Here is a 58,850-nt window from a genome sequence, read left to right as displayed (position 1 = left end):
ACATAGCACATAAAACGCTCCGGTCTTGGTAGGGGAATGTCTATGTTCCCTGCTTGTTTGATCAGACGTGTTTGCGCCTTATAAACGTGTATGTGGGTACTGAAGCTGGGCCATTGCATTAGCTGCCCCATGAAGAAATTCAGGGATCATATTATAAAATAATCATTGTCCTATTATAGGTGCATTACATATGATCAGCTCTTTAAGCTCCATGTAAAACAATCAGACAAGTATAGCCATTAATACTGGACTATTACTATCATAAACCTGACACAGGATGATTACTGCCCTCACCAGCACGTGCCCCGGATACCACGTGACCCATCACTAGCCTCATGCTCAGTACATTGAACCGCAGCCCAATCACTTGCTCCGTCTGCGCAGCCAGAGTTCTCTCCAAATGCTGCGTCTCTTCTTTTAGTACGCAAGTGTGCTATTCACGAAGCTGCGCACCAATGCCCAGAATGATGCGAGGGCAGGGAAGGATAACCTGCGCATGCGCACATGTCCCATCCTCTGGGCGGACTCGCAGTTATCAGGAGGAGGAAGGTGGCGGACGCCTGGCATCCTGTGAAGGTGAGGAGCAGCTCTACACAGCGGGCTCTGGGGTGCACCGTGCCGGCCGTACAGCATGCAGGAAATGGTCATCTGTGGGCCATTTTGGTCAATCTCTCAGCATTTCTATTTTCTGCATATGAGGCATTTATAGAGATAAACAACATCTGCTGCATTGGGATTGTCTTCTAAGAAAATAGCATTTTCTAAATGTTAGTTATTAGCATTACATTTGGTAAAACATAGCATCAGTCATGTAGAAAATATATGTTTGCACACACATAGATTAACAATAATAATAGATGTAGTTCTAATAGCATTTCACACTGTTGTAAAACAGCCGGTATCAGCTGATACATTTAAAGAGAACCTGTCGCCAGTTTCTTTCTCTCATAATGGGGTTCCTGCAACCCCTTTATAACCTCAGAGTGGCCCCTGCATCAAAATGTGTTTCATACATGTCCCCATCTGCATGTAAGTTGTGCGCTCCGTTCCGCTGCGGCAGTGCTAACCTTCGGGCCCTCTGCATGTAAGTTGTGCGCTCCGGTCCGCTGCGGCAGTGCTAGCCTTCGGGCCCTCTGCATATAAGTTGCACGGTGCAGTCTGCTGCGGCAGTGCTAGCCTTCGGACCCTCTGCATGTAAGTTGTGCGCTCCGGTCCGCTGCGGCAGTGCTAGCCGTCGGACTCTCTGCATGTAAGTTGGGCGCTCCGGTCCGCTGCGGCAGTGCTAGCCGTCGGGCCCTCTGCATGTAAGTTGGGCGCTCCGGTCCGCTGCGGCAGTGCTAGCCGTCGGACTCTCTGCATGTAAGTTGGGCGCTCCGGTCCGCTGCGGCAGTGCTAGCCGTCGGGCCCTCTGCATGTAAGTTGGGCGCTCCGGTCCGCTGCGGCAGTGCTAGCCTTCGGGCCCTCTGCATGTAAGTTGCACAGTGCAGTCTGCTGCGGCAGTGCTAGCCTTCGGACCCTCTGCATGTAAGTTGTGCGGTCCATTCCGCTGTGGCAGTGCTAGCCTTCGGACCCTCTGCATGTAAGTTGTGCGGTCCATTCCGCTGTGGCAGAGCTAGCCTTCGGACCCTCTGCATGTAAGTTGTACAGTCCGGTCCTCTGCGGCAATGCTAGCCTTCGGGTCCTCTGCATGTAAGTTGTGCGGTCCGGTCCGCTGCGGCAGTGCTAGCCGTCGGACTCTCTGCATGTAAGTTGGGCGCTCCGGTCCGCTGCGGCAGTGCTAGCCTTCGGGCCCTCTGCATGTAAGTTGCACAGTGCAGTCTGCTGCGGCAGTGCTAGCCTTCGGACCCTCTGCATGTAAGTTGTGCGGTCCATTCCGCTGTGGCAGTGCTAGCCTTCGGACCCTCTGCATGTAAGTTGTGCGGTCCATTCCGCTGTGGCAGTGCTAGCCTTCGGACCCTCTGCATGTAAGTTGTGCGGTCCATTCCGCTGTGGCAGAGCTAGCCTTCGGACCCTCTGCATGTAAGTTGTGCGGTCCATTCCGCTGTGGCAGTGCTAGCCTTCGGACCCTCTGCATTTAAGTTATACGGTCCGGTCTGCTGCGGCAGTGGTAGCCTTTGGACCCTCTGCATGTACAGTAAGTTGTGCGCTCCGGTCCGCTGCGGCAGTGCTAGCCTTTGGGCCCTCTGCATATAAGTTGCACGGTGCAGTCTGCTGTGGCAGTGCTAGCCTTCGGACCCTCTGCATGTAAGTTGTACAGTCCGGTCCTCTGCGGCAATGCTAGCCTTCGGGTCCTCTGCATGTAAGTTGTGCGGTCCGGTCCGCTGCGGCAGTGCTAGCCGTCGGACTCTCTGCATGTAAGTTGGGCGCTCCGGTCCGCTGCGGCAGTGCTAGCCTTCGGGCCCTCTGCATGTAAGTTGCACAGTGCAGTCTGCTGCGGCAGTGCTAGCCTTCGGACCCTCTGCATGTAAGTTGTGCGGTCCATTCCGCTGTGGCAGTGCTAGCCTTCGGACCCTCTGCATGTAAGTTGTGCGGTCCATTCCGCTGTGGCAGAGCTAGCCTTCGGACCCTCTGCATGTAAGTTGTGCGGTCCATTCCGCTGTGGCAGTGCTAGCCTTCGGACCCTCTGCATTTAAGTTATACGGTCCGGTCTGCTGCGGCAGTGGTAGCCTTTGGACCCTCTGCATGTACAGTAAGTTGTGCGCTCCGGTCCGCTGCGGCAGTGCTAGCCTTTGGGCCCTCTGCATATAAGTTGCACGGTGCAGTCTGCTGTGGCAGTGCTAGCCTTCGGACCCTCTGCATGTAAGTTGTGCGGTCCATTCCGCTGTGGCAGTGCTAGCCTTCGGACCCTCTGCATGTAAGTTGTGCGGTCCATTCCGCTGTGGCAGAGCTAGCCTTCGGACCCTCTGCATGTAAGTTGTGCGGTCCATTCCGCTGTGGCAGTGCTAGCCTTCGGACCCTCTGCATTTAAGTTATACGGTCCGGTCTGCTGCGGCAGTGGTAGCCTTTGGACCCTCTGCATGTACAGTAAGTTGTGCGCTCCGGTCCGCTGCGGCAGTGCTAGCCTTTGGGCCCTCTGCATATAAGTTGCACGGTGCAGTCTGCTGCGGCAGTGCTAGCCTTCGGACCCTCTGCATGTAAGTTGTGCGGTCCATTCCGCTGTGGCAGTGCTAGCCTTCGGACCCTCTGCATGTAAGTTGTGCGGTCCATTCCGCTGTGGCAGTGCTAGCCTTCGGACCCTCTGCATGTAAGTTTTACAGTCCGGTCCTCTGCGGCAATGCTAGCCTTCGGGTCCTCTGCATGTAAGTTGTGCGGTCCGGTCCGCTGTGGCAGTGCTAGCCTTCGGGAACTCTGCATTTAAGTTGTGTGGTCCGGTCCGCTGTGGCAGTGCTAGCCTTCGGGCCCTCTGCATGTAAGTTGCGTGGTCTGGTCCACTGCGCCAGCGCTAGATTTCGGGCACTGTGTGGATGACGTAGAGATGTCATCCACTTACATGCAGAGGGAAGAGGATCTATGCAGCGCTGATCGTAATCTGGGCCACGCAACTTACATGCAGCGCGCGACATGAATAACACATTTTCGGAGGTATGCAGGGACGTATATGAGGCTGTAAAGGGGTTGTAGGAACCCCATTCACATGTTCTTAAAGGAGATGGGCAAGGTTTATAACAAAAAAAATACCGGTGACAGGTTACTTTTAAGGTGGTGGGCTCTGGTCCCCTCCACCAAACCCCTGCCACTATCTGCTCTCTGGTCCCATAGTGCCACTTATTAATGGTGTTTTATCACTTTTTACTGGAAGTTCCTGGGCTGCATTGCAAAATCCCTAACACAACTCATCCCCTGCTTATATGCCGGTTATGATACTTATGTGGGCCCATTAGACCCAGCCCTGCACCCGAGCCCATATGTGACTGCTCCTTCTGTACCTCCTGTATGTTTGCTATGTTATTGCTTCAGCAATGTGTTTCTCTTTTCCATTTGATCTATTTTCTATCTGAAAGTTAGGAAGAAACAGTAATGCAAAGGAAAGGAGTAATACGAAGAGTGAAGGAGCAGCATGCACGTAGGGTTGCTTCCATTCTAGAAACATGGAAATGCCTAGGAGCTGTAGACACAAAACGGTGGCCCATTTTTAATCAAAACTGTTTGAAAATGATTGGTGGGATCCAGTAAGCCTGTGTTCACATTATGTATGTGATGATCTTAAATATATATGCCAAGAAAAGCTTCCATTAAAGCACCACCTCAGCGTTTTTTTTTAATGCAGCGTTCGAGAGGTGTCACAATTCTAAGTTCCCTGCACTTAGTCTCATACCTACCAGCCATCATCTTCATCTTTTATCAGCACCGCTCCGGTAGGTCTCCAGCATTTTATGACCTGCCGGATCGCTCCAGTGTTTGCTGGGCGAGCCAGAAGTCACACCTTTGACTTCCGGTCACTTACTCGCCGTGGAACCGGAGCAGCGCCAGGAACTGCTGAAGACCGCAGCTGGTAAGTATATTACTAGGGGCAGGGAACTTAGATTAGTGGCATCACTCCAGAGCCGGTGCTGTAAATGGATGCCTCCAGTGCATGCCATACAGTGGCCCACTATAAAATGTATTATATTGTTTTATAACTAAATATGTTGGTATAGAATAGTGTGCAGCAGAATTCTATCCATTGCTTTGCAGCATGCCAGAGTATACTGGCCTGATGGAGGCAGAAAGGTCAACCTTTGGGACTCTGTCAGACTAGTAGACCTTATAGACGCCTTTATCAAGTATGACAGGTGCTTCTTCCAGTCTACACACTAACCGGAGATTAGAGCTTTTAGTAATGGCTTATTAGCAGGAATATCAAATTCCCAAGAGCTGCTTTCTAGGCGCAGAAGAAAAAAAATCTATGAATGGGTAAAGCAGGAGGGCACAAATAATAAATTGTGATTTTGGCCTGATGACTACAATAATAGGAAATATTACCAACAGGAGCAAACATGGACTTGCTCAGTTGTCAAATAAATTAAAGTATACATATGTGGTGAGGTTTCAAAGTAGGGCCTATTATTTAAGTCATTTTTTTATATCATAGTTAAAAAAATAATCAGCAAAAGCAGGATAATGATGACACCCCTATACACAGCTGATAACACAGGATCAACCAATCACAATAGCGGATGTCACAACTCACCTCCTCCCCCTTTCCCTACAATGACTTTTACGCACTCTCTTTAGATGCTACAATGCAAAATATAGGATCTGAGTCCGTTCATTGTGTTGTTTCCTAATACCACAAGAAGTTAGAGTCTAAAAAAGTCCAAAGTTGCCAGTGTGAAAATTATAACAATTCTATTTTTATTTATAATATACATTGTGATATTGACAATTGCCAAAATAAAAAAAAATATTTAGCAAAAACTTAATTTAACAATAGGTCATTATCTGATGTTAGCTTTTCTTAAGGGTCCCCTTCACATTTTTCATGTCAGCATGCTGTCTGTTTTTTACGGACCGCAAATACGGATACACGAACAACCATTGTATTCAGTGGTGGTGCGCACATGGCAGGTTTTTCACACCTATAAATTCTAACCAGCAAAGGCTAAACAGATAGCTGTGGACTGATATTAATAGCCAGGGAAGGGGGCATGGATATTGGCCTCCCTCGCAGGCTACCAACATCAACCCTCAGTCGTTCCAGAAATGGAGCATCCATAAGATACACCAAATCTGGCACTTTGCCTCCCTCTTCCCACTTGCTCTCTTCCTACGTCATTTTGTTTCTGGGGTCCCCCTGTAAACTAACCAGTAAAGGCTAAGCAAACACGTGAGCTGTTATTAATAGCCTGAGAACATGTAGGGCTAATGGCCCCTTTTCCAGATTATTCATATCAGCCAACAGCGGGTTGGCTTTCCCTCTGCTGATTATGAAAATTAGACAGGAACCCAAGTAATTTCTTTAATTAATTAATTAATTTAAAAATAACCAGTACAGAAAAAAACACAAAGCACTAATTATATAGTACACTGACATCTGACTATTTATCTATGTTTCTCATCACTGTCTCTATCTTTGAACATCTTTAATATATATAACTCTTTAATTTCTATGCTGCATTTCATTCCATACGTCACACTGATAGTACACTGACAGCACACGGACACACGGATAGCACAGGGATATCATATATGTATACACAGATGGCAGACGGACATGAAACACGGATCTCACCGGTAATGTTTTTCCAGTACCAGATTCACCAGGATGTGTGATGGAGGCATTCTCTTACCAATGGGGGGTTATTCTTTGTACAGTAAAACGCTACAAATTTTTCTAATGTATTTTCTCTATCTATTCCTTGTGGGGTGTTTTTAAGGATATTTATTTGATGAAATAGAAATGTTTAAAAATAGTTCAGTTTATCTGAAACTTTTATCATCATTATCACTATTGTTGTCAGTATATGTGACTGCAGACTTGTGAATCCTCACATAGCGTGCATTGTGTGCTGTGACGATTCCCCGATGCTGGCGCCGGGAGAAGGCGGGTGATGTGACCACAAATATACATACTTCCAGCCACATCCTGACTAGTTGTGTCCTGCCTTTCTCAATCCACTTGCATTGAGTGAGGTTGCGCACGTCTAGTGAGCACGTGATCGCATGTATTCAAATCGCATATTTACCATCACGCTTCTGCCACTCCCGGCACATAGAGTGTCTGCACACTTGAACCCTAAGGAAAACCCATTTAATATTCAAATAGACAAGGATGTTTTTCAATAAACTATATTGTTGTGTTTTGTTGTTTTTATACAGATCACTATAAGAGGAGAGTGACTTCTTTTTCCTATCATGACCCAGTTCGGAGCACCAAGGAACCCTGTAAATTGGGTCTCCCACATCACCGCAGCTGTAGTGTCACAGCCAGGTATGTTATATTTATTTTAGTTATACATTGCTTTTTTCAATTTTTTTTTTTTGGTTTTCTGCATTTTGCTTTTACTCTGTTATTAGTAGATTGTAAGAGCAACTTTGTAAAAGGGTATGCCTTAAAAAATGTATAACCACCAATGGCTGCATTGTAATACCCTTTGCAGTCAGTCAGGTCTTCCCAGACACCGAATGGCACATAAATCTGCTTAAATCCTCCAATTTTTCTGCCTCACTCTTTGTAAGTAAAACATTAGTTCTGTAAGCTCTCTTGCCCTTGTATTCTGTTCATGAACCAGACTGCCCAGCATGAACAGAGGTCACACTGTAATAGGAGTACTGATATGCATTATAATTAGGTGGGTGTCACAGTCCCCATCTCTCATTGTGTCCTAGAGACAAGTCAGCCATCCTATGGATTAGAGGCGTGTCGGGCTGTCAGCATTGTGAGTGCCAACTCGGTCATCCTGTAGTATGCAGAGGCGTGCTGGTTTGTCAGTTTTGTGTATGGGATTTCCTTCCAGCCCAGTTTGGCCCAGCCTGCTGGAAATCCTCCAGATGCCGCCCTTTCAGGGTGATTGCTTGGCCATTTAGCTGGCTGGCTATGCTGAGACAATTTCTAGTTGTAGCTTTCAGCTCAGTGGTGGGTGTGTTGCTCTGTTCTCTGAACTCTGATCTTTGTTGACAGACCTTGGATTTGCCTTTTGACTACTTGTTTGTATTACCCCTTTTGCCTTGACGCACTCTGACCTTGGAATTCTGAACCCGGACTGTGACCTGACTACGCCTTTGCTTCTCCCCTCTGTTTATGACGTACCATCCTGGCTCTTGACCTCGGACTCCTTGATTTCCCTGACAGTGGGCACCAACAATATTTAAAAGTATCTAAATAATATTAAAAAAAAGCATTCTGATATCTATAACTGATATCTATGTGACTCCTGGAATTCCTTTTTATTGTTCAGATTTTTTTTTTAAGCAAAATTTAAGCAGACTGGGTTTTCTTTTGCTAACAAATACAATATTAACTTGGTATTAGAAAATTCTACTTGAATGTCTTTCTAGTCACACTGTGTACGTCCAGGAGCTCACAAAGGGCTAACGTTTCACAATACCTAATAACTTTTCTGTTTACCTCCCCTCAACAGCAGGCCTGCGGCATTTTACTTGCTTGTTTAATGACAGGGTCAGGGAAGGAGGAATGTTGTATTTCCACTTTTGGTTAAGTTGCCATAACATTTGTGCAGGAATGAAGGCACTCCCTAATAATGGCCACTGACCATGAATGTATCCGGCTAAACATCACAGAAAACCACTGTACATAGTTTCCTAAGGGATTTTGTCCAAGACACTTGTATATGCCGATAAGTGAAATCACTACCTTTAATTTAGAATTACACACATCATATTATCGAATCACACTGTACGCATCCTGCCCTCCGATACACGTGCAAAACGTGGACCTGTTAGCCAGTGTCAGCCAAGAACTGGGGAAAAAATCTCTGAAGTTGCCTCTGAAGCATATTTACAAAATGATGTAGTCTTTTCATAGGCTACAGAAAAGATGTGAGGATTATTTTTCTTTTTTGCTTGTAAAAATTTCACTTTTTATGGAGCAAGAGATCTATCTGCCTGTCTGTCTATCTATCTATCTATCTATCTATCTATCTATCTATCTGTGAAAACATATGTGCAGCACCAGCAAAATTTTGAGGGTGCCAACACAGGTAAAATCCAATCTTCCAAATATATAGAAAAAAGGCTATTAAAAGTCAGCCTTCTTTCTAAACTTTTCAACTGGTATACTGCATCTTTCTTTCTTCTATCTATCTATCCCATATATATCTATTTATCTAAAAAAAAATAAAAAAGTGAAAAAGCAGCACAAAAGATGATAATCAATGGGTGCAAAAAGCCTTCCAGGTATGTACCAAAACTCAATCATTATGTCCAAAAAGATGAAAGCAGCACACCATGTTGGAGTCAGTTCAAGTGCAATTTAATTGCCCATTCGGCGGCGTTTCGGTCCCAAAGGAATGTGGAAAGGCTTCAGAAAGTTCCACATTCCTTTGGCACCGAAACGTCACTGGATGGGCAATTAAATTGCACTTGAACTGACTCCAACATGGTGTGCTGCTTTCATCTTTTTGTTGGACATATCTATCTATCCATCTATCTATAGATGTATCTATCTATCTATCATCAATCTATTATCTATCTATTTATCTATCTATTTATTATTTATCTATCTATCTATTATCAATCTATTATCTATCCATCTATTTATCTATCGATCTATCTATTATCTATCTAGCTATCTATCTATCCATGCAGTCACAAAGTATGTTTGGTCATATTTCATATATTGTACATTGTGCATTGCCCCTTGAGCTGTGCACTCTATTATCCACCCATCTTTCAAAGACTGTTTTTAATTATTTAATTAACTAGATCCTATGGTTCCCCTCTTTATTTGAGGTCTAGGCACTGATTTAGGTAAATCTTTAATATACGGTCCTATCTAATAAGGGTCGCCTTGCCGTTGGCAAATGGCCTTGAAATATGTATATAGTAGACTGTAGACTGCTGTTGCTTAGTGTTTGTATATATAAACTTCTGTACGTGTAGTAAATGGAATATTAGTAAGATCACCCCCCAAATATTCATGCAGCACATGTAGCTATATCAAAGACTAGTTACTGAGAAATCCAGTAACCAGTGTTTGCATTGATATACAAATCAGGCTGAAGAGTTATTTGTAGATCTAAAGCCTCTGTCACTCCAGCTCTATTTCCCACTGTGGTGTGACAGGTGATCGCGTGGTTAATGGGAGATATGTCACATGGAGGGATGCTCCCTGCGATGCAACCCGGAGTATTTTGCCTATAGTGTACATGAGCACTAAAGATGTCATTTAGTGCACTGGGTGCGGAATGTACTCCGTTTTGCCTGAAGATATGTGTATGTTCAGGACCTGTGGTGAAGTCCTGACCATGTGACCAGCTCATGTGATCCATACCTCACCTATGGGTGTGGTTACACAGCTATGTAATTAAGGTGTTTGGCACATGTGAGGGAGACTGTGAGGAAGTCTGGCAGAGTGTGGACAGACTTCCATGTGTCCAGGTGGGACACTACTGAGAGTGGTCTGTGTTCCAAGGAAGGAGAAGCCTTCCTGTGTCTGCGGCTGCAGATAGAGCGCTGCTCTGGACATTGCCCTGACCTGTGTGCACAGGACCTGAGGGAACACAGCCCAGCTAAGGACTGTTTATGTGCTGTCTCTGGTTTATGGAGTAATAAACCCTGTGAAATTTTAAAGGAACGTGCCTCATGTTTGACTCCCGCCGCACCTAAGCGAGTCCGAATCCTTACAATTGGTGACAGACTGCGGGCAGCGATTCCCAGGAGCACAGACGGTATGGAAAATCGTGAGTAATACTGACCGAGGTCAGAGGAAATGACTGTATGGAGATTTGTGGGATGCCTATGAGGAGAAGAGGTACCCGAGAACCTGTGTGGCTGACACCAGCAGGTAACGGACAGGAATCCGTGTTGCACTGACCAGAGTCAGTGAGAGACTGTGCTTGTGTTTTTTTTTCCCTTTTCCTCGCTTCTCTGCAAAAAAAATAAAAAAATCCTGAAAGTGCTTGCTGTGGCTCAGTACGCTCACGAAGGTCTCGCAGCGCGGGGACCTGATGTTTTTTCTTTTTGGGATCTCCTATTTGAGCATTGGTAGCAGACGCTGTCTGTCTACACCATCCTGCTGCAGCTTTATTGCATATGACTAAGCGGATACAGTAGTTGTGGCTTTACACAACTATTAAGGGTGAGTACCCTGTATTATGTCCTTATACCCATTATACCTGCACTGGTAAGGCCCTATGGGCGCGCTTTTGTGGTTTTTTTATCTTTGAGGGTGACAAGTGGCTTCCGGTGGATCGGCGGGTCCTCGAAGATGACGCAGCAGGAGCTGCAGAAACACCAGCAGCTGCTTGTGAGCGACGGCAGGAGCTGGGGCAGTGCCAGAAGGAATTGGTGTGGTGTCGTGCTTAAAGGGCCAGTACCAGAAAAAGGCATAAACTGTACTGTGTGAACTGTGGCCTAAGAGGTTCTGCAGGACAGACATGGGGAGATCCCGAAAAGGGGTGGAGTCCCAAAAGGGGGCGGTGGCCCAAATCGGGGAGGTAGCCCGTAAAGGGGTGGAGTCCCAAAAGGGGGCGGTGGCCCAAATCGGGGTGGTAGCCCGTAAAGGGGTGGAGTCCCCAAAGGGGGCGGTGGCCCAAATTGGGGTGGTAGCCCAAAATGGGGTGGAGTCCCGGGAGGGGGCGGCAACCCAAAGCGGGGTGGTGGTCCAGAAAGGGGCCAAGTTTGAAGAAGTGACAGCACTGGGTACGTCTGGAGTACCGCAGTATATGTGCAGGTCTTTTTCAGAATGTGGAATATCCTTTCCAGGTAGTAATGACAGGCCACAGATGTGTACAGTGATGCTGCACCGGGAAGGAGCCTTTGGTCGGCTGGAATCAGAGAATCAGGTGACTCTGACAGGAACTCCTCTCACTTTCTCTCTGTCCGAGAAAAACGTCAGGGTTCGCTGTAAACACGGGGTCACGGTGAACTATGCAGTAGACAGAGTAGTGTTTGAGGGGACCAAAGGTGGTGAGTGCCAAGGGGGAGGGATACCTCGGGACTTAGTCTATGCCTGGGAGAGGGGCCGGGACTTTGTTTTGTTTGATGACGTTTGGTCGGACGATGGAGATGCTTCGACTGTGGGGCCAGCGGACACTAAGATAGTGACGGCTCCTGACGTAGACAGGTCAGAGGTAGAACTGACCGGAAGGAGAAGGACATCTGCCCAACTTACGGACCTGACGTCTCGTGACATGTCGGATGGTGGGCTGGGAGATGAGACGACTGTGAGTAGCTTGGTCAGTGAACCAACACTACAGTGCCCCTTCTGGCTGGATGGAGAACGGGTGATGGGATTGTTAGACCCTGGGAGTCCGGTATCTGTGCTAAGAACCACTCCTGGACGTTCTGTGTCGCCTGGGACGGTGACGAGAGTGAATGGCTTTGGTGGGGACGATAAAGAACTTTTGACAGCATACCTCTACATTGACACGACTGAGAGTTCCACGTACCATGTAGTGACAGTAGACCCAGACTTACAGTATACTATGGTAATAGGGCGGGACTTAGAAGCCCTGTGGGACTGGTGGACAAAAGGAGAAGTGTCTGTTGATATAATGTGTATGGGAGGTAATGGTGTGAAAAGTCCGCCTCCTAAAGTTGACAGGCCTAAGTTAAGCATGACCAGAGAGAACAGTGCGTCGGCCCCACTTACGGACATGATGTCACCTGACGGGTACCAGAGAGAGACTGATAGTGGTGTGGTAATTAAAAAGAGTGGACCTGACACCCGAACAGAGAGCAACATGAACGTTTCCCATGCGGTGGGGTGTGACACAGGTACCAGGCGTGACTGTAATATGTTATTGCCAGTAGCAACCACTAGGGCTGAAGACAGTGTTTGTCAGACAGAAGCACGAATCCAGTGTAATGACAGTTTGCACCAGGTAGAAGCGCACCTACGAGACTTGGAGCAAGGGCGCGAAGAGATGTGTCAGCAGCTGGCGAGGGAGTGTCTGAAGGTGGCGAGTCTGGAAGTCGCCAACTCCGCGCAGGTGGAGCGGTTGCACCACCTAGAGTCCGAGCTCTTGGCAGGCAAAGCACTGAGACAAGTGACTGAGCACAGAGTGGATGAGCTGGAGAAGGAAGTCTCTGAGCTCAGAGGTCACCTGTCAGCGTGTAAAACCATGAACAAGACCCTGTTGGAAGATATGGAGGTGCTCAGAGAGGCCCAAGAGAAGTATCAACAGGAGATTCTCAGGAGAGAGGATGAGCGTCGCTACCTGGCAGAGGAGCGAGATAAAGTTCTGCAAGAACTCAGTGGAGTAGGAAAAGGTCTTCTACGGGAGAAGTGGATGGGTGAAGACGTACAGCAGCCGTGCCCGCCTGATAGCAAGGCAGAACTGCCAAAGCCCATCTTGGAAAAGGGTCCTGAAGACTGTAAATCTCAGGAAGATGGTGAGCCAAGGGCTGCACAAGACAGTCATCCAATCGTGACAGATATCTTGAGGGAAGTGTCCGTAGGGAACCCAGAGCCATCTGTTCAGGGTGAGAGCAAGTCCACGACCTTCAAGGTTGTAATTGATGTACCAGAAGACATGCAGGAAGCCTGTGCTGAGGAAGGTGTGCATGAGGCCTTTAGGAAGGCTATAGAAGCATGTAGTGTGATCTGGGCACCAGAGACGAAGCAGCTGGTCATACTGTCATCTAAGGAAGTCACAAGGAAGCGGGTTACTATCCTGAGGGATATGCATCTACAATGCCTCCGCACAAGGCAGATGATCCTGTTGGGAAAAAAAGAAGCCGCTCGATGTCTAGAGTGTGCGAGGAAAGTTCAAAGTCAGCAGGGCATTGCAGAAGACATCATTCAAGTGCCCGGAGGTATGGTGAGGAAAGTCATCGGAAGGTTTGGGAAAGTGATGCAGGACATGGTGAACAGGTCTGGCGTGATGAGAGTGAGGATTCCGGCTAATGACGAAACCCAGGACAAGGGTGAAGATAGGATGGTTCCATTCCTCGTTGTCGGGTCCATGGAGAGCCTTGGGAATATCCGGATGCTCCTGGAGTATCGCGTGTCATACCTGAAAGAAGTAGAGCAGCTAAGACTTGAGAGGAAGCAGATCAGTAGAGAGCTGGAGGAAATGGAAAGAAGATGGCCGCCTCCTTCAACTCGCGGTATAGAAAGGCAAAGAGGTTCACTTAAGACTGGAAGTCCTAAAGATGGAGATAAGAGAGTATATAGAGATAAATGGAAGGGCTGCTCTCGGGACCTTATAGACCTTAGGAGAGATGGCCAGCAGAGAGAGGACAGTAGGTGGCCTGATGGAAGAGGAAGTAGTGATGCCTCAGTTAGCTCAGAGCTGAGTGACCTAGGCAGGAGACCCTGTAGAAGACGTGGTGACAAAGAGTCAGTCCAGACAAGAGGTATGGGGGCAAGGGAGTCGCAACACCATACTGACCGCCAGGGATGCGGGTGGTCTGACGTGGGCCCATCTTTATCAAAGAACAAGACAGAGTCGGATAAGGGACGCCTACTGAAGAGTTCACTAGCAGGGCCTGACTTTGATAGACGATTTGACTGGCAGAGACGACCGAGAAGGATCTCTGGTCGAGTAATAGAAAATGCCAAGCCCCACGGCTTTAGGCAGAGGAGGGGGATATGTGGTGTGACAGGTGATCGCGTGGTTAATGGGAGATATGTCACATGGAGGGATGCTCCCTGCGATGCAACCCGGAGTATTTTGCCTATAGTGTACATGAGCACTAAAGATGTCATTTAGTGCACTGGGTGCGGAATGTACTCCGTTTTGCCTGAAGATATGTGTATGTTCAGGACCTGTGGTGAAGTCCTGACCATGTGACCAGCTCATGTGATCCATACCTCACCTATGGGTGTGGTTACAGGGCTATGTAATTAAGGTGTTTGGCACATGTGAGGGAGACTGTGAGGAAGTCTGGCAGAGTGTGGACAGACTTCCATGTGTCCAGGTGCGACACTACTGAGAGTGGTCTGTGTTCCAAGGAAGGAGAAGCCTTCCTGTGTCTGCGGCTGCAGATAGAGCGCTGCTCTGGACATTGCCCTGACCTGTGTGCACAGGACCTGAGGGAACACAGCCCAGCTAAGGACTGTTTATGTGCTGTCTCTGGTTTATGGAGTAATAAACCCTGTGAAATTTTAAAGGAACGTGCCTCATGTTTGACTCCCGCCGCACCTAAGCGAGTCCGAATCCTTACACCACCCATCGCCATCTCTTGCTTGACAGATGACTCCTTTGCTTGAAGTCACACAGCAGGAGGCGATACTGGGTGGGGAATAGAGCTGGAGCGACACAGGCTTCAGAACTATAACCTCCTTTACGTATAAATTCACACACTGATCACTTAATGGAGAACAGACTGGCCATGTAAAGGTATTGCTAGATTTGTCTTTGAAAGAGCTACATGCGCATATGAATAGTTTGGGGATGAAATCCTTCCCTGTAAAGGGAATTTGTCAATAAGACCAACCCCGTTCCAGTCAATCTACAGATATCTTCTGTCAGGCACTGAGCATTTAAAGCTTTATTTGCATATGATAATAATAATAATAATAATCTTTATTTATATAGCGCCAACATATTCCGCAGCGCTTTACAGTTGAAAACACTGATTTCTCTGGAATTCAGAAAAAGCTAGAAGATATAAAGGTTTCAATGGATTTACATTTCAAAGACTTGCATGCGTATATATATATATATATATATATATATATATACTAGCTATGAACCCGTTCTATGCCCGGGTGGGGGGCATTTTTGTTGGTATATGGTCTCCCATCCTGGTATGTGCTGCACCCCCTCATCCCTATCGTGGTATGCATGGTACCCCCTCATCCCTATCGTGGTATGCATGGTGCCCTCACCCCCCAATCCTGGTATGCATTGTCCTCTCACACCCCTATCCTGGTATGCATGGTCCCCTCACCCCCCCAATCCTGGAATGCATGGTCCCCTCGCCCTATCCTGGATTGCATGGTCCCCTCACCCCCCAATCCTGGTATGAATGGTCCTCTCACCCCCCAATCCTGGTATGAATGGTCCTCTCACCCCCCAATCCTGGTATGCATGGTCCTCTCACCCCCCAATCCTGGTATGCATGGTCCTTTCACTCCCCTATCCTAATATGCATGGTCCCCTCACCCCCCTTTTGTGGTATGCATGGTCCCCCTCACCCCCCTTTCGTGGTATGCATGGTCCCCTCACCCCCCTATCCTGGTATGCAATGCATGGTCCCCTCACCCCCCTATCCTGGTATGCATGGTCCTCTCACCCCCCTTTTGTGGTATGCATGGTTCCCTCACCCCCCAATCCTGATATGAATGGTCCTCTCACCCCCCTATCCTAATATGCATGGTCCCCTCACCCCCCTTTCGTGGTATGTATGGTCCCCTCACCCCCCTATCCTGGTATGCATGGTCCTCTCATCCCCCTTTTGTGGTATGCATGGTTCCCTCACCCCCCAATCCTGATATGAATGGTCCCCCTCACCCCTATTAAACTGCACACATTAAAAAAAAACAAAAAAACATTTATACTCACCTTTCTTCCCTGTGTCCAGCGCTGTCCTGTTCTGGAGTGCAGTGTGTCTTCAAGAAAATGGCAGCGGTAAGCGCGGACTGCGCAGGCGCCGATTCCGGCACCACAACACGCCCACTCCAGACATCACCTGAAGATGCAAGACCCTGTCGGCAACAGCCTCACCGGGTTCGGTAAGGTGTTGCGGAGATCGCGGTATGTGTTCAGTGCTTATGCATACCGCGATTTCCTGGGGGGATGCGTCACTCTGTGGGGGATGTGTCAATCTGAGTCCAGACTGCGCAGGCGCGTCACGCTTGCGCAGTCTATAAAGGCTTCAGACTGAGACGCTCCCCCAGTTATATTATAGATATATAAAACACCAAAAAATTGACCATCTAATATACATAATTCCTTAATGTATACATTTGTGTGAAAATCATTGAATGGATATGTAACTAAGCAATCATACAGATTTAAAATAGTTCCTTCCCTGATGGCGATACTTCTGTGATTCATAGGCTGCCATAGAGTCTGAAGAGCGGGGCGACATAGTCAGCGGTTAGTGCGGTTTGTGAGCCCACCATCTCAGAACCTGGGGCCATGTTATGTAGGAAGAAGGTTTTCTGTCCGGGCAAAGTCATTTTAAGGCATGACTATATACTTACATGCATTCTTGATATACTGTAGTTATGAACACCACCCGTATGCCGCTCACATTCTGCATGCCTGATACTAGGCTTATATTCACATTTATATAAACAGTTTTATACGTTGCAGATGAGAAAGTAGACACCATTTATGCCAATAACTACATTTGGCGTTGATTTCGAGCTGTGTTTCGGATGTATGCATAATTCATACTTAGTAATATGATGGCTTTACAATTCTCTTATTATCCTGTGTACCAGCAGCAAGAGATCCAGCTGTTGTCGAGAGGACAAATTTGCTGAATATGGCTAAGCTCAGTATAAAAGGACTCATTGAATCGGCTCTGAGTTACGGCCGTACCCTGGATTCAGATTACCCTCCTCTTCAGCAATTCTTTGTTGTGATGGAACATTGCCTCAAGCATGGGCTTAAAGGTACAGTACATGCCGTCACTACTGCAGTGTCCATACATGTGCCGTGTCCATGGCTGGTGATTTCATCCCGCACAGGATCTAATAACACTTCACCTAAACTAAATAAAGATGTTTCTGCTCATAACGAACCTTGATTGATCATCAGTGCTCGTTTGAAGGCCCAATGGTATGGACTGTATCCAAACTGTGTGAGAATGAATGATTGTCAATAGATCGTTGGCTGGGATGCAAACGATGCAGACATTCCAGGGCAGTCTGTAATATAGGACACTTTTTTTTGCCTTGTCCGTAAAAAAAATATAATGTGGCCATGATTTTTTGGAAGCTGAATAAACGTATAGATATTATTTAGTCTCTAATTCTCATCATTTTACAGTTTATAGTGAATGCAGCCAATGTCTTCATATCAGAATTATAGGCTGTAGATATGGATCACTTATAATGATTTATTATGTGTCCGGAAAAAATATTATTGGTCTGTGATTGTTTGATATGTCCAAAAAAAGGAAAAACTAAAGTTGGCAACCCTGATTGTTGGATCCCCATGCAGTTTGCATACTGTCTGCAGCACATCCCTTGTGTCCGCAGTGAGACGTGCTGCCATAGTAAGTCAGCTGGCAATCAAGTATTTGACAGTTTATCATCTGATCGCTGTCATATTTAAAAAGGTCATTGATCAGGAATGGGCACTGTTCTGAACGCTAGTCCTGCCGATTATCAGCCCGTGTAAAAAGGCCTTAGGGCTCGCTCACACAGCCGTCGCTTCTCTCATGCGAGAGTGTCGGGCCCATTATGCTAATATTATATGATCCTAGTGTCTCCCGAGTGTGATCTGTTTCTCTAGGATGAGAGATTCGCAGCACAGGTGTGGAGAAGATGGAGAACTTAATTTCTCCATCTTTTCCATTGTCTGTGTCCTCGGTAATCGGACTGCACTCTAATGACATCCAAGTGCAGTCCGATGTTTCACACACACCCATAGACGCGTATGGGTGTGCATGATATGATTATTGGATGCCCTGCCTAATCAGCATGAGAAAACAATCGCAGATCTGCTCTGCCCCATAGTATAACATTGGTAGGAGAGCCATCCGATAAAACATCGCTTAGCACTTGACCGTGTTATACACTAGTGTGAGCGAGCCCTTAAAGGGGCACTTTGGGGGGATAAATTCATATACATAGCGTCATAAAGTATAACGGCTTACATCCATACTAATGCTTTTAATTGTCACAGCATCTGCTATTCAGAGCTCTAGCAGCTGAGTGCTCTCCCTGCCTTCTGGGACGCTGCTGTCAGGGGTGTGAATTGCTCCTGGCATCTAACCATCCGGCCCCCTGATAACAGCTCCCACATACAGGCACAGATCAGCGAGTCTGGCTTGTCTTGCTTGTAATGCAGGCTGTGCCCCCTGACCAAGCCACATGTCCATATGAATACATTTTATTTTCCCTGGATATCCCCTGTAAGGAGCGTTGTAATAAGAACCTGACCGTGGTGCAGTATTAAGCCTTAGCCCTTGGTGTAACGTACATTGATGGATACTTAACACAGAAGCAAAATATGAAACAAATATGCAGTTACATTGCATTAATCAGGCTCCCAGCGCATCAGACGTAATCATCAATAAGAATAATGACAAAGAAACCTGTATACACTGCACTTGTAATGTCAGGAATGACTATAAATAATTGAAATATGTTCTTCTCGGAAGTGAGAAAATCCTTCCTTAGCTTTAACAGAACAATTTGGTGCCCTTTGGAGATGGTGGAGAAGATATGTCCAGAAGCAGAAGACGTCGCAGCCAGCGTGAGGGATTTACCAGGACTCAGGTGGGCATTTCTTGTTCTGTATCAACCTGTTCTTTTATGTATTTCCTTTATGTCCCATATTAATCCAGTATCATCAATTTTGGTTGCCCATCTACCTCTTAGGACCCCCATTGGCCGAGCTAGAGCCTGGCTGCGGTTATCGATGATGCAGAAAAAGCTAGCAGATTACCTGCGCTGCCTGATCATGCGCAGGGACATATTAAGGTCAGTCCTTAGTCCTTCCTCTATCCGAAACAGTTTCTGACTTTTAGATACAAGAACAAGAAAGGAATTCTGCAAAGGATTTTGGGATAAATCTTTATTATGTAAGAATAACATTAAAGAAAATGTTTATTACCAGTTAAAACCTGAAACTTTTTTACAATCTTTATTTCTAATCTGTTTTTTATTTTCACTAGTGTTTTTTTTTCGGTTCGGGATTGAGAGTAAAGTGTCAGTCTTTGCTGATGACACCAAGCTATGTAGGATACTAAAATCTGACCTTGACACTACAATATTGCAAAGCGATCTGGATAAGATGTCTGAATGGGCAAACACTTGGAAAATAAGGTTTAATGTAGATAAATGTAGAGTAATGCACCTGGGATGGAGTAATCCTATTGCTGCATATATAATAGATGGGAGTATGCTCGGGACTACAGAGCAGGAGAAGGACTAGGGTATTCTGGTTACAAGTAAGCTGAGCAGCAGTCCTCAATGTCAAGCAGCAGCTGCAAAAGCAATCAAGATTTTAGGATGTATAAAAAGAGGGATAAAATCTCGTGATCCCAACGTATCACCACTTTGTAAATCACTGATGAGGCCACATCTAGGATATGGGATGCAGTTTTGGGCTCCATATTTTTAAAAAAGTATATTTAGAAATCAGAGTCAGTTCAAAGGCAGGCAACTAGATTATTACAAGGGATGGAAGGCCTCTCATATGATGAGAGGTTGGAAAAGTTGGGCTTGTTTAACTTAGAAACAAAACGCCTCACAGGAGATATCATTTACATGTATAAATATATGTGTGACCAGTACAAAACACTGGCACATGACTTGTTCTTTCCAAAGACCGTACTGAGGGGCATTCATTAGGGGTGGAAGAAAGGCGATTCCAGCAGCAGGGACCGGTCATGTCCAAAATAGTTATTTACCTTCATATATTATGGGTTAATCTGCAGGTAAATAGCGTTAAAATCAGCGCTCACTAGATGGTGAGAGTGCTGTTATTACTTTCTGGTACTTTGATTTACAGTATACTCCTCAGCGTGTTCATAATAGACTGCCAATCAATGTGTCGGAGAGTTATTACTTAGTACAGTAACTGTTCGTGCACCGCCCCGATGACTGGAAGTGAGTAGCTGCAGGAAGGATATAAGTTAATTTTCTGCCTGTAGCTACTGCTCCTATAAAGCAGCCATACAAGATTTTAACACAATTTACCTGCAGATTTACCTTTTTATCTGGTTTCAAGTGTGATTTTCATATTGCCCACACCTGTTACTTGCCACAGGTGAGTTTGAACGAGCATCAAGGCCCCGTCGGTCCCGTCACCCACGTCACACATACAGATGCACCAGCGATCCCGACAACGATACGACCTTGTCAGGATCGCTGGTGCATCGCTACATGATCGCTGGTGAGCTGCCAAACAGGCAGCTTCACCAGCGATCAGCACCAGCGAGGACGTTGGTCTCTAAGGTAAATATCAGGTTACTAAGCAGCGCGCGTCACTTAGGTACCCGATGTGTACCTTAGAAACCTGCGTGCTCGTGCCGGGAGCTGCCAGCACGCAGGTTTCTAAGGTACACATCGGGTAACTAAGTGACGTGCGCCGCTTAGTATCCCGATATTTACCTTAGAGACCAGCTCCCAGCGCCTGCTTAGAGCGCTGGGAGCCTCGCTGATTGTTGGTCTCTCGCTGTCACACGCAGCGATGCGCACTGGCCAGCGGGAGACCAGCGATCAAAAAATGGCCCAGGCCGATCGAGCATGATCAGCGATACCCGGCGGGGGGCCGGTCGCTGATCCCCGTCACACACAGCGATATCGCTGGTGAGATCGCTGTGGTGTCACAAAATCAGCCATCTCACTAGCGAGATCGCTGTGTGTGACGGGGTCTTTACACGCTTGAAATAAAGTTGTTTACACACAATTTTGGAAAGGTGTCAACAATTTTGTCCTTCCCATTTTTGCGGTTTTGTCCAATTTGCCTTTTGTTCAGTTTTTTTGTTTACTTGCTGTTGCAATACACACAGAGGAAATAAACATGTGTTTCATTTCAATAATTTTCTGGGAGAAATACTTCATTATCTGGAACAATTTCAAGGGTGCCAACACTTTTGGCCATGACTGTAATTGACATGTCATAGTTGTCTGTTAGGAGAAACGTAAAACTACCTTTTAATTTCTATGTTTATTTAAAAAATTGCAGGTTGCAGAAATATTTAATCCTGAATTTTGTGATACACAACTATTCCTTACAATTATCTTTTTTTTTTCCAGTGATTTTTATGAAAATCATGCTGTAATGATGGAAGAAGAAGGAACAGTTATTGTTGGTCTCCTGGTTGGATTGAATGTTATTGATGCCAATCTCTGTGTCAAAGGGGAAGACCTGGACTCACAAGTATGAATAATAAATATATAAATGTATACATGTACACTGTCAATCTCTTCTCTCATTTTTTATTAATTATAGCATTCAAATCATATTTTTCTCCCTGCATTGTAAAAAATAAATTATATCTTTAGATAAAATCTCTTAATCTCCACTTTTGAAGAGGACGTTTTGTAGAAGACGTGCAAAATTTGCCCATAGCCCTATTAAGACATATGGATGTTATTGGGAAACCTGTCATGTCCCAAAAACCTATTAACCTGCAAATATGGGGTTAATCTACAGGTTAATAGTGTTCCAAAATATTCCTTTCTGCAGCCTCTGGCTTTCAGTCATAAAGGTGCAGCTTCAGTCCCTGCTCGGTACATAGTGAGTGGCGGCTGTAACCACACCCCGTCACTGACTGACAGCCGGCTTAACACTGATAAACTGCAAAGCTGGCTGTCAGTCAGTGCCAGTGTTTAGATACAGCCTCCTCTTACTACACACCCCTATAGGCCCCGTCACACACAGCGATCTCGTTAGCGAGATCGCTGATTTTGTGACGCCACAGCGATCTCGCCAGGCAGCCCCCCTGCCTGTTATCACTGATCGTCCTCGATCGGCCTGGGCCATTTTTCGATCGCTGGTCTCCCGCTGGCCAGCACGCATTGCTGCATGAGGCAGTGAGAGATCAGCGACGCTGGTTTCCAAGGTAAACAGCGGGTATCCAGGAGTCACGCGGCTCTTACATACCCAATGATTAGCTTGGAAACCAGCGTGTACGCCGGTTTCCAAGGTAAACAGCGGGTATCCAAGAGCCACAGCTCCTGGATACCCGATGTTTACATTAGAAACCAGCGTCCAGCGTCGCTGGTCCTGATCGCTGGAGGGGCTGTCTTGTGACAGGTCACCAGCGATCAGCCTAACGATGTCCCAGCGATCCCATCATGTCGGATCGTTGGTGGGATCGCTGGGACATCGTTATGTGTAACGGGGCCTTAAATTTAGTCTAATTCACAGCACACTCAAACAGATTTTGACACAAATAAGTGCTCATTTTATTACATGTGGGAGCCAAACAAGAATATAGCACACAGTAGAAGCGATATAAATAAGACGTTTCAGCTTAGTCCGAGCCTTTATCACTTTATCGCTTAATCCAGTATTGGAAATTTGCAGAAGGAGAAGAAAATCTCGCAAGAAGACAGCCCAAGATAAGTGGCTGATGTGTGCTTTAAGAAAGAAGTGCTCCCGCGCCGCGCTCCCGCGGGAGCGCTACTTTCTTAAAGCACACATCAGAGTGTGCGGTGAATTAGACTAAATTTATAATTGGGACCTACTGGTCCGTTGCACCTGCACCTCGTTAAAACTTGACTAGAGTGCACGCTAACTCCCCAGTTTAACGGGGCCTTAAGACTGAAAGTTGGAGGCTGCTGGGAGAAATAGTTAATTTCCTCCTGACAGCTGGGATTTCAGTTTAGTGGCCACACGGCTTTACAATGCTGTCAACCTGCAGATTAATCCTTTATCTGCAGGTCAATAGAGTTTGGGGATATGACAGGTTCCTGTTAAAGAGGGGGGGGGTCATCAGTATGTTAGCCAGGAAAAAAAGAGTCACCACAAACAATTGCTTTCACTCCTGCACCCTGTATTACATGGGTGTTCATTCATTGGAATGTGATTACTGCTTCTGCATTGAGGGCAGATCCACTAAGCTCAATACTTGGCTGGAGCTTTGTCAACATAATCTCAGCGCTGCAGACAAACAACAGAGATCAGAGCGCCAGTGGAGAGGAATACTCAGTTTTTATAGTTATATCTACTCCAGCTTATAGTCTAAAGATTTCTGAAAAGGGTCAATCCTATCCCTGCAACCTCCTTCTATGGAGAAAATGTGTGTCTGGTGACCTAAGAGAGTCCAATAGGGAGGTGGAAAGACTGATGGCAATTGTCATTTGTCTGCACCTGTTTGGAGAAGGACTTTTAACATTGAGTAGTGTGGCCACAGTGTAACTCAGGAAACTCACAGGGCCAATTTATTAAGACTGGCGTTGCGTAAACCTTTTCAGAAATGCTACTCCGGTTAGGGACTGGAGTCATATTTCTGGGATACGAAACGCTGCCACTTTTGCTGAATTTGATGGGTGGGCATAGCTATGCCCTTTTCCCACTCCTCCCCAGCTTTTGTAACTTTTCAAAACTTTTGGGTCTCTCTCATTGGGGCTTCTGGCTATCTATCCCATAATTAACAAGTGACCAGGATGCAGTGAAGTAGTCCTGAATGATCCAGTCTTGCAACACATCTGCTAACCTTTGTGGCCCTAATGATAATCTTGTATTACAGCAGTTCTCTGACATCATGTTTTATTTGTAAATTCTCTGTCGTAGGTTGGAGTGATTGATTTCTCCATATATCTAAAATCAGAAGAAGACGATCATAACAGAGAGGGGAGGTAATATTTCCGTTACAGAGTTCTCCTGTGGTAGATAAACCCTTATAATGGAATGATATAGGCTGTGTCCAAGCTGGTTTGGAGGACATTAATTTCCATGGTCACTGTGTAGTGGCCGCTTACGCAATTGTTCTCTAAGTGATACAAGAAGAGGGTCTCAGCAGTGGGAACTTTGGGAGAACCACTTAATCTGTATTTATTTATTTTTGTAGATATGATTTGTGATTTTGACAATCTCAAATTTCTGATTATTTTTTCAGCTTTATATTAATGAAATGACCAAAAACTGTTCTCTTTCATTGTAGGAATGTGCACATTTCTGCAATATTGGACCAGAAGAACTATGTCGAAGAACTAAACAGGCAACTGAAGTAAGTGAGCGCCAGTTATTCCTTAGTTTCCAAGCCCTGGCATACTTCTTGGCAGAAGACAATGCCTGGTGGAATGTTTTGTTTCAGCGCAGTCTGACCATCCATGACAATCATTGTTCGTTTTTAGTGATGAGCGAATATACTTACGCAAGATTTCCCGAGTATGCTCGGGTATCCTCCGAGTATTGTGGCGTGCTCGGAGATTTAGTTTCTGTCTCCATAGCTGCATGATTTGCGGCTGCTAGACAACCTGAATACATGTGAGGATTGCCTGTTTGTTAGGAAACCCCCACATGTATTCAGGCTGTCTAGCAGCCGCAAATCATGCAGCTACGGTGACAGAAACTAACTCTCCAAGCACATCCAAATACTCAGAGATCACCAAATTTGGGAGGAAAGTCTGGGTGCGTCTTATGGTCGGAATGTAGCATGTGGGGAGGGGGCAGCGGTGAGTAGGATCGCACTGGGATAGCAGGAGGCAGGAAAATGTTGACTGCTGCAGGAATCCAGCACTGGGGAAACCAGTGGTCCCGATACTTAAAGTGAAGTGAATATTCATGAGCCGCTTCCCTACCCACCTGTCAGCTGAGCAGTGAGCGGGAGCAGCAAATGAGAGACCCACATGGTTTCCCCAGCGTCAGATTCATGCAGCAGCTGGGGAAATGTGTGTCTGGTGGTGGAGGGGGCAGGAGCAGAGTGCAGCAGGAAGGATCCATACCTGACAGGCAGCACAGCCCGGGCTGTGCTGATGCCATGCTGAATGCTCTGTGGATGACCTGTGGTGAGGTCATGAAGAGGGTGGGCTGTAGCATCACATGATCACACAAGCCCTGCCTCTTCATGATGTCATCACAGGTCCTGCAGACACCTGTGGAGTGGTCATAAGAGGGGGAGGGCACTGTGCGGCAATGTGATGCTGCATGAACTCACCATAGCGTGGCTTCCTAGCTGCAGGACCTGCACTGAGCACAGTGAGCAGTAGCCTGTACAAGAATTAATTAAAAGGTTAGTAATTGCAGCACATAAAAAGCCCTCTGCCACTCCTGTGGTGAACTATAACTCCCAGCATGCCATAGGATCTGCAGGACATGCTGAGCGTTATAGTTCTCCCTTGGGATCTTCAAGCCGCACTTCAGTTTTATTTTTCACTGCTGGAGTGGTGCTTTAAATATAAGTCCTGTGCCCCCATTCTTATACTCACCCTCCAGCGTCTTCATATTGTACTTTACAGACACCAGACTGGCCCTGCAGCACCATCTGCTACCCGTAGCTTCCAACGTAATAACATACTATTATATATATTAACACCACATATAATATGTTATTTATGTTAATAAATATTTTACCACTTTTTTTTTGGGTTCAAATATATTTTTCCCTATTTTCCACCTCTAAAACATGGGTGCGTCTTATAGTCCGAAAAATATGGTAATTAAAATTTTCACATTGTCGTTTTGCTTATAAAAGTTTTTGTGTTACATATATTTTTCAAAAAGTTTTTGACAAGGTTTTTTTTTCATATCACATTCTTTTTGAAAAATAAAAATTAGAAATCGTGACATTTTCACACTGGCCACAGGGGCTTTTTTAAACTTTAACTTGCTTTCGTTTCAGGAAATCCACATGTACATTTCCCACGATGAACAGACTCTGTAATATACACAGATTCTGTGTATAGATAGCGTAATCATGCCTCTTATGATAAGGAGCCTGCTGAAAACTCCTTCCTGATAGAATAGAAAGTATGAGTCCAAAATAGCTCCAATGACCAGTGTGGAAATTACAGGATTACTAATTTTGTGGGGTTTTTTTTAATAAAGATTGCGATATGGAAAAAAAAATTGACATTTTTTTAAATACACTCAAAAACCTGATTTAAACAATAGGTAATTTTTGATGACTCAATCCCTCTAAGCTTCAACAAGTGGAATCAATGCATCACCCAAGAAATATCATTTGTGCATAGGGTGTGAATTCTGATTTTGCATAGTATATCACAAAACTTTGTTAATGGGACCAATCATGAATCTTGGAGTACCTGCACAAGACGTCTTTTTCAGTTTCCAGGTGACTACGCTCTGTAACCTGCCTGAAAAAGAGATAAACATTAAACAGAATGAACATGTGCATTTATATGTAAACTAGCTGAAGAGCCCGGCATTGTCCAGGCCTAGTAACTAACTACGGTTAGTTATAACAAATTATAATGATTAAATCTATACTAGATGGCGGCCCGATGATATCGCATCGGGAGGGCGGTAATGTCACGATGGGGGCAGGCTTTTCAGCATTGAGAATCTCTCCCCCCATGTGATCACCCACCTATCCACTCTCTCTTTCCCCATGTGCTGACTTCTCCCATCTGTGCTCTCTTCTTTGACCTGTCTACCCCATGTGCTATCCCTCTTATCTGCTGTCTCTCTCTTTCATGTGCTGTGTTCTCCGGTCACGTGTTTGTGCTCTCTCCCCCCTGTACTTTGTCTGTCTCCCCCCTGTGCTCTGTCTCTCTCCCCATCTGCTGTATTCTCCTCTCATGTAATCTCTTGTTTGACCTGTGTACCCCATCACTAAACAGTCAGTGCACAACATGTCAGGAGGAATTTCTATTTAAAGGGGTTTTCCCACGAACAGAAGTTCATTTTAAATATTGTCTGTGTCTGACCGTGTACCGCGTGTACAGAAGATACTACAGCTCCTGGGCAGGGGAGGAAGCAAAAGACAATACTGACATTACAGCAGGAGATCGCAGAGGATACATTTTGTGAGGTAAAGTATTGTTTAAAAACAGTCAGTGAAATATTTTACCGCACAAAATGAATCCTCAGTGACCCCCTGCTGTAATGTCAGTATTGTCTAGTGCTTCCTCCCCTGCTCTGGAGCTGTGGTATGCTCCGTACACTCCGTCAGACACAGACAATTTTTAAAATGAACTTTCATTTGTGGGAAAACCCCTTTAATGTGACCGGCTTCCTCTGCCTGTAGACACGTCGCGTATCTGCCATCGGTATCAGCCGAATGATTCACTATGCCTGCATGGAATTCGCGCAGGCGCAGTGTGATGGTGTTCTGCTGGTGGTACCGCGCAAGAAGCTTCGTGAGTATGTGAGTGTCTGTGTGGTGCGTATGGGGTATACAGTATGTGTGTGTGTTTTGCGATGGTGTTCCGCTGGTGGTACCGCGCAAGAGGCTTCGTGAGTATGTGTCTGTGTGGTGCGTATGGGGTATTCAGTGTGTGTGTGTGAGTGTGTGTTGCGATGATGTTCCGCTGGTGGTACCGTGCAATAGGTTGGTACCAGCAGCAGTTTCCATATTGAGACACCCATCGCTTGGAATTCTGGGATACGGTGACATCTGGACAGAACAGGAAATGAAAACATTACAAGGCAATTATATAAATAGATATGACTTGCTGTTCATATGTTGTCTTTTGAGCTTCTTTAAACCTCTTCAGGTTTCCATAGATGTCAAGTGGTTAAAAGAATTGACCTGACCATTCTTCAGGTGTCTTCAATGTCATAGCTGCTCATCTAATTTATTCAATACAATGCCACAAAAATAAAAAAAACGACCAAAAAGATGATTTAGGACAAAAGACGCCGGCGAAAAGTTGCTGGGTTCACATTTGTAAAAGACGCCATGCGCACATACACTTACAGCCATTCCGTGTGTCTTGATGTCTTCATTTTATTATTCTTGGTTTATTGCTATATCTCTTCTGTTTATATAACTGAGCACTTGTGTAATAATAAAGCAATGTAACGTGTTGTGTTGTCTCTTGCTTGCAGCGGCACAGTGAGCAGTCTTCATTCAAGAATTGATACACTGGAGAAATCTAATGCAAAGCTTATTGAAGAGGTAATGCAATTAAAAAAGAGATTGGAAAATGTATACTAATCAGATCAGGCTGTGGGCAGTTTCTTCATGAATCTGACAGGTGCAAAAATGTTGGCACGCTCCATAAGTCATTGCATTATGGGGATATTGTTAATAAGCTACTGGTGAATAACTTTGCAGTACAGCACCATATGCAGCTCACCGAATGGCTAAAGCACCATAGCACAGAATAGTGGCATTGAGTGCTCTTGCATGGACCTATGCACCGTAGGCCTTAAGCTCCCATTCTTTGAGAGATCCACAGTCCGGCAAAAGAATCGAATGTGGAAATCTAACAAGCCTAAGCCTTGTCCTTCATCTCTGCTGGGGGAGTTTGGACACCCTCACGCGCACTGGACTGTCAGCTGATACAACCGATATTGGTTGGTTTGGCTAAATTAAGTCTAAGTATATGAACGCCTTGAGTCTAAATTTTATTTGACACTCGATACAAGCATTTTTTTCCCTTGATTTTCACTGTAATACGATTCACACTCTGTTACCAGAACAGTTGTTATAATAGTGAGGATTTTCCTATGAGTGCTGGAAAATTGATGGGTTGTGCTGGAGAGCGCAGCATTGCTGAAATCACTTGGCTTCTGGCTAGAAATACTGGTGTGGCTGTGCCTTTTTATTTCACCGTTAGGGAAACTTTGTGCATGCTCAGCAGGGGTAAATAGCGCCGTGATTTGGCCTATGTGGCAGTACCACACCCTATTTAAACTCTCACCAGTCCGCTGGGAATTGCCAGTTATTTTATTTGGTTTCCCTATATTGCTAGTGTTATCCTATGCCATTGTGTTCCAGATCATCCCTCGGCTGACTTCCTAAGCTCACATTCTCTGTATGCCTCTTGATTTTGACCCCAGTTTTTCTAAACTGGGAGACAAACGGTGGATGCTGTGTCAGGACACAGACTCACTAAGAGTGGTTTCACATTTGCGTTTAAGGCCGCAGCGTCGGCCTGCACACGGCTGCCGCTAAGCCCCACACCCCTGCCGTGCCTCCGCCAGTAGCTCCGCCTACGGGCTCATGATGCTGCATGCGCCCTGCGTCCCCTGTCTTTAGTCCTGGGGGCGCAGGCCGTGCGCAGGTATGCGTTTGCCGTTGCATGCGTCCTCTGTCTGTGGTTACTTTGTTCTCCAACATTCAAACTGTTTTTCTCTTTCAGTTGGCGATAGCGCAGAATAATATTATCAAACTTCAGGAAGAAAATCACCAGTTAAGGAATGAAAACGCCATGATTTTCATGAGAGCGCAACATCTTGAGGTAAAGAGGAGTAAGCCAAGTTATTTCAGCAAAAGATTGTACTTTAATCCAGCCACAGTGGAAGCATGAATGTTTCCTGATGCCTAAAGAACGCCCATATAGATGCCATATCTTATCCACAAATCATTGGATGTCGTTACAAATTAAATGATTTTACATACAGGCGGCCAAAGCTGAAATTGAAGCTGAGCAGATGTACAGACAGCATCCGGGACATGGAATGAGTGAAATCTTTACTGACATATGTACTCACCATGACGAATCACAGCTGGCTCAGGTACGCAGAAGGCAATATGGGATGAAGTGAGAACAACACGTCCTCAGGGGCTTTCTCACCATATCATGTGCAGTCAATGTCTGATTGTGGAATCCTACTACTTGGATGCCACCAATAACTAGAACAAGTAGGCTTTCTGTTAAAGGGTATGTCCACACGACATCTTCTCAGGGAGAAGGTTGTTTTTACATAGGGAATGTATATGTTCACACTTCTGAGTGTTTTTCAGGAGTTTTTGAGGTGGAATCCACCTGAAAAAAGATGTTGTGTGCGCTTACCCTACAAGCTAACAGAAACCCTTTTGAGATAAGGGAACCATTGAAAAGCTGTGAAAAGTATTATGTCTGAATGTAAATAACAATGCCCATATTCCCTGTCAGCAAGCAGACATATTTGTGATCAAAAAGTTGGAAGACCATCCGGTATACAGATTTCTCCTACGCCTCATTGAGGGATACAGAGACAGTGGTTGTTATGCTGCTGCCACTAGGAGGACACTAAGCAATCAGAAAGAAAAAAGTTAACTCCTCCCCTGCAGTATACACCCCGCAGCTGGATGAGACATCTCCAGTTCTGGCTTAGTGTCTGTAGGAGGAGTGAAGGGGGCGACGGTTCCTTTCTACGGCCCGCTCTCCCCCGAACCAACAACAGGCAAGCACGTGGAGTAACCCTTCACGTACCTTTCCTGCGACGTTTTTTGGGCTGATTCCTCTACCTTTGGCGATGCTGCTTGATGAAAGTTCCTGTCCGGGGCAGGCGCACGTAACGTAGAAGACTGGGACAGCGCTTACATAGGCCCTGAATCAGCCCCATAGCTCTCCATCCCCCTGTCATAGGGAGGGTCGATTGAGCGTGGCCCCTTTAAGAACTCCTCCAGCTCTGCTTCATCCTGGAGGATGAGAGCCTGCATAGAGGACCGGACAGCGCTGAACGCTGGAGTGGAGGTGTGGGGTCGGGTCCTGTCCCCCGAGAGTAGCGCTGATGTAGTCGGCGGCGGTGCACCCAGGAGTTCTCAGCGCCCATCGCGGCCCTCACCATCGTGCCCCCCCTCGGCGCTACCGCAGGTAGCGTGAAAAATGTAGTCCCCGGCTTCCTGGCCTGCTAGGCCGCAATTTAAATGGCGCCACCCCGACCCGCCCACCGGCGCCTACCTCGGGTAGGCTCAAAATCCAGGCCCCGGCTTTTCCGGTCTACTAGGCCGCAATTTCAATAGCGCCGCCCCCCTCGCTTTGGCGACTCTCAGCCTGTGCGAGACGCGTGCTTCTAATCTCGGGGGGCCATATCCTTTTTTCCTCAGCTGGACACAAGCTGTGAGGAGAGCAGCCGGATACTGGGTGCCACCGCAGGGCCACCGCCATTCCTCCCGGGGGACACAAGATAGGACCGGGTAAGCTGCATCTACCCCAGATCAAAGCTTAACCCCTTCCCGGCACGTTCCCTGCAGCTGCAGCAGGCTCTGCCGTTAACCCTTTCAGGAGCGCTATGTCTCAATCTAAGGAAGCGAAGCGGGTTGCTAAAAAGCACACTGCGTTTTTTACCGTGTGTACCTCTTGCAAGACTGGCTTACCTAATGCACAGACTAATCCGTTCTTCACTGACTGCGACCCGGCCTGCGCCCAATCGCCCCCTGCCGCCGCTGCCGACGGGTCTCCTGCGTTTAGTACCCCTGAGTGGGCTGCGTCCCTGTCACTTTCGGTAGAGTCTCTGACCCAGGCTATATTCTCCCTTCAGGAGGGCTCTTTAAACCAGAAGGCGTCCTTTCCCCCCGAGGAAAGCTCTGGCATTGAAAGGGAACCGTCCGCCAGCAGGGGCCGTTCTCGTTCAAGGGATGGTCGGGGCTCTAGAAAGCGGACCCATGACCCTTCCTCTAGTCCTGTTCGCGCTTCTGCATCTGTGGCTCCTATCTCTCGCTCTCCCTCTCCTGGAGTTCTCAGCGAGCACGACTCTGATTTTGATTCTGACACGTCTGCCCCTCAGAATTTTCCATCTGATCAAGAGTCACTCGATTCTCTTATAGAATCAGTTAACAAGATCCTGAAGTTGGATGAGGATAATGTTCCCGCTCCAACACATCCTATTTCTCTTAAGAAAACCAAGCGCGTGCATAGGTTATTTACCAGCCAATCCGGACTTTAAGGAAGTGGTTCAGCAACATAGAGATCGTCCACATAAGCGATTCACAGGGCACAAGTCTACTCAGGCTAAATACCCCTTTGACCCAGACCTAATGAAAGATTGGTTACAGTCCCCTCCGGTGGACTCGCCTGTATGCGCCTGGCTTCAAAGACACTTCTGTCTGTGTCCGAGGGGTCCTCGATCAAAAACCCCTCCGATCGTCAGATTGACTACCTTGCCCGTTCAGTATTTGAAGCTTAGGGAGCAGCGCTTTTTCCATCTTTCGCGGCAATTTGGGTCACAAAAGCAATGGCCGCTTGGGCAGAGGTCTTGATTACCTCCTTCCAGGACACCAATCTTCCTCCAGAAGCAACCGCGGTCGCCAGGCAGATAATTCAGGCAGCGGACTTCGTAGTGGACCCTCTTTTGACGCCGCCAACTGCGCTGCTCAAACTGCCGCTAATGCGGTCTCCATTGGAACAGCCCTATGGCTCCGCGACTGGCGGGCGGATGCCGCATCCAAAAGATCCTTGACTTCTCTCCCGTTTCAAACAGGTCGCCTTTTTGGAGAGAAACTAGATCAACTCATTTCTGATGCTACCGGGGGGAAGAGTAAATTTCTGCCTCAACAAAAAGCTGCTCGGCCATTTCGCAACCAACAGCCGGCGCGCTTTCGTTCCTTTCGCAACAACTCCGGTTGGTCCTCCTCTACCTTCTCTTCCAGATCAGGTCCATCTTCGCGCGGGGACAGAGGCTCCCAGGTCTTGTACAGACCTAACCGTCCTTGGAAACCCAGACCTAGGGCTTCTGGTTCCAAAGGAGCCAGGTCTCAGAGATCTACCCAATAACTTTTGCGGTATCCGGCGGACGCCGACAAAGTAGGCGGCCGTCTACTTTCCTTCTGCCACACCTGGCTCGCGGTCGTCCACGACAAGTGGGTCAGGGAGCTAGTGTCCTCCGGATACAAGATAGAGTTTTCCTCCCCCCCCTCCAACTCGTTTTTTCCTTTCCTCTCCGCCCAAGGGAAAGACAAGAACCTTCCTTCGGGCTGTTCAAGCTCTCTTAAGGGACGGCGTCATCATTCCGGTCCCTCATCACGAGAGGTTCAGAGGATTTTATTCAAACCTTTTTGTGGTTCCAAAGAAAGACGGCTCATTGCGTCCCATTCTGGATCTCAAACTGTTAAATCAGTTCGTCGCGGTTCGGCGATTCCGAATGGAATCTCTCCGGTCAGTGGTCGCTTCCATGGAGAAAGGAGAGTTCCTAGCATCCATCGACATCAAGGACGCTTACCTTCACATCCCGATCTGCCCGTCTCACCAGCAGTTCCTGCGCTTTGCAATTCACGAGGAACACTTCCAGTTCGTGGCCTTGCCCTTCGGACTCGCCATTGCCCCCAGGGTCTTTACCAAGGTCATGGCGGCTGTCATCGCCATTCTCCACTCTCGGGGAGTAGTAGTGTTACCGTATCTCGACGACCTGCTCATCAAGGGTCCGTCCCTTTCAGCCTGAGAAGAATCTGTGGAGCTAACAGTAAATACACTTTCACGCCTGGGGTGGAAGATAAACTTCAAAAAGTCTTCCCCGAAATCGGCTCAGCAAATCTCTTTTTAGGAATGATCTTAGACACTTCCCGCGGGTTGGTCATTCTCCCTCCAGAAAAGATGCAAGCTTTACAACAGGCAGTGCGAACTCTTTCCGTCCAGCTTCTCACTCCATTCGTTTCAGCATGACAGTTCTTGGAAAAATGGTAGCTGCCATGGAAGCAGTTCCGTTTGCACAGTTCCATCTGCGTCCCTTACAACACCAGTTGCTGTCAGCTTGGGACAAGAACCTGTTCCCTCTGGACCGTCGGATCCTTCTGTCCCTGCAGGTCAGGCAAGCCCTCAAGTGGTGGACTCTGAATTCCTCCCTGAATCAAGGAAGGTCTTTTCTCCCAGTAAGATGGTTGATAGTAACCACCGACGCAAGTCTTCTCGGCTGGGGTGCGGTCTTTCGTCACCACACGGCACAGGGTCGTTGGTCAACCCAAGAATCACGTCTCCCCATCAACATCTTAGAGATTCGAGCGATCAGATTGGCTCTACGGAGTTTCCACCATCTCCTCGCAGGTCACCCCATCAGGATCCAATCAGACAACGCTACGGCTGTAGCGTATATCAACCGCCAGGGAGGTACCCGGAGCAAGATGGACATGCACGAAGTGAGTCACATCCTCCATAGGGCCGAGACCAACCATTCCTCCATCTCAACATTTCACATCCCCAGCGTAGAAAATTGGGCGGCAGATTTTCTCAGTCGCCAAGGCATTGCCTCAGGAGAGTGGTCTCTTCATCCAGAAGTCTTTCACCAGATCTGTCTTCGTTGGGGGACTCCGGATGTGGACCTCATGGCCTCCTGGCTAAACAACAAGGTGTCTAGGTTCATTGCCCGATGGCGCAATCCATGCGCCATCGGAGCGGACGCCCTGGTGCTGCCATGGCACCGGTTCCGGCTTCCATACATCTTTCGCCCTCTACCCTTGCTTCCGAGGGTCGACAAGAAGATCAGAGCAGAGGGAGTGCCTATGATCCTAGTCGCGCCGAGCATGGTATGCGGAACTAATACAGCTAGTCGCCGACGTTCCCTGGCGACTTCCAGATCGCTCGGATCTGCTTTCTCAGGGCCCGATTTACCACCAGAACTCCAGGGCTCTGTCTTTGACGGCATGGCTGTTGAATCCTGGATTCTCTCCCGACATCTCCACCATGATTAGTGCTAGGAGGCCCGTATCCAGATGTATCTATCACCGCACCTGGAAAATATTCTTTTCATGGTGCAAGGATCATGGTCGTTCCCCTCTGGTATTCTCCATTCCGAGAATATTGGAGTTTCTTCAATCCGGACTAAGATCAGGTCTCGCGCTTAGCTTGCTCAAGGGCCAAATTTCGGCCTTTTCAGTGCTTTTCCAACAAAGAATTGCCACCAAACCTCAGGTCAGGACGTTTATTCAAGGAGTCTCCCATGTAGCGCCTCCTTATAGGAATCCATTAGAACCATAACCTGGGGGGGCGTGGCCTGGACCTCATGTAGGGAGGACGTGGAGTGAGAGAGCTCCTGCCCGGATCCGACAATAAATCCTGATTACCGGCACTGCTGACGAGTCCCACTGACCTGGAGGGCTGCAATATCTCCCTGGGCGTTTAGACAGCGGATGATCCTTGGGCTATGTCGAACCGCAGCAGTAAAAAAGATAAGGAGACGCCGGGGCGCGCCTCTGCTACATCCAGGATGGCACCAGCAAACAACAAGTCGGCTGGTAGTGGAGCGATGGGAGCTGCTGGCAGGCTGGAACGATATGCAAGGGTGCCTCCTGCTGCTGCTCGATCGCCCAGTGCAAAGACTGAGGCAGACGCTGGATGCAGCGTGGAGCTGGAGGATCATCTCTCCAGGGAGAGAACAGTGAGTAAACTGGGCCCCCCTTCAGCCCAACATGTGCAGACACAGGGGCCTGTGCTGGAGGAGGAAGGAGTGGGGGATGGGGAGCAGCCGGAGTCTGTGACTGCTGAGCCCACACTGGGAGAAATCCTCGCAGCAATTAACTCCTGCAATACCACACTGGCCACTCTAAGTAATCAAATGGAGATTGTCGCCAAGGACATGGCCTGTATTAAACAAGAGCTGCGAGGGGTGACTGCCAGGGTGGGGGAACTGGAGGAGCGTGTTGGTGCGACGGAGGATAAATTGCCACCAATAACACGGGAGCTGGGAAAAGCCACGCAAAATATTACAATACTGCTGAACAAGGTGGATGATTTAGAGAACCGCTCCCGTAGAAGTAATCTGCGACTGGTGGGGGTTCCGGAGAGGACGGAGGGGACTGACTCACTTGGCTTTTTTGAAAAATGGCTAATGGACACCTTTGGTAAAGATGTTTTGTCCCCATTCTTTACTATTGAGAGAGCACACAGGGTCCCTACGCGTGCCCCCCCGCCGGGAGCACCCCCGCGTCCCATCTTGCTTAAGCTCCTACACTTTAAAGATAGAGATGCTATCCTGCGCAGATCCAGAGACATTAAGGAACTTGCTATTAATGGGAGGAAAGTCTCCATTTTCCCTGATTTTTCCCTGGAGGTGCAGCGTAAAAGGGCGCAATTTATTGAGATTAAAAAACGCCTACGTGACTTACAGGTGACATATTCCATGATGTACCCTGCTAGACTGCGGATTGATGTGAATGGAGAAACGCACTTTTTTGATACGGCGGGAATGGCGCTGTCCTGGCTGGATATTAATGAGAGGTCCATGAGGAGGAAGAATACTTGAAGTTCTCCCTTTTTTCGCCACCAGGTGTTGTTACTCCTTTTTGTCTAGGACGCTATGCTGGTATAATTACTACTGTTCATTCCATTTCGGATTCAGGGCGGGAGCTGACCGGATTGCTGTGGACACTCGTTACAGTGACAAGCTGTGGATCCTTCTCCCTGCATGGACTCTGGGCGAGTTTTCTAGCCCTGATTCTCTCTATTTGAGAGAAATGTGCAAGTTACACTTGTGTTTGGGGGTAGGGGCGCTGTGCACTGGTGTGCAGTGCTCCCTCTCCCTCCTTTGTTTTTTTCGTTTGTTGTTGTATTCCCTAATTGTTCTGTGGGATGTGATGTGCGTCAGCCGTGTCGCCCAATTCATTGTACTGAGGGATGGTGGAGATTGCCTCTCTCCCTCGGGAGTGGAGTATGTTCCGATTTCTCATTTTTTAGTCTGCTCTTATGGCGATATCACTTAATATTGTAGCGTGGAATGTTAGGGGGCTCGGGGATGCAAATAAGAGATGTGCTATATTTACTAATATGCAGAAATTTCTCCCGGCTATCCTGTGTATGTCTGAGACCCACATGGTGAAAGATAATATTCATTGGCTAAGAAAGGGATGGGTTTCACATGAATATCATTCCACGTAATCGACCCATGCGCGGGGTGTCAGTGTGCTGGTGCACAGGTCCATCCCCTTCTCATGTACTAAATCAGTGGTTGACCCTGGGGGCAGATTTGTATGTTTGCTTTGCACGTTATACGGTATACAATTTATTTTGGTTGCCATATACATCCCCCCGCCCTATTCAGTCGAACCAGTAAAAAGAATCTTGTCTATTTTGGGTTCCTTTCCCCCTGCGCCGACTCTTCTAATAGGAGATTTTAATACATATTTGCATCCCTATTTGGATAAGTTGCATTCGGGAAACATATCAGAGGATGCAGCCTCAACCTCATTTGCTAGAACGTTAGTGGAGCTGGGTATGGTAGATCTTTGGCGTGTCCAAAACCCCACAGCCAGACAGTTTTCCTGCTACTCTAGCTCCCACCACGCTATGTCACGGATAGACCTGGCCATTGGGAATACACTCATGACCCCATATGTACGAGGGGTGGCCTACCTGCCTAGAAGTGTATCTGATCACTCGCCGCTACATGTCACACTTTCATGGGGACACCCCCTCACCCTATCTAGACCTATCTGGAAGCTTAATCCCTTCTGGATCCAGCTTATAGGGGGATCTTTGCATGATGCCATTCTAGAATATTTTCAACTTAATGAGTACTCTGCATCATCACACATAGTCTGGGATTCCATGAAAGCCTATGTCAGGGGCTTATATATTAGAGAAATATGCACACGGAAAAGCCAAAATAGACGCTACACCCAGAGTCTGATCCAGGAGGTGTCTGTTGCGGAGGCTGCGGTGATACTCAACCCGACAGAGGAAACTAAAAAAGCTTTGGAGAAGGCACAGGGGTCGCTCAGGGAAAACCTCATGTCGGCGGCAGCAAATAAACGTTATTTCCTCAAACAAAAATATTTTATAGAGGGGGAGGGAGTAGGACATTTATTGGCCACGGTCATTAGAGCACAGGACGGATCTTCATATATCAATAGGCTAAAAACGGACTCGGGTGGTCCTGTGACAGACAGTGCGGACATAGTGAGTGAGATAAGGAGGTATTATATGCGACTATACACATCAGATTGCAGTCTCACGGAGACTGAGATTGAGCAGTACCTGGATGCTCTCTCTCTCCCTGCATTGGCTGATAGCGATAGGGATTCATTGGATCGGGACATCCTGTTGGAGGAGTTGGAGGAGGCGCTTGGTCAGATGCAAAATGAAAAGGCTCCGGGAACGGACGGCCTGCCTGGCGAGTTTTACAAAACCTATGCACCCTTACTGCTACCTAAGCTACTTAAGGTATTTGAAGAGGCTGAAAGGCAGAGGGTCCTCCCGCCATCTATGAGGGAAGCTTTGATAGTTTTAATATTAAAGCCCGGAAAGGATCCAGAGGTTCCGGATTCATATCGCCCGATTTCCCTATTATCAACAGATGTTAAATTATTGGCCAAGGTACTCGCCAATAGGATGTCCCGAGTTATCTCATCTGTTATACAGAAGGATCAGACGGGATTTATCCCAGGCAGAGCCACATCTATGAACCTTAGGAAACTATACTTGGGGATTCAACATAGTTCTGGGGAGTTGGGGGGAAGAGCAATTTTGTCCTTAGACGCCGCTAAGGCGTTCGATAGTCTGGAGTGGGGTTTTTTGTGGGCGGTACTTCGGAAAATGGGCTTTGGACACAGATTTATAAATTGGGTGAGGCTGTTGTATGGCTCGCCGGTGGCGAAGGTTGGGGCTAATGGCAGGGTCTCTGAGTCTTTTCCTCTTGGGAGAGGTACTAGACAGGGGTGCCCGCTCTCGCCCTTGCTATTTGCTACTGCGGTGGAGCCATTGGCAGTTGCAATTCGGAAGTCCAGAGAAATAATGGGATTCAGATGTGGAACTGTGGAGTTGAGGATATCATTGTACGCGGATGATTTACTTCTATATTTAGATAAGGTACATTCCTCGATTTTGCCGGCAATGGAGGTCATTCGAGAATTTGGGCTGAGGTCTGGTCTTCGGATTAATTGGTCCAAATCAGCTTTAATGCCGATAGACCCTCTCCCGGCGGATTTCTCAGATTTGCAGATACCGGTCCCTGTAGTTCGGAGGTTTAAGTATCTGGGTATAATTGTTAGTCCTGCCCCGAAGGATTTTCGGGCTCTGAATCTGGAGCCCCTGTTGCAGCGATTTAGAGCAAAAGTACATACTTGGTGTCGCCTGCCGTTGTCGAATATTGGTAGATCTAACTTAATCAAAATGGTAATGATGCCACAATTATTATATTTGATACATAATTCTCCGGTGTGGATCTGTAGGGACTTTTTTGCAAAAATAAATACATTATTCCGGGAATTAATTTGGAAGAAAAAACAGGCTAGGATTCGCTTGGAGATACTGCAGCGAGGGAAGGAGGAGGGAGGATTGGCGGTGCCAAACCCATTCATATACTTTATAGCCTCCCAGATGCAACATCTTAAGGGTTGGGGTAGAGACGGGGCGTGTGACAATGGTGGTGATATTGTGAGGGAAGGATCGGTATGGAAATATCCAGGGTGCCGGTTGGAGGTGGGAAGACGGCAGATAAATGGGGCACGATACCCCACGTTGGCTATGATTTTCAAGGTGTGGGATAGGGGTAAGTCTCTTTTGAAGATAAATGGGCCTACGGAATTGTGGCCATTGTGGCGAAATCCGGATTTGCAAGAGATCAAAAAGCTGGTGGGGTTCGGAAGATGGGAAGATAAAGGGATTTATCTGGTGTCACAAATTTTGCAAAATAATACTCTTAAGAGTTTTGAACAATTGAGAACAGAATTTCACCTCCCGCACGTCTTCTTTTATCAGTACTTACAGCTAAGACATGCATTGGAAAAACAGAGAAGGACAAATCCGGTGATAGTGACACATAATCAAACACTACATATGCTACTTACATCTGAGTCTTCTAGGGGACTTATCTCTGAATTATATAAAAGATTATTACCTGCCCATCTGGAGACATATCCACTGACTGCTGCTAAGAATAAGTGGGAACGGGACATTGGCCCCCTGACGGAGGACCAGTGGTCCGATATTCTAGAACAGGTCCCTAAAATGGCGGTTTCTGAGTGCCAGCGGCTTTCGCAAATATATCTCATTCACAGGGTATATAAAACACCCAGCTTATTATTTAAAATGGGACTTAGGCCCAATACACAATGTGTTAGGTGTGGGCAGGATGATGCCCACTTGATGCATGTTATGTGGGAGTGCGGGCACATTGGGGATTTCTGGAGGCAGACCCTGGGACTCATAGCCCAAGTATACCATATCACAATACGACCATCACCTCGTCTATGTTTGTTGAATTTGTGGGAGGAGGGGGTTGACCCGGACTCTGCAGTGGCCCTGGGAATAGCACGCATCCTGTATCAGGCAAGAAAGATACTTGCATATCATTGGTTGGATCCTATGCCACCAACATTGTCAGAGCTTAAAAATAAACTAAATAATGTCATCAGATTGGAAAGGGGGGCTTATTTAAAAAGAAATGCATTAAGAAAGTTTTACAAAATTTGGCAGCCATGGATGGAGTCACCGGGTCTCCCCTCGGGCGCACTGGTACGGGATGCGATGTTGGACCAGTTGCTGTTGTGCTTGCGATGAGGGGATGCTTGGGGGGTGAAAATAAAGTCTAGTGCCCTTTGTGGCGAAGTAGATTTTGAGTGGCGCGGTGGGAGGGAGCTGGGGTGGATTGGACCTGATATCCGTGGGGGGCGGGGGGGGGCGAAATATGATGCGGAGTGGCGCGGCTGGCGGGGATGGTTTTCCCGCTGAAATGAGGCACTGATGTATAATTTTGATTTTTGTTTATTTGTGGAGCCATGTTGTTTATAGGCTCAATTTTATGCAAATATCTGTGTTTTGAGATTTCTTCTTTTTATTTATTCTTACACAGGAAGAGTTTTACCCTTTAAATAATATTTGCTCTCAATGTAAATTTTACTAGCTATATAAGATGTCATATTCTTTCTGTATTGATTCCTGAATGTTTAATAAAAAAGATCTGATTCAAAAAAAAGATCTGATTCAAAAAGAACCATAACCTGGTTCTCGGGGCCTTACAAGAGGATCCTTTTGAACCGCTGCGGGACGTGTCATTGACCATCCTCTCTTGGAAAGTGGTCTTTCTAGTAGCCATCACGTCAATCAGACGAGTTTCGGAATTGGCAGCTCTGTCCTGCCGTTCTCCGTTCCTGAATTTTCATCAGGACAAGTTAGTTCTCAGAACGTCCCCGTCCTTCATGCCCAAGGTCGTTTCCTCTTTCCATCTCAACGAGGAAATTGTTTTGTCTTCCTTTTGTCCGGCACCAGTCCATCGCATTGAGAAGGCCCTCCACACCCTGGATGTGGTTAGGGCGCTGAGACGGTACATCTCGCGGACGGCTCCCTTCCGCAGGTCAGATACCCTGTTCATACTTCCTCAGGGGCATAGGAAAGGCCTAGCCGCGTCCAAAGCAACGCTAGCCAGGTGGATTCGCTCTGCGATTCAGGAATCCTACCATGTCAGGAATGCGCTCGTCCCTGCAGGGATTAAGGCGCACTCTACCAGGTCAGTGGGCGCCTCCTGGGCCATTCAGCACCAGACCACGGCAGAACAGGTCTGCAAGGCTGCGACTTGGTCCAGTCTGTATACCTTTTCAAAACATTACCAAATTCATTCTCAGGCCTCTGCAAATGAAGCTCTCTGCAGACGCATCCTGCAAGCGGCAGTACCTCAGTCTTAACTCAGAGGTACATGGGGTATTAGCAGATGTATGCTCCCCACCCAGGGACTGCTTTAGGACGTCCTACTGTCTCTGTGTCTCCCAATGAGGCGTAGGAGAAATAGGGATTTTTGTGTACTCACCGTAAAATCCTTTTCTCCGAGCCATTCATTGGGAGACACAGCACCCGCCCTGTTTAGCCTACTGGCTCATTTGTAGCATTCTTAGGTTTTGACATAGTTCGTCACTGTTGACTGTTTAAGCTCCTACTGCTTTTTTCACTGAACTGGAGATGTCTCATCCAGCTGCGGGGTGTATACTGCAGGGGAGGAGTTAACTTTTTTCTTTCTGATTGCTTAGTGTCCTCCTAGTGGCAGCAGCATAACACCCACTGTCTCTGTGTCCCCCAATGAATGGCTCGGAGAAAAGGATTTTACGGTGAGTACACAAAAATCCCTATTTTATTGTGCACATGTAGTCCTTTCAAAGTGAAGTCCAGCAATAAGATAACATAGCCAGTCCCTTCCTCCAAGATTGAGAAATTAGCATTTGAATTGGTATGTAACTGAGTATGAAGAGCTAGTTGTAGATCTGAAGACTCTGTCACTCCAGCTCTATTTCCCACTCAGTACTGCCTCCTGCTTGACTCATAGCTTGTATGTTGTGTGACTACAGGCAAGCAGGTTGAGGCGGCACTGGGTTGGGTGGGGAATAGAGCTGAAGTGACTGAGGCTACAGATCTACAATAGTTATTTGCATATCAAATCAAACATTGATTTCTCAGTAATGGTGGAGAACGGACTGGCCACGTAAAGGTATCGATGGACTTGTCTTTGAAAGAGCTACATGCGCATATAAATAGTTTGAGGGGTGAAAACCTGCTGACAGTTTCACTCTATGCTTTTTATTCCTATAAGATGTGACCACCTTATAAAAATAAATAGTAAACAAAATCTCTTGAAATGACATCTCCTGGTCATTCACAGTAATGCATTTTAGGCAGTATTTCACAACTTGTCGTACCAGAGACTGATTTATTAATACTGTCTTAATTCTTAGTGCAAATTTAGGGGATGATTCATTAAGACACACTTTTGCTACGCGAGTCTTGCTGAAGTACAAGCTGTCAAATTCCTTCACGCCACTTGATGATTTTGGCGCATCCTCGGAGTGACGCTCTTCTAGATGAGCTGTGCCATAAATGCTTCCTGGCAGAGATTGGAGTAGCATTTCTGGCATACAAAACGCAACCGTTTTAATTAAGAGGACGAGTGGGCATGGCCATGCCCCATCCTAGCTTGTCCCATTTTGGTGGAGCTGAAACTGGAAAATGCCAAAAGTCTCAACATTTCTGCACACCTATGAGTTGCACAAACAATTTGCAACTTTTCAAAGCTGTTACACCAGTTTTATTGTGTGAAAGCTTTGGATGAATCGGCCCCTATGGCTAGAGTTTTAACATGCACGACATTTATCATACTGATTCACGTTCTTTGATAAATTTGGTGTATTTTATGACTGTCTAGTCTAAGTTTTCACTACTTTTTAGTTGACTTACGATTCTGCTGTATGTTTTGGTGCATGTTAGACCATGCCTCTTGTCAGCCAATGCACACAATGTGTCTAAATATGGTGCAAGCCATGACAGACATTTTTTTTTTCTTGTAACTTATGCCATTTAGCTTGATTAATCTGCCACAAAAGGTTTTTGTTAATAAGAGGATCATTCAGTGACCGTATTGAACCCCATTGCAGGAATCCGATTCCGCTCCTGTGCCATTAAAGGTACAACGTGAAATTGAGTTTGCAGTAAGCCTTTTGGAGAAAGATATTCATGACAAGCAAGATACTCTCATTGGTCTCAAAGAACAGCTAAAAGAAGTCAAAGCAATCAATTATGAGATGTATCAGAAAAAGCCGGTAGGTAATATATAAGAAACATCTAGATTCCTGTTCTGCAATCTACTTCTGAAGTTTAAAGGGAAGTTGTCAGCAGGTTTTCGCTATGTAATCTGAAGACAGCAGGAGGTAAGAGTTAAAACACAGATTTCAGCGATGTGTCTCTTATCATGCTATGCGGTATCATTTGCTTGCAATGATTGTTTTAGCACCAGAAACTTAGTGCTCAGACACAGCAGCATGTTCACGCTAGTCCAGCACGGCCCCTCCTGTGATAGGCAGCTCATTGTATATGTACATTGTATATACACAGCCTGATGGGGGCGGGGTTAGCTTTCTCAGCTCTGCTTCATTGTTAAATCTAAAAATTCTAATTGTGTGAGAACGGCTTCACCAAGTAATCTAAGTGATACATCGTTGGATTCAGCTTCTCTTTGCCTACAACATGCTGCTCTCAGATGAGGTAGCAAAAACCTGCTGACAAATTCTCTTTAAAGCATTTTTTTCAGAGAGAAAAAAAATTATGATTAAAGAGGTCCATTCTAATTCAGAATTCTTGCCCCCATTAAAATACAACCACTTACATTCATCTCCCGTGACGGCAACATTCCCGCGGCTCACGTGAGGTTTTGTCATGTGAGCCCTGCACCCAATCAGCGCTGGCATCACTGTCCCCGCCTTCAGACGTACAAGTAATGAAGAGAAAGTGAGCGGTCAGCCAGTAAGTGTCCGAAAGTGGGACAGGGATGCCAGCGCTGATTGGGCGCAGGGCTCACATGACATAACCTCATGTGAGCTCAGGGAACATGAGTGCTGACACCACTGGAATGGTGCCTGCATGGGAGGTGAGTGTTTGCTTTTATTTTAACAGGGTCAAACATTCAGATTCTGAGGGGATTGTCCTAGTAGTGGACAGCCCCTTTAAGAACATTTTACTATATCGACAATGTGAGATAAAAATAAAAACAAATCCACTCTTCTCTTTGAGTTGTGTCTAGTGTTGCAGCTCAGCCCCATTTAAGAGTAGTAGACAGGACACTCATCAGTTGGTGACACACCAGTGTACACCAATGTCCTCAAGAGAGAATTTGTTATAAATCCTAGATAGGGGAAGACGTTTTCTTCAGACTCTATGGGAAATATTTTTGTTTTTTAGCTTTGTGCAATCCATGCGTAGATGGCAAATCTGCTACATTAAAGGGTATTCTGCACCGATCATCTGTTACCAGCCCAGCAACGGCCAGATGTAAAGAGTGTACGGAGCAGAACACTGCAGCGCCATCACACTGTTTACTGCCATTGCTGGGAACTGTTATTTGGATAGGAGATAACTGTGGTATTTCAGAGAAAAAAGAAATTCATGTCAAACATTTTTTGATGATATCCTTAGACTTTTTACAGACATACAACACTGAGTTGGACTTGGATCAAAACTAACATACAAACCCAATGGGTAGTCAGAATGTAAACGTGTTTTGTAGGCCAGCACTTTGGGATTTACTCTAGTATCTCAGAGTGAATGGAGATAAAGAAGAATGTTATAAAGTGCCGTTTGCTATTATATGGTCTGGACACCTCCACATTCCTGAGAACATCTCAGTGATAAAATGTAGTGTTTATTTCCACTTTCTCAAAATACTTCTACAGAATTCAGAAGAAGGCGGCAAAGAGAGCGATGTGAAAACCAGACAAGACGGCAAGACCAGTCAGACTGCCATGAAACCGCAGGAACCGAGGTGAGTGACATCTAAACAATATGTAGCAATAAACGGACACTGGTGACAGGTGGAATTGGAAGAAAATTTTGAAATCATAATGAAACCTACTATAAATGTCAATACTTTGGAGATTTTAAGATTTTATTAGTTTAACCTGAACAGGTTTTTGATTATTTAAAGGGGTTGTCCGGGTTGTTCACATAATCTCAGTGCATATCTGGGCTGCAGAATGCTGACAATAAGTAATTTACCTTCTGTGGCCAGTTTGCAGCGTTTGCTAGATATCATCTCTTGCTTGTAAGAAAAACGTCCGGGGGGGTGTGTTCTGGCATTGAAATGAGAACTGGTCACTTCCTCCTCACTAGTTTCACTTTCCATAGATCACTGTTCAGCATGTGTCTGGGGGAGGAGCAGCTGGGTGGTCCTGCTCTCTGCACTGAGGCTGCTAGAGGGGGAGGATTTGTTACTGTGTGAGATGGGATGGGCTTGTTCATGTGGTCGGGGAGGGCATGTTGCTATGGAGGGTGGGGTTGTTGCTATAGAGGGCATGTTTTTAGTAGAGTAGGAGGAAAAGACCAGTTCTCATTTCAGTGCCAGAACACACAAGCAAGAGCTGATATCTAGCAAACCCTGCAAACTGGCCACAGAAAGTAAATTACTTATTGTCAGCATTCTGCAGCCCAGATATGCACTGAGATTATGTGAAAAGCCCGGACAACCCCTTTAACATTGAAATTAAGAAGTGCAGTAACAGTCTTTAATCTGGCATCTGATAATCAGAAAAGTATGATAGTCCCACAAAGAACTATAAAAATTAATGGAATTGGGTTCCTTCAGGGATACCTGACTCCCCAAAATAATGGGAATAAGGGCAAATTCAGACCCAAACTCAACATGGCTCCATAATGTCAAGCTCCGGTCAGGTCCGTGCATCGTGGCCTGCCTGTACTTGGACTATGTTTCACGGAAGTGTCAGATATATGGCTGCGATATCTAAAGAAGCCCAGACAGTAGCTGTTTATCCACTTTTATTTTAAGACTTGATGAGTGAAGAGAACATTTATAAATTTTAATGGAATTTTTTTGCACAACCTGATTGCGCTTTTTTTGTACCAGCTTACGCCAAAATGGTAATTACTGTTAATTTGAATCTCACGATTCATGGAAGCACCATAGTAATAATATAATAAATTTTATTTCTATAGCGCCGACATATTCCGCAGCACTTTACATTTCGGAGGGGATTTGCACTTTATATTTCGGAGGGGATTTGTACAGACAATAGACATTATAGTATAGAAGTCTCCGAATATATCTAATTACCAGTGAGAATATTTTTATTTTCCATGGTAGCACCAACAGAAATATACTATGGAAAATGTCACGGTGGGACTGACTTGCGATATTCCCATCTTCAAGATCCTATCCAATAGGTAGTAGGTGTAATAATAATATTAGCAAATATCTCCAATTAGAAATGTAGGTTTTTTGATTCTTATGTATTTTTCCTTAAGACCTTAGGTATCAATGGTTACCACCAATGATATAGTGACAGGTAGCTAGTTACTAATGGTCTCTGCCAGACAGGAAAATTTTAGTCTCGGAGTGAGCAGTTCTTCCAGAATTAGGAGACATCGGCTCACCAGACTAAATGTGATACCTAGGACACCATGCAGAATGCTAACAGGGGGTATATTACATACTGTCAGCATTCTGCATCCTAGGTACACACAAATTATACAGAAAACCCAGACAACCCCTTTAAATATGTCACCACTCGTCACTTTAGCCGCATTCTCACTTGGGAAGAGTCGAGTAATTTGTACAATTAAAGGACTTATTTCTGTGTTGTCTTTATTAGTTTTGACCAACGGGTTAGTAATGGGCATGTGTGATAGACGCCTCTCCATTACTAACCCCTGGGCTTGATGCCAGTGGGTATAAAACATCTGATATCAACCCCAAAATTGTTACCCCACTTGCCAATGCACCAGGGCAAGTGGGAAGAGATGAGGCTAAGCACCACAATTGGTGCATCTAATGGATGTGCCATTTCTGGGGCAGATGAGGGCTGATGTACTTCATCTGGGAGGGGGCCAATATCCATGGTCCCTTCCCAGCCTATTAATATCAGCCTGCAGCCGTCTATTTAGCCTTTGCTGGTTAGTACAAATAGGGGGGACCCCACTTACTTATTTTTTTGGGTCTTCCTTTTTTAGTAACCAGTAAAGGCTACTTAGAGTGCTGTGAGCTGTTATTAATAGGCTGGGAACCTTTATGGCTATTGGCCCCTTCCCAGAATAATAACAACAGCTCCCAGCTGTTTGCTTTCCCTCAGCTGGTTAGGGAAATAAAGGGGGGACCCCACGACCTTAAACCCCCCCCAATCATCTATTTATTACGGGCGAAACAGACAGCAGGTGCCAGTTAAAACTGTCAACAGCGCTGCCTAACCAGGCGGCAATGATGAGAGTAGGTTCAGCATCCGGTGCCTGGGAAGAGCGCTAACTGTAAAGCTTTCCCCGGACACTGATGTCACACTGATGACACAAGGATGTCGTTTGTGTGTTATCACTGTGTATGTGTGTGGGATATATTGTGGTAGAAAAATGGACGTCTGTGTTTTGCACACGGACACATGATCCGTGGTAACACACTGATGTGTGCGCAGACTCATAGATTTGAACGGGTCTACATATGATACAGGTCTCCAGTACTTGTGAAAACTGCCACCACATGTACTGGAGACACTGATATGTGAAGAGGGCAGAGCTAACACAGAACAGCAAAGCTAACACAGTAAAACAAAAGTGGTGTTTATCTCATTACAAACACATTTGCAGCTACAGTACTTTCTGTGCTTCAGCTTCCATCTCACAGGGAGCCAGTGTGGGGGAATGGCAGTACAGCAAAGCTGGCAGCACTGTGAGAAGACATCTGCAAATCTGCTTGTTGTGTTTGTAATGAGACAAGGTTCAACTCTGCTGTACTGTGGTTGTTATGATCAGGTACAGTTCTGCATCTGAACTGCAAATGTTTGTAACGAGACAATGTTCACTTTTAGGATTCTAAAATCAGAGTGAAAAGATGAAGTAAAATGCTAAATACAACTGGGTCTTTGCATTGTCCTTTAGGTCCTTAAAAATTCTGAATTTTGTTTCTCATGCATAACTAATATGGTTTTCATAGCAGTGCACATACAGTTGCCCCAGACTGATGAATGGCAATCATCCCCTGCCCATATTCCTTAAAGGGAATCTGTCTCCGCATTTGACCTATCTAAATTATTACTATGGGCATACAGGTATTATAATGTTGAAAAAAGACCTACCTGTGCACCTCTCATCAGATGTCTTGTTGTTACTTAAGAAGCCATATTTTATCACTTTATATAAGTGACCTCTTCCAGGCTCCGGGGCAGATGGTGCCTGGAGATAACTCTGCCCCTAGAATTTATATTACATGAAATGGGAGTTACCAGTGAGACAAGTAACTAACACAGAACAGGAGAAATGACATTTGTCTTCTTACAAGAACACTTTTTGCTTCTCTCTCTGCTCTGATGTATTGCAACAATAGTGCAGCCCTATGTACCTATGAGCTGGAAGGTGAGAGGAACCTGCAGATGTGTCAGGTATATTTGCACACAGCTCTGCAGTGAGATCAGGAGAGCAGAGAGCGGCCATCACACTGGTAACCATTACACATCACACTGGTAACTCCCCCTTATATGTAAAATAAGCTCTGGAGGCAGAGTTATCTCCGGGCACCATCCGCCCCAAAGCCCTGAAGAGGTAATTTATATATAGTAATAAAAGATGATTTCTCAGCAACAACACAGCTGATATGAGACACACAGAGAGGACATATCAGCAGTCTATAGCCTGTATGCCCATATTAATAGTTTAGATAGGTCAAATATGGTGACCGATTCCCTTTAATAAGAGCAAACATTACTGTAGGAACTGTATTCATATATACGTTACCCATATTGTCACCTTGTTATCCCAGAAATGTAACATTTTTAGGAATAACACAAAGGGTAAGTAAAAGATTAACATAATCTAGTATTTTAGTTCTTTTTTTCTTTCCAAATGATCTGCACATCTGCCAACAACTATTAGGGTCTCTATTCCCGTAGAACCAGGAAAGAAGTATAGTACTTTAGTGTAGATGTATAAATGGTGTATATTGTATTATACAAACAGCAAAGCCGGCAGTGCTAACACACTTCTGCATTACAGTAATTGTTCTTTTGTTCTTTCTCCTTTTTTATTTATTTGTTAACTATTATTTGTCACATACTATACTTTTAAATCCAAATAGAGATAAAAATGTTTTAACCAAACCTAGACACATTGAGATAGCTTACATGAAAGACTCGGGAGTAGAATCTGCTCCGCAATATAAACTTATTAAAGATATATCATTCTAGCACTGCATATAGTAACATCAATAAGAAATGCTAAAAAAGAAACATATTCTTTACTGTATAGCACAATAAAAAGTAGAATTAATTTACATTTGTAATATATTAAAATACCTGTTACACATGAATGTTATAGAGATTTGTATATGTACGCACCCAGCAATTATGTATTAATGGTATACTAATTCCCAAATAATACTAGTAAAGAGTATTTTTTATACTGTTAGAGATTGTCTTTCTTTTCATATATTGTTTGCCCAAGTTTTTTTTATTTAGTTTTTCTTTTTAGAATAAAAGGAAGAGGATGTGCACTACAAATGCTAGTCGTCAGACGTTTTTCACCAAGTTGTGATACTTTGAATGTGCAGTTGTAAGTATATTACGCAGAATTATTAGGTGCATAAACTCTGCAGGAATGCTAGCCTATTACTCAGCTTTTCCAGACTCAGGAATGACAAATCTGATCAGTTATTATATTAAATAGGGCTGGGATAATGTATGAGTGCATCCTGAAGAAAATGTGCCATTTGGGAGTCTGTGAGATAGACACATTGCCCAGGTGGTGTAGCCATAATGAACACAGGTCTCATTTCAAAAAACTGTATAAAGTGTGCATTTAATGAAGGAATAAAAGATTTATTGCTTAGATGTAATCACTGTGTACAAAGGTTTGCTCTCACTGATATAGCATATATAGCATAGGACATCATTGTTCTTACAGATGCAGAAAAAAATTAGTTTGAATTTATTCACAATCATGTAGTCCACAAGATTTACATTCCAATATGTAACGTTTCGGTCACTCTCCGGACCTTCTTCAAACTAAACATAAATAATATAACAAAAGGAAAAGTCAGAAAAATACAGCCATATATATGAAGATATTACAAACAACTGGTCACAAATCAGATTGATACATCATTTTCCCGGCTAGGAACACAAAAAGGGGGGGGGGGAGCTAAATATAGTGAAAAGTGCCACGAAAGTAAGTCATATACATAATAAAGGGATATATACCCCAACATAGAAACATCAAAATTGCACAGACTTTATCTCAGAGAAACATCGCGGACATATCGCAAAATTAAGGAACATTGATTCTCCTAGTGTAAGGATTCCATGAAGGATAACGTGCATAGTTTAATCATAACCTGAAAGGGAATCTTAATGCAAGACAATGTCAAGGATGTCTCAACCATAGGAATGCAGGTGGGATATGGAAAAGGCATAATATAGCAATGGTTCAGTGGTACCATACCACAAAGGAATATTCTAGTATCTCGGAACAAAATAAAAAATTGAAAAATAAAAAAATTACAAAAATACAGAAAAAAAACAACCAGTAAAGGACATAGCTAATTGCCATGGGTCTTACCTATGTAGACTGTGAATATCTTGATTGTGTGGATTGATAAATGATCATAGGTCAGCACTGCTAAAAAAAAAAGGAGGTAGAGCCTATGAGAACTGTGCAGAAATGGAATGCCAACACTTAAAAGATTAGAGGACCAGCAGTCTTACCCTTAATAGCCGTGGCTCCTGTGACAGGTGACAGCTGTGCGCTGGAGGCAGTGTGTAGACAGGCTGTGGAGAAGGTGCTGACTGTGCCCGTGCCAGAACGGGTTTAAATAACCGATGAATGTGTGCGCACATGTGCAGACAAAGCAGGAAGTGCAGTTGGCAAGATGGACGCCGGACGGAAGCTGTAAGTGGAACGCTTGGTGGAACCCAACCGGAAGTGTGTCACATGATATGGCCGCGACCGGAAGTGGTCAGTGAAACGCACAGAGGGACGCACAGCAGCGGTGTTAAGAGGACCAATCATATACATATAACCACAGGCGGCACGCAGATCAATGGCAACAAACTGGAATGAATAAAAAGACATTATTAGCGTGTAATTATAATGTATCTGTAGGACAACTAAGGAAAAATAAAAGTAAGAACAAAATAGGAGAACTGAGAAAAATTAAAATAAAAATAATAAAGAAAATTGGGAAAAAGGGACAAATAGAATTTTTTTAGAAAAATTGAAAAACAAAATATAAAAAACCTGAGAATAAGGGGGAGATAATAAAATTTGAAAAACTGAAAATAAAAGATAAAAAATGAGCAATAAAAATTAAAAATAAAATTAAAAATAAGATGGTAAATAATAAATGATATAAAGTATCCATACCCATCCAAGACTATTCACTATCGCGATTGCTGTTGCTGTAGGAAACAAAGCAGTATCTTAGTAAACAGGATCTATGTACATATCATTAAAACAAACTTGACAATGTCATATTCTCTATTTAATCCCCTGAGTTTCAGAAATTTTACCTGATCACCTCCTCTCCTACTCTTATGGACTTGCTCCAGGACCAGGAACCTTAATTGGGCTATGTTGTGTCCTATGTTGAGAAAGTGGTATGGAATGGGTAGATGGTGACGTCCACACCGTATGTCCGATTTATGGTGTGAAATCCTGTCCTTAACACTCTGAGTTGTTTCCCCTCCTCGTCCTCTTCTTGGGATCTACCTCTTGTCTGGTCCTAAAAAAGGTCTGCCTGTACCAGCTCTTTCGTTGTCCGAGCTCGAAGCAGAGGATCCGTCCGTGTATCTGTAGGTTCGATAAACCGAGCGGGAGTAGCCGGTAGAACCCTGCCATTTATATACTCTTTTCTGGAGGTAATCTTATGTGTCTCGTATGAACTTTTGGCATTTACGCTTTTACGTCTCATGTCTAAAAAGTATCCAAATTATCCTTGGTATGAGTCTTGATGGACTTCTTCTTTAGGTAATGTATCCTTGAGTTGTCTCTCAATGTTCACAACCTTCTCTTGTCCACTCTTAATATCTTTATTTAAATATTCAAGGGTCAAGGCCATCAAGTCCAATGAACATTTATTTAAGATCTGTTCAAATTTCTCACAGAACTCCGTGTTACGCTGAAACAGGGTGGGTCGTAATGATACCCTTGGGATCTGCTGTGTACGGATGTATTCAGCAATAGTAGTAGTAGCAATTCAAGACCTATAAGATACCGAGATTCTCTTTCCAGGTCACGTGTCTTAAATTCACTCCCAGGATCTTGTAGAAATTCACTCGACGTGGTAACTTGTGAAACTATATTAGCCACTTCCGTCTCAGTATATGAGAAGCCACTGGTAGACATCTCACGTCAAAATCAGATAAATCAGGAAAAAAAACAGTAAAAACGGGTGCTCGTATATACGGTAAAGTACTACAAGAACAAAGAAACACGTCACTCCGTAATATTAATGCGGGGTGCCCAGAAATGGATAACCAATCCAGGTCAAATGCAGAAGAAAAAATCCGGCTCTCCCAAGTGCAGAAAAAATTAGTTTGAATTTATTCACCATCATGTAGTCCACAAGATTTACATTCCAATATGTAACGTTTCGGTCACTATCCGGACCTTCTTCGGACTAAACATAAATAATATAACAAAAGGAAAAAGAAAAATACAGCCATATATATGAAGATATTACAAACAACTGGTCACATATTAGATTGATACATCATTGTCCCGGCTAGGGACACAAAAAGGGGGGGGGGGAGCTAATTGCCATGGGTCTTACCAATGTAAAGACCGCTGCTGTGCCTCCCACCACTGACCACTTCCGGTCGCGGCCATATCATGTGACCGCATTAATATTATGGAGTGACGTGTTTCTTTGTTCTTATCATTGTTCTTACAGTCCGCATCTCTTATATGAATTCATTCTGCTTTAAAGGGAATGTGTCATTAACATTTTTTTTTTAACAATTTGTAAAGTATTAATGTTTTAGTTTTTTTTTAAATGAAAACATTTTTGAATGGTTTAAAATATGAAAAAATAATTTAAAACGTTTTGATATTTTCTACTTTTAATCATTGTTAGAGATGTCTGCAGTAGCCGCAGCTGCAGGCTTCCTGCTGCTGGGCGATCACATGTGCCCGCTATTAAAGGGAATGAATATTCACTGTTATAATAATAATACATTTTATTTCTATAGCGCCGACATATTCCACAGCACTTCACATTTCAGAGGGGATTTGTACAGACAATAGACATTACAGCATAACAATAATCACATAGATTACAACAAATACCAAGAGGAATGAGGGCCCTGCTTGCAAGCTTACAGTCTATGAGGAAAGAGGTAGACACGAAAGGTGGGTGGTAACAATTGCCCTGATTGTATGGGCCAGCCATAAACATAAGTGTGTAACAGTACAGACACAGAGGGCTAATGGATGCATAAAGCATGTGGGAACATGATGCGGGGAACCTGGTTATGGTAAAACTTTTGACTGTGCCACCCAGGGATAGATTAGGTTAATGTGTTGAGGCGGTAGGCCAGTCTGAATAAATGAGTTTTCAGGGCACTCTTAAAATTGTAGGGATTGGGGACTAATCGTATTGACCTGGGAAGTGCATTCCAAAGAATTGACGCAGCACGTGTAAAGTCTTGGAGACGGGAGTGGGAGGTTCTGATTATTGAGGATGCTGACCTCAGGTCATCAGCAGAACGGAGGGCGTGGATAGGGTGGTATACTGAAACAAGGGAGGAGATCTAGGGTGGTGCTGAGCCATGGAGGGCTTTGTGGGTGAGGGTAATAAGTTTATACTGAATTCTGGAGTGGATGGGTAGCCAGTGTAATGACTGGCACAAGGTAGAGGCATCGGTGTAATGATTGGTGAGGAATATGATCCTGGCTGCAGCATTCAAGACAAAGGGGAGAGTTTGGTAAGAGGGAGACCGATTAGAAGAGAGTTACAATAGTCGAGACGAGAATGAATAAGAGAAACAGTAAGAGTTTTTGCAGAGTCAAAAGTAAGAAAAGGTCGAATTCTAGAAATATTTTTGAGGTGCAGATGACAAGAGCGAGCCAGGGATCGAATGTGGGGGGCAAAGGAAAGCTCGGAGTCAAGTATGAGCCCAAGACAGCGGGCATGTTGCTGGGGAGTAATAGTGGAACCACACACAGAAATGGAAATGTCGGGTATAGGTACATTAGTAGAGGGAGGAAACACAAGGAGTTCAGTCTTTGACAGGTTCAGTTTTAGATATAGTGAGGACATGATGTTAGACACAGCGTTTAGACAATCGCCAGTGTTTTCTAGAAAGGCTGGTGTGATGTCAGGAGAAGCGTATAATTGGGTGTCATCAGCATAGAGATGGTACTGGAAACCAAATCTACTGATTGTTTGACCAATAGGGGCAGTGTACAAGGAGAAGAGGAGGGGGCCTAGAACCGATCCTTGAGGAACCCCAACAGTAAGGGGAAGGTGAGAGGAGGAGGAACCGGCAAAAGATACAGTAAAGGAGCGGTTAGAGAGATAGGAGGAGAACCAGGAGAGAACGGTGTCCTTGAGGCCAATGGAACGGTGGAGGAGGAGTTGATGATCTACAGTGTTGAATGCTGCAGAGAGATCCAAGAGAATTAGCATGGAGTAATGACCATTTGATTTAGCTGTTAGTAGATTAGAGACTTTAGTGAGGGCAGTTTCAGTAGAGTGTAAAGAGCGGAAACCGGATTGGAGGGTCGAGAAGAGAGTTATCAAAGAGATAGCGGATAAGACAGGAGTGGACCAGGCGTTCCTGGAGTTTAGAGATGAAGGGAAGATTAGAGACAGGTCTATAGTTAGCGGCACAGTTTTGGTTGAGGGATGGTTTTTTAAGTAGTGGATGTATGATGGCATGCTTAAATGAGGAGGGAAAGATACCAGAAGAGGGGTTAAATATTTTAGTTAGGTGAGGGGTGACAGCAGAGGAAGGGGACTGGAGATGTGACAGAAATGGGTCACTGGTGCAAGTGGTTGGGCGAGAAGATGCAAGGAGCCTGCTTACTTCTTCTGTGACTGGTTCCAAATCAGAGAGTGAGCTAGATGCAGTGGGGGGGACACTGCATGGTATGAGGTGATTGGGAGATAATTTCCTGTTGGATCTGGTCAATTTTTTCTTTGAAGTAATTGGCCAGATTGTCAGCTCGGAGCTCCGTGGTTGGGGCCTGTGCTCTCGGGTTGAGTAGAGAATGAAAAGTGTCAAAGAGACGTTTCGGGTTATTGGACAGTGAGGTGATGAGGGTGTTGAAATAGGTTTGTTTGGAGAGGTGAAGGGTAGTGTTGTATGTTCTAAGCATAAACTTATAATGGATGAAATCTTCGTGTAGATTGGATTTTCTGCACAGACGTTCGGCGCACCTGGAGCACCGCTGCAGGAAACGTGTTCTCCACACCCATGAATACGGTATATATCAGTGAGCGAGTGAGTACGTGGTGGCCATAATACTGTAGGACTGCATTATATTCTATGGGGGGACTGCAATATATTTTATGTGGGGGGTTGCGTTAGACTCTATGGACTATGGGGAGTGTATTATACTATATGGTGGACTATGGAGAATCTATTATACTATATGGAGGACTATGGCGAAAGTATTATACTATATGGATCACTATGGGGAGTCTATTATATTATATGGAGGACTATGGGGAATCTATTATACTATATAGAGGACTATGGGGAGTATATTATACTATATGAAGGACTATGGGGAGTGTATTATACTATATGGAGGACTATGGGGAGTCTATTATACTATATAGCGGATTATGAGGAGCGTAATATACTATTTGGAGGACTATGGGGAGTGTATTATACTATATAGAGTACTATGGGGCACATTATATTATATGGCGGACTATGGGGCACATTATGTTATATGGAGGACTATGGAGAGTCTATTATACTATATGGAAGAGTATAAGGAGTCTGTTATACTATATAGAGGACTATGGGGAGTGTATTATACTATATGGAAGACTAGAGGAGTACATTATGCTATATGGTGGACTATGGGGAGTGTATTATACTATATGAAGGACTAGGGGGAGTGCAAAATGCAGCCTATTCATCAAGTGATTGGATTAGTTATGCTGGAACAAAAATCATTGTTCTCAGCAGCACATTGCCTGGTGAAAACTGCAGATATGCTGCTAAGATGATACTGTATGTGGACAGATTGATCTACTAGACATCATTCTGTCTCCATCATTGTTCCTCAGCCAGTGTAAAGAGGCTCGGAAAGAAACGGCAAATTACTTCAATATTATCAATCACACTCGTTTAGTGGCCTGAAATCAGCTCATGTAAGTACAACCAAAATGTTTCTGTGTGATGGTGCAATTTGATAGCATTTGAGGCCCCATTTTAAGATTTTGCCTAGGACCCCACTTTGCCTAAAACCGGCCCTGCTTAGAAGTTACATCGCCACTCCATGATTTTAGCTAAAGTGCTCGTCTTACAGATTTTGACAGAACTGATGATCTTGCTGCCACCCTTACTGATTCTGCCGATGCATCTGCCAGAAAACCTGTGGCTTTCTGAGAGGTAAGGATGCTAGTATATCCTATCTGGGAGTGCCCATACTAAGATGTTCTTCCAACTGATCAAGCCATCGGGACATACAGTACAGACCAAAAGTTTGGACACACCTCATTCAAAGAGTTTTCTTTATTTTTATGAGCATGACAATTGTAGATTCACTCTGAAGGCATCAAAACTATGAATTAGCACATATGGAATTATATAATTAACAAAAAAGTGTGAAACGACTGAAAATATGTCATATTCTAGGTTCTTCAAAGTAGCCACCTTTTGCTTTGATTACTGCTTTGCACACTCTTGGCATTCTCTTGAAGAACCTAGAATATAAGACATATTTTCAGTTGTTTCACACTTTTTTGTTAATTATATAATTCCACATGTGTTAATTCATAGTTTTGATGCCTTCAGAGTGAATCTACAATTTTCAGTCATGAAAATAAAGAAAACTTTGAAAGAGGTGTGTCCAAACTTTTGGTCTGTACTGTAGATCATGCTACACATGCGGAGACGACATTTGCCTTTAGTAGGGCTCCTGAAGTCTCCCAGGACTTCGTTAACAAGCTGTCAATCTTGCATTCCAGAGGATCCTACAGCTGTGTGGAATCTTCAAATGGTAATGTCTTCTTAGCCACTCTTGCTACCTTAATGTCAATCTTACAATAGTGTTCAAAATAATAGTGTGTTCAAAAACATGAATTTGTCATAAAATCTTTATACTAGTTTTATTTCCATGCATTAGGCACATTGCACACTGTTTTCTAATTCAAAACATGAAGAGAAATGTATATAACTTTTAACTACTTTACAAAAAATAAGAAAAAACGAACACTTGGCTGTTCTAAAAAGTAGCAGTGTCTTCATTGGTATTTACAGTGCATTGCGAATGTATTTGGCTCCCTGAAACTTTTCAACATTTTCCCACATATCATGCTTCAAACATAAAGACACCAAATGTAAATTTTTGGTGAAGAATCAACAAGTGGGACACAATTGTGAAGTTGAATGAAATTTATTGGTTATTTTAAATTTTTGTGGAAATTCAAAAACTGAAAAGTGGGGAGTGTAATATTATTCGTCCCCTTTAACTTAATAATACTTTGTTGCGCCACCTTTTGCTGTGATTACAGCTGCAAGTCGCTTGGGGTATGTCTCTATCAGTTTTGTACATCGAGAGACTGAAATTCTTGACCATTCTTCCTTGGCAAACAGCTCGGGCTCAGTGTGGTTTGATGGAGATCGTTTGTGAACAGCAGTTTTCAGCTCTTTCCACAGATTCTCGATTGGATTCAGGTCTGGACTTTGACTTGGCCATTCTAACACCTGGATATGTTTATTTGTGAACCATTCCATTGTAGATTTTGCTTTATGTTTGGGATCATTGTCTTGTTGGAAGACAAATCTCCATCCCAATCTCAGGTCTTTTGCAGACTCCAACAAGTTTTTTTCAAGAATGGTCCTGTATTTGGCTCCATCCATCTTCCCATCAATTTTAACCATCTTCCCTGTCCCTGCTGAAGAAAAGCAGGTCCAAACCACGATGTTGCCACCACCATGTTTGATAGTGGGAATGGTGTGTTTAGGGTGATGAGCTGTGTTGCCTTTACGCCAAACATATCGTTTGGCATTGTTGCCAAAAAGTTTGATTTTGGTTTCATCTGACCAGAGCACCTTCTTCCACATGTTTGGTGCGTCTCCCAGGTGGCTTGTTGCAAACTTTAAGCAACACTTTTTATGGATATCTTTGAGAAATGGCTTTCTTCTTGCCACTCTTCCATAAATGCCAGATTTGTGCAGTGTACGACTGATTGTTA

General features: G+C 45.1%; 1 protein-coding gene and 1 long non-coding RNA gene across 4 annotated transcripts; one reads left to right on the top strand and one right to left on the bottom strand.

Annotated features, from left to right (window-relative positions):
* Nucleotides 1-487: 487 nt before the first annotated feature.
* On the top strand, nucleotides 488-50,304 carry RUFY2 (RUN and FYVE domain containing 2). Of its 3 annotated transcripts, none has more exons than XM_073548163.1 (14): nucleotides 488-576; nucleotides 6,799-6,910; nucleotides 17,006-17,176; nucleotides 18,892-19,009; nucleotides 19,112-19,213; nucleotides 21,497-21,620; nucleotides 23,982-24,046; nucleotides 24,352-24,417; nucleotides 28,203-28,272; nucleotides 29,462-29,560; nucleotides 29,724-29,837; nucleotides 43,366-43,530; nucleotides 45,157-45,245; nucleotides 49,554-50,304. In XM_073548163.1, the coding sequence occupies exons 2-14, from the start codon at nucleotides 6,835-6,837 to the stop codon at nucleotides 49,660-49,662; spliced, it is 1,368 nt and encodes a 455-aa protein (XP_073404264.1). In that variant the 5' UTR covers nucleotides 488-576; nucleotides 6,799-6,834; the 3' UTR covers nucleotides 49,663-50,304. The 3 variants fall into 3 exon arrangements, with proteins under 3 accessions (XP_073404264.1, XP_073404263.1, XP_073404265.1); XM_073548162.1 differs by having other exon boundaries at nucleotides 17,003-17,176; XM_073548164.1 differs by lacking the exon at nucleotides 43,366-43,530 and having other exon boundaries at nucleotides 17,003-17,176.
* A 74-nt stretch (nucleotides 50,305-50,378) lies between these two features.
* LOC141051283 (uncharacterized) lies at nucleotides 50,379-57,159 on the bottom strand. Its single transcript, XR_012220615.1, has 3 exons — nucleotides 51,178-57,159; nucleotides 51,032-51,091; nucleotides 50,379-50,478 (listed from the first exon to the last, which is right to left on the bottom strand). It is a non-coding gene; the product is annotated as an uncharacterized lncRNA (long non-coding RNA).
* Between the last annotated feature and the right edge of the window lie 1,691 nt (nucleotides 57,160-58,850).

The sequence above is a fragment of the Dendrobates tinctorius genome, unplaced genomic scaffold (genome assembly GCF_039654945.1).
Source record: "Dendrobates tinctorius isolate UK_male_01 unplaced genomic scaffold, ASM3965494v1 ptg000156l, whole genome shotgun sequence".
Taxonomy (NCBI): Eukaryota; Metazoa; Chordata; class Amphibia; order Anura; family Dendrobatidae; genus Dendrobates; species Dendrobates tinctorius.
Note: the sequence above shows the minus strand (reverse complement) of the source record. Positions and strands in the feature narration are given on the sequence as shown.

Excerpts from the sequence above, each read along its gene's own strand:
- RUFY2 (XM_073548162.1), top strand. The coding sequence starts at position 6,835 with ATGACCCAGTTCGGAGCACCAAGGAACCCTGTAAATTGGGTCTCCCAC. Across the intron at positions 17,177-18,891 it reads CCTCAAGCATGGGCTTAAAG|TGAGAAAATCCTTCCTTAGC; the intron begins GTACAGTACATG and ends TCTTCTCGGAAG. Across the intron at positions 28,273-29,461 it reads ATGCAAAGCTTATTGAAGAG|TTGGCGATAGCGCAGAATAA; the intron begins GTAATGCAATTA and ends TTTCTCTTTCAG.